Source organism: Balaenoptera acutorostrata, chromosome 18, assembly GCF_949987535.1.
Source record: "Balaenoptera acutorostrata chromosome 18, mBalAcu1.1, whole genome shotgun sequence".
NCBI classification, from domain to species: Eukaryota; Metazoa; Chordata; class Mammalia; order Artiodactyla; family Balaenopteridae; genus Balaenoptera; species Balaenoptera acutorostrata.
Genome location: NC_080081.1, coordinates 73,482,999 through 73,549,895, shown reverse-complemented (window position 1 = coordinate 73,549,895; position 66,897 = coordinate 73,482,999). Strand labels below are relative to the sequence as shown.

General features: G+C 46.2%; 1 protein-coding gene and 1 pseudogene across 1 annotated transcript; one reads left to right on the top strand and one right to left on the bottom strand.

Annotated features, from left to right (window-relative positions):
* Nucleotides 1–47,776: 47,776 nt before the first annotated feature.
* MEDAG (mesenteric estrogen dependent adipogenesis) lies at nt 47,777–65,121 on the top strand. Its single transcript, XM_057533229.1, has 5 exons — nt 47,777–48,308; nt 57,034–57,143; nt 59,916–60,028; nt 61,792–62,077; nt 63,929–65,121. The coding sequence occupies exons 1-5, from the start codon at nt 48,031–48,033 to the stop codon at nt 64,051–64,053; spliced, it is 912 nt and encodes a 303-aa protein (XP_057389212.1). The 5' UTR covers nt 47,777–48,030; the 3' UTR covers nt 64,054–65,121.
* Nucleotides 50,363–52,429, bottom strand: LOC103007884 (60S ribosomal protein L30-like; annotated as a pseudogene).
* Nucleotides 65,122–66,897: the final 1,776 nt, after the last annotated feature.

The window sequence follows — 66,897 nt, the reverse complement described above, 5'->3', positions numbered from 1 at the left end:
ACAAGGGCAAACCTTTAGAAAATGAGCATTCCTTTAGACTCAGTAAACATCCGCAGGACAGGCAGAAACCAGCCCTTGGGATAGAGCGAGCTGGGCCAGACAGGGGTAGGGAGCGCTCGGTGTTTGTCATGTGACTGTCGGGCTGTCGCCCAGAGTCGGCTGGGGAATTCTGAGAGTCGAGTGATCTGGTATGACATGTAAAATCACGATATAGTAAAAAGAACACTGGTTTGGGAGTTTGATGATCTGGGCAAATTCTTAAACCCTCCAGGCCTTAATTTCATTGTTAGGGTAATTGGTCATGAGGGGCTTCCCTGGATGTTAAGGCAGGATTGCCTCGAACCTCCACTCGGGCAGCGTGGATGTCCGAAGTCCTCGCTGAGTTTGTGCAAAGCCCTGGGGACCTCCCCCCTCGGTTCCCTCTCCCTCTCACCCGGCAGCAGCTTGGATCCCAAACTCAGCCACAGCAGTTGTTTCCTCATACACCCCGCTCTTGCTAAGATCTGTCCACCACAAGGTGGTGAGTATGTGGGGTCCACACCGGCATCACCTCCACCTCTACCCAGTGCTGCACCTGAGACCCCGGAACTTTGGACGAACCAAGGCTGCCCGGCCCTCTGCTCTAAGACGGGGCAGATCCTCGCTGGCACCAGGGGGCCCCACTTGTTTGCTCACGTCTTCCAGAGGGTTTGGCTAAACCACCACGCCCTGAGATGCTGGCCTGGGAGACCAAGCTGGTGTCCCTTGCCAGGCCACGTGCAGGAGCAGCTTTCCTCACTTCCCTCGGACCGCAGAGCCACATGGGGTCCCTCTGCTTCATCTTCTCCCAGTGTGGGTTCTTTAATGCCTCAGTGAACATGGTCACGGTTGTGGTCCTGTTCTCCCAACATGTGGGATGAATACTGGGGTGGATGCCGCTCAAGTTCAAGGGCCTCCACTGCAGAGGAACAGGCGAATGAACCAGGAAACCTGATTCCAGGGCAAGTTCCAGAATGGACCAGCTGTGTGACTTTAGGCAAGTCTCCGACCTCTCGGAGCCTCAGTTTCCACTTAAGATGGCAAAAGAGCCACGTTTTCCATTCCTTCCACCGGTTGGGTGAGGCTCAAATGAGCTAACATATGTGAAAGAACACACTTTATTTCACACGCAATCTCAATATAAGGTGTTACAAAAACACAAAGCATACAGAGGGAGCTTATCTCTCAGTGTTCACATTTAGGATTCTCCTCCTAGCTCTGCCTGGAATAGAGGTGTGGAGGGGGGTGAGCTCAAATTTTGCCATTTTTTATCCAGAGAAACTTGGAATAAAATCTGACAATTGCTCACATAAGGAGGAAGCTGAAAGCATCAAGATAGTTAATGCTTGGTCAGATGCTCATCTTAGAAAGGGTTTGAACGATGTGACTGGATTTTTTGAAATGTCCAAAGGATGCACACCCGGGCTTGAGCTTCTGTGGCTCTTGTCACAGTGGTGACGCCCTTCCTTTCCCGGCTCTGGCCGTGCGCATACACTGGCCAGTGTCTGTGTCAGCAGGTGCACCATGAACCCCTCCAACCAATCCCGCTAATCAGGCAGGATCATCAGCAGGAAGTTTGGCTGAGTTTTCCCCTGAGTTGGGTGCCCACCTGCACCTATGGGATAATTATTGTTTTCTGACTTTCACACGTGAGCTGCTTCCTTCTGGGAGATTTCTCAGGCGGATGGGTCACCTGAACTCTCCATTTCCTCAACTCTCTCTGCCCCACAGCACCCGTGTTTCTTTATTTTGGTATACTCTGTTCTCTCTCCTCTTAGGATAGGAAATTGAGATTTGGGTTAGCAGTGTTAAATCTGAGATGTCCTTTCCACATCCAAGTAGAGGAGGAAGTTAGATATGGTATCAGTGATCTAGTGCTGCATAACAAATGATCCCTAAACTTAGAGCTTTAAAACAAATGGTATTTCACAGTTTCTGGGGCCAGCGTCTGGGTGTGGCCTCGCCGGGTCCTGTGATTCAGGGTCTCTTGGGCTGCAGTGCTGTCCTTCACAGCTTTGGGCTGAGGGCCTCAGGTCGCCACTGGCTGTTGGCCAGAGGCCACGCCCAGCTCCTCGCCATGTGGGCCTGTCCTTAGGGCAGCACGCAGCGGGCCGCTGCCTCCATGCAGCCAGCAAAGGGGAGGGCAGGAGGGCCAGCGACGGGAGCCAACTGCGGAAGCAGCCTCCCATCACTTTGGCTGCATCCGATTTCTCAGAAGCAAGTCATGGATCCAGCCCACACTCAGGGGGAGTGAACCTCAAGCGGGGAGACCACAGGGGTCATCCCAGAGGCTGCCCCAGGATGTCAGGCTGGGGTTCCAGGGAGGGGCGGGGAGCTGCCGGGCCGCTTGGAGACAAGCTACCAGGAGTGAACGTCTACACCGGAGAAGAACTTGGAGGCCTGAGCCTTGAGGAGTCAGAATCTGGGAAGGAACAAACAGGAGGGGACCAGGACCAGGAGGGCCAGTGAGGTCGGATAGGCAGGGTGGGCTGCGAGGGATCAGAGATGCACAGTGAGACATGGAAGGGGAGGGGCTCACAGAGGACGTGGACGCAGGGGGATGGAGGTAGGAGGTGGGGAGCGGGGGGCGAGCCCCAGCCCCAGTGCCACTCCCGGCATTCTGCTCTTAAAGAGGCTGCTCACTGAAAAGAGGAGCCCTTCTCCATCCTCAGAGCTCAGCAACCCCTCGTCCCCACCCCCAACCACTTCAGTAATAGACGGTGAGCTGGTGGTCAGCGCTCTTAGCTCATGGCTGGCAGGGAGTCCTGGGGAAGGGGCAGAGGGCAGGCATACAATCCAGGAAGCATCTGCATAAGAGGGAGAGGGGGCTCGCTGCTTCCCCTGAGCAGTGCATTTAGGCCTCAGCAGGCAGGACCGCTTGGGTCAGCACAGGAGCTGCGCGAGCCACGCCGTTGACTTTGCCCCGAGTCCCCCCCAGAGCTGAACTCCCAGCCAGGCAGTCAGATGGGGAAAGGTGCAACTAAGCAACAGAAACAAAGAAGGACATAAGGGCAGGCAGGCAGGGAACTGGCGGCAGTGCGAGAACGACTGTTTCCTGTCGTCCAGGGCTCTCCCCTGACTTAGGATGCCGGCTGTCCATCCGTTCATTCATTCAGGAAATATTTCTGGAACAGCTTCTATGCCTCAAGTCTGGTGTAGATGCCAGGAATCAACAGTAAGCAGAAACCGACCATGGGCTTGTCCTCGAGGAGCTTACAGTCTGGAAGGGAAGGCAGACACGAATGGTGCGGCTACACAGGTCCATAAGCGTTAGAGTGCTGGTAACTGACAAAAACTCTCCTCGACCCTGTGGTAGCCGGGCTCCTCAACTAGACCTCACCCTTGGCCCCCGTCCTGTCCTCGCTGGGCTTGCATGGTGCGTCTTAGCGAGAAGCCTGCTAAGTTAGTATAGTGAGACTCTCCCTACCCTTGATTTCTGATCACCTAAGATATGGGATCGAATTCCTCATCCCCCGCCCTTGACACCTGACCATGCTGGCCTGCCTTCAGATAGGCTTATTAAGTCGGGTTAGCAAAAAGCCCTGCCCTGGACGTCTCCTGTTAGTAATTTCCATCCACTGACCCCCTCACTCTGCTCGTTGCCTATAACCCCACACTTGTCTTTGTGTTGGGAGCTGAGCCTGGTCTCTCTCCTACTGCAATAGTCTCAACACTATTGCTGATCCAGAATAAGTCTTCCTCACCATTTTAACAAGTGTCGGGATAAGATTTTCTCTCACCTCGCTGCTGCGAAGGGGAGATGCTCGATGCTGTGGAAGGAAATGAATAGGGGGATCTGAGCTTGTCAGGGAAGTCAAGGAAGGCTTGTCTGAGGAACGAGGCTTGAGCTGAGACCGAACGGCTTAAGGCGGGATGGAAGAGGGATGTTAAAATTGGTCCAGAACTTGGAAATAAAGCAAGAGGGTGACTGCACGACCTTTCAGGGTCAAATTGGAACATTGTTGAAAAGGTCCATGCTAGAACCATCTGGAGGAACAAACCTGGTTTGACCTACTCACTACTTGTGATTAGGGCCCAAGCTCTGCCACGTTAGAAGTTGACTTGTAGACAATCAGTCAGCTGCAGATGATTTGTTTGTCCAGTAGAGATGCACACATTTCCATCCAGGTGAAAAAATAACCCGAAAGTTTACAGTTGTCTTGCCCTGTAGGTCATTAACTTGCTTTGTATCTAACTTAGCAAAATTATTTCAACATGCCTTTCCTGAGAGAGCATATAAATGTCTGTTCCACAAATGCTCTTTGGGCCAGTTTTACCATCCTGCTGGTTTCCTCACTAGTGAGAAAAAGAACTTTTTAGCAGGTGCTCTGTATATATTTGTATGAGAGTCATGCTTTGAATGATTTAAAAATCATTAAAAAAAAAAAAACCACTTGGTCAGAGATGGGTGGAGGATGTCAGAAAAATGTGGGTGGTACTTATTTACTGAGGACCCAGAACCTGGACTTAGAGAAAAGCTGGCGAAATCTAGGGACGTGGTAGCTGTGTTCGTTGAGTTCCTGGACTCATGAGCAAATGAGAACATCACCAGGTTGTCTACTCAGCGAGGTGTCGCACAGTGAGGGCCACACTGTCTCCTAGTCAGCCGTCGTCATTGGGGGCTATCGGCGTCCATCACTTGACACTAGTTTATAGATCTAAACAAGCCCTCCACCCCCATCTCTTCCCTTTCCATCTTTGCTGGGGTTTTTTGTCAAGGAGGCATTTTCTCTCCATCTTCCGGGTTCAAAGCCCCGATGTCGCCCTTGGGTGGTCCTTCTCCCTCCCCTTCCTCAGCTAGTCAGTTACTAAGTTCCATCAGTGCTTCCTTCAGCCTCGACTATGGGAACTGCACCTTCGTCTCTGTCGCCATGGTCACCACCCACTCCAGGTGCTTGAATCCTTGAGGACCTATCCTGGAATCCTCGTGATTCTTCCAGTTTTCAGGCTTTTCTGTCTCCAATCCATTCCCATATGTTTTTTTTATAAATTTATTTTACTTTTTATTTATTTACTTTTGGCTGCATTGGGTCTTCGTTGTTGCGCACGGACTTTCTCTAGTTGCGGCGAGCGGGGGCTGCTCTTCTTTGCGGTGCGCGGGCTTCTCATTGCGGTGGCTTCTCTTGTTGCGGAGCACGGGCTCTAGGCGCGCGGGCTTCACTAGTTGTGGCTCACGGGCTGTAGAGCACAGGCTCAGTAGTTGTGTCTCGCGGGCTCTAGAGTACAGGCTCAGTAGTTGTGGCGCACGGGCTTAGTTGCTCCGTGGCATGTGGGATCTTCCCGGACCAGGGCTCGAACCCGTGTCCCCTGCATTGGCAGGGGGATTCTTAACCACTGCGCCACCAGGGAAGTCCCCGTTCCCATGTGTTGTTGCCAGATTCGTCTTCCTTATAAAAATGCTGCTTTCACTTGTCACCACCCTGTTTAACATCCTCGGGTGCATCTGCAGTTGTAACTCAGATTTATTTCTGGACTTTCAGAAACTTTGTACAGGAAAAGCCGAGTGAGGTGCTGGCTGGGTGTATTTTCTCCTTCTGGGAATCCTCAGGGTGTCTCTCCCCACCCCTAGGGTGCCGCAACTAGTGGGATCTGAGCGCAGCTTGCCGAGCCGTGAGCGCCTCTAGTAAATTGGTTAGCCCGTGCGTGGGTACTAGATTCCTGAGCAGCCAGCACAGGTGGCCTGGCATAAAGATGTGCCCGACAGGAACAGCTGTGCTGGATGGAGGCCCCTGGACGAATCTGATCCTCTCCTGGGCGTCTAACTCCAGGCGGGGCAGAGGAGGAGAGTGGGCAAGGGGCTGAGGGTGAGTCGCCCCTTCCGCAGCACCGGGGTGCCAGCCACAGGGGCAGCGGGACGGCAGCGCTGCTAGAGCCACACCGGGCCCTGGATGAGCTCTTGGTGTGTTAACCGTGCATGTCTTCACTTCTCTATATTCTGATTCTCTGGCATCTGGGGCTTTGCTGGCCCTGCAGGGCCAGCCTCTCCTAGGGTTAGACAAGTCTTAGAGCTGCTGAGCAACCCATTCAAGAACACGCTCTCCAAACACAAACCAACCAAGCCAGAGCCCACGCCCCGCCACCTCTTTATGGCTCTCACACTCGGCGCCACTAGTCCCCTGCCCTAATCACCCCAGGGCCAGGGACCCGAAAACTAAGGACAGCTCTATAACCCCAGGGACTGCTGAAATGACTCAAACCGGCCAATCCTAAACCCACTCCCTCTTCCTCAGCCACTCCTTCTGCATACACCACAATACAGGCTCCTGCCCCAGCTCTCCCCTCCTCCCCCTGGCTCCGGACTGGCCCCGGTGCTGCCCCGTGAGGCCCTGTGTGGTGTGGTGCGCCCCCTCCTCTTGAGAACTGTGAGTATCAGACTATCCTTTCAGTGGAAATCATCTTCTGACCTGTTGGCCTTACTATACCTCAGCTTCCCTATGAACACCGGGACCTTGAAGCACTCTGTTCCCACACTCCACTGTCCCTGTGGAGCTTGGCAGCGTGGTTGTCCCTGCTGTCCTCAGAGGCAGGGCTGTGCTCTTCCTTCCTTATCCCTCACGTCTTAGATTCAACCCCCTTCACTTAAGGTAAAGTAAGTGGTTCTATTCTTTGCATTCCAAAAAAGCCAACTACAGAGATTCCAGATTGGACCTGTACCTACTCCTCCCGCCCTTTCTCCTACTGTGCTTCTCAGACCTTTCAGCTGCAACCACACAGGGTATCTTTTTATTCTCGAATGTTCCCAGTTTCCACATCTTGTTCATCCAAGATCTCCGTCAGGAATGCCCTCCTCCTTCCCTCTGTTGGCTAAGTCTACTCTTCCTTCAAGGCCTAACTCCAGCCTCACCTTTCCTTTGAGGCTTCCATGACTTCATCACCATAACAACCATATCCTTCTCTGGACACCTGCATCTCCTGCTGCCTGGGACGTTTATAGGACAGTCCTTGCCCCTCACATTGGCAGCACTCACCTCTCAATGTTCTGGAAGTATCTTAACCTAAGGTTTTTTTTTTTTTTTTTTTTTTAAGATATTTTTGATGTGGACCATTTTTTAAAGACTTTATTGAATTTGTTACTATATTGCTTCTGTTTTATGTTTTGGTTTTTTGGCTGTGAGGCATGTGGGATCTTAGTGCCCTGACCAGGGGTCGAACCCGCACCCCGTGCATTGGAAGGTGAAGTCTTAACCACTGGACTGCAAGGGACGTCCCTCTCCCTAAGGTTTTACATTCTCTTGGTTCAGGGACCAAATGCTTGATTCTGTGAAATGACGGGATGCATTTGATACCAACTATGTCCTCCACATCTTCCTTCTCACTGAGCTGGGATATAAAATCCCCGGATGCATCAACAGTTGTTGCCATGTTGAGCCAGGGTCTGGCCGGGAGGGGAAGCCAGGGAACTATCTGTTCACCTGTCCATCCTGGCCTAACCCATCTGGGCGGTGGGGCTGCCTGACCCCAGCTTCCCTGAGAGGAGAGCCTGCCTTCTCCTGACACTTCCTGACACTCGGGAAGAGCTTGCTTCCTTTAGTTCCCGCTCTGGCCTGGGAGGGAAGGTGAAATGTAACTAAAAGAAATGAGAGAGGAACTAGAGGGGGTCCCAGGTCACAAGGGATGCGGGGACTCTTTCTTTGTGGAGGCTTGGAAATCAAACGGGTCCTTCACAGTTTGGTCTTGGGCTGACTTGTTTATAATAAAAACATTTGGTTTGACTTCCCGAGAATCCAACCTATGATGTAAATGCTCAAGCGTTCCAGCCCACATTCCTTTTAGTCCCCAGAGAAATTCTGTTCAGAAAGCGTGAGGGGTGGAAACAAACAGTTCCTGGGACTGTCTCCAGTCTGCGACCTTGCATTTAGAGTCTGAGCTGTGGAAATAATTCAGATACTAAAATTCAAGCCCTATATATACTTTTTAAATGACATATGAATTATGTGTCCAAGGAGATGGACAGTGTCTCTTTAAATGTTCTTTCCGTTCCTCGGGCATGTTGTAATCGGCAGATGGCCTGCCCTACCTTCCCCACGGCCCCCCTTTCAGCAGACCCTTCTAATAGCTAATATCCTGCAGTGACCAAAGCCATTAGAAGGATTAGGCCGTTCCTATCCTGTCCAGCAAACACACAATGCTCACGAGGACTGCCTTTTCCCCTTTGGTTGTTGCCTTCATGGATGAATCAGGACCCAATGACTGACTGAAAAATCAAAACGGGGAGGGCAGAGGGTTATGGTCATTCTTTTTGGGGACACCTCCCAAACAGCCTTGGGATTTGAGGTTCCTTTGTAAGAATGAGGGCAGATATCAGCTTTGCGGCTTAAGCAAGCTCTGAAAGTACACAGACAGCACGCGGACCTCTGCCCTCGTCACCGTAATATCTCATTCCCGATTTCTCAATTTCTCGAGCACCACAGCGAGCCTCTTTGCTCTGCCTATTCACGCCGCGGTGTTTGTGCCGCCCAAGACAAACCACCAGCCCAGCCCCGAGCCACGTAGCAGGCTGAGGAGTGCTCTGAAACACTGCCACCCAGTGGCGCCTCCAAGGCACAACAGTCCACAGCCAGGGAGCAGGGAACCTGGTGCTGGGAGCTGAAGGACCAAGGGCAGGGGTGGGGGGCTGGGTGTGAAAGCTGGTCCAGAACCGTGAGGCCGAGCTGTAGAAAAGCACGCTTCTAGGCACCAAGGCAAGTAACTAGTTTGGAGCTGGCTAAATCGCGTGGGTGATGGAAACATGGAGAGAGGCGGCTGGGATATAAAGAGAATAAAGAAGGTAATGACGTGGTACGGCTGAGCCGTTTTTTCCTAAATGGAAGAAATACACACTTTCTCTAAGTGACAGCTGGAGAAAGATGACAGGGAGGTGAATCAATGCAATGCACTCTTTGGAGTCGGCCTCAGTTTGCATGTCTCAGTCTCTCACATGTCTGGGTGTTTAAGGATCCTTGGGCTCTACTGACTCGGGCGGACGTCACTAGACCTCGGTTTCTTTACCCAAAGAAGCTGAACAAGGTCTCTAAATCTCCCTGCAGCCCTAACATTGTGAGATTTTATTATCCGAGCAAACAAGCAACGCAGGAATACAGGCAATGTAAGCCGTGGGCAATCCATAAATCCCTGGTGTCTGACTTCCAAATGCGATACGAGAGAACATAAAAGATGCCTCCATTTTCACCTCTGATGGCTCCGTGCTGGGACAAAACTTGGAAGGTATCCCTGCAGGACGCTGGGTGATTCTCAGAAAGAACCTGCTGTCTCACCTTCCAGCATCAGGGGAGGAGGGCCAGCTCCCCGGGATCTGGAACCTTCCAACACTTTCTGTGTGTAGGGGGTGGGGGGAGAGGGCTCAGAAGAGAGGTTCTACTCCATTAAAATCGAAGCTAAACCAGAAACGAGTGGGTCAGTCATTTAATAGGTCACTCTTTTCAGTAATATTTTTATTTTTAAAAGGAAACTTCTGTTAGAAGGCAAGTTATTCCAAAGAAGTCAGATTCTGCTGGTTGAAATGTGAGGAATGCAGGCCGGAGGGAGGGGGAAGGCGTTTCGGTTCCTCTAATCTTATCTGATAGCGCCCATCCAGCCCCAGTCGGCAGTATTTCTTGAGAAACAGCATATGTGATCACAATTTTAAAGACTGTTGGAATCCCTTTCCAGCCAAAGTCTGAAAGAAGATTTGGGTTCAGGCTCTATTTGAAGAAACCCAGGTTGTACTTCTCCCAGCATCCAAGGCTCGGTGGTTTCTGCTTATCTGAAGTGCTCACATTGCAAATATGAGCAGCAGAGCCGGGGATTTAAATTCTGTCTTGATGGGAATTTGAACTGAAATATTCTGCCCACTGCCACTTTATAAGCCGGGAATCATCAAGCCGCTACAAATACCTTGAGGGGGCCTTGGAGTTGCTCAACATAAATCAGCAAAATGACAGGCAATTGACTTTGAAGACAGCTCTCACATGGCTGAGTGGCTGGAGCTGCCGGAAGCAGATGAGGGCATTTTCCCGTAAACACGTCTGTGATCAGCACCAGAGTAAACAGGAGAGTGAGCTCTATCTGTCAGACTCCAGGCTGCTCTGGAGTTTTCATTAGGTAGAAATCAACGTGTGACTCAGTGCAGCAAAGCTGGCAATTCTGAGAAAGAAAGAAGTTTGTATTCCAACACCTGGTGAATACTTCTTCTAATCTCCCCGGAAAGTAAGCAAGAAGATCACTTGATCTGGCCGTGTTTTTCTGGAGCAATAAAATAGGAGTGTGGGAACCAGACCGTTCAAGGTAAAAGCAATTCGGCCTGTAGTCCATGATCTGATGCTGCCTAACAAAGTTTGGCATAGCTCGGACTTTGGCGAAGTGGAAAGGTGCACCTTTGAAAGGCTGACCTTACTAATGCCATCTGAAGTCACCCACTCACAGGCCTGAAGAGGTCAGGAAGGTGACATCAGTAGCAAAGCTGCCTGGGGGGCCGAGGCCACCTGGAGTGTGCAGGACGCATCCAGGGAGACAGGCTGATCCTGCTCCAGCTGGGGTTTTGCCAAAGGGGAAGAGAGGCTGGGGTGGGCATACGAACTGATTTTTCAAAAGAAGCCAGAAATCAGGATTCTCATGAGACACTATGTCTGCCAAAGCAAATATGCCTACAGGCCAACAGCAACCTCTGGTGCAAAGGGAACCCTCCTACACCGCTGGTGGGAATGTAAACTGCTGCAGCCACTATGGAAAACAGTATGAAGTATCAAAAGTATCAAAGTATCAAAAAAAAGTATCAAAGTATCAAAAAACTAAATAGAGTTGCCATATGGTCCAGCAATCCCATTCCTGGGCGTACATCTGGACAAAACTATAATTCGAAAAGATGCATGCACCCCTATGTTCATAGCAACACTGTTCACAATAGCCAAGTCATGGAAGCAACCTAAATGTCCATTGACAGATGAATGGATAAAGAAGATGCAGTATATATATACAATGGAATACTACTCAGCCATAAAAAAGAATGAAATAATGCTGTTTGCAGCAACATGCATGGTTGGACCTAGAGATGATCATACTAAGTGAATTAAGTTAGACAAATACCATATAATATCATTTATATGTGGAATCTAAAATATGACACAAATGAACTTATCTACGAGACAGAAACAGACTCACAGACGTAGAGAACAGACTTGTGGTTGCCAAGGGGGAGGAGGGGTGGGAGAGGAATGGATTTGGAGTTTGGGGTTAGCAGATGTAAGCTATTATATATAGAATGGATAAACAACAAGGTCTTACTGTATAGCACAGGGAACCATATTCAATATCCTGCAATAAACTATAATGGAAAGGAATATGAAAAAGAATATGTATATGTATAACTGAATCACCTTGCTGTACAGCAGAAATTAACACAACATTGTAAATCAACCATACTTCAATAAAATAAATTTTTTTAAAAAGTAAGATTGGTTCAAGATAGCGGAGTAGAAGGACGTGCTCTCACTCCCTCTTGTGAGAGCACCGGAATCACAACTAACTGCTGAAAAATCATCGACAGGAAGACACTGGAACTCACCAAAAAAGAAACCCCACATCCAAAGACAAAAGAGAAGCTGCAATGAGATGGTAGGAGGGGTGTAATCACAATAAAATCAAATCTCATAACTGCTGGGTGGGTGACTCACAAACTGGAGAACACTTATACCACAGAAGTCCACCCACTGGAGTGAAGGTTCTGAGCCCCACGTCAGGCTTCCCAACCTGGGGATCCGGCAATGGGAGGAGGAATTCCTAGAGAATAAGACTTTGAAGGCTAACAGGATTTGATTGCAGGACTTTGACAGGACTGGAGGAAGCAGAGACTCCACTCTTGGAGGACACACATAAAGTAGTGTGTGCATTGGGACCCAGGGGAAGGAGCAGTGACCCCATAGGAGACTGAACCAGACCTACCTGCTAGTGTTGGAGGGTCTCCTGCAGAGGCGGGAGGTGGCTGTGGCTCACCGAGGGGACAAGGACACGGGCAGCAGAAGTTCTAGGAAGTACTCCTTGGTGTGAGCCCTCCCAGAGTCCGCCATTAGCCCCACCAATGAGCCGGGTAGGCTCCAGTGCTGGGTCACCTCAGGCCAAACAACCAACTAGGAGGGAACCCAGCCCCACCCATCAGCAGACAGCAGAATAAAGTTTTACTGAGCTCTGCTCACCAGAGCAACACCCAGCTCTACTCACCACCAGTCCCTCCCCTCAGGAAGCTTGAACAAACCTCTTAGATAGCCTCATCCACCAGAGGGCAGACAGCAGAAGCAAGAAGAACTACAATTCTGCAGCCTGTGGAAGGAAAACCACATTCACAGAAAGATAGACAAAATGAAAAGGCAGAGGACTTTGTACCAAATGAAGGAACAAGATAAACCCTCAGAAAAACAACTAAATGAAGTGGAGACAGGCAACCTTCCAGAAAAAGAATTCAGAATAATGATAGTGAAGATGATCCAGGACTTTGGAAAAAGAATGGAGGCAAAGAACGAGAAGATGCAAAAAATGTTTAACAAAGACCTAGAAGAATTAAAGAACAAACAAACAGATTAACAAAACAATAACTGAAATGGAAAATACACTAGAAGGAAGCAACAGCAGAATAACTGAGGCAGAAGAATGGGTAAGTGACCTGGAAGTCAGAATGGTGGAATTCACTGCCGCAGAGCAGAATAAAGAAAAAAGAATGAAAAGAAATGAAGACAGCCTAAGAGACCTCTGGGACAACATTAAATGCAACAACATTCGCATTATAGGGGTCCCAGAAGGAGAAGAGAGAGAGAAAGGACCCGAGAAAATATTTGAAGAGATTATAGTCGAAGACTTCCCTAACATGGGAAAGGAAATAGCCACCCAAGTCCAGGAAGTGAAGAGAGTCCCAGGCAGGATAAACCCAAGGAGAAACACGCCGAGACACATAGTAATCAAATTGACAGAAATTAAAGACTAAGAAAAATTGTTGAAAGCAACAAAGGAAAAACGACAAATAACATACAAGGGAACTCCCATAAGGTTAACAGCTGATTTCTCAGCAGAAACTCTACAAGCCAGAAGAGAGTGGCATGATATATTTAAAGTGGTGAAAGGGAAGAAGCTACAACCAAGATTACTCTACCTGGCAAGGATCTCATTCAGATTCGACGAAGAAATAAAAAGCTTTACAGACAAGCAAAAGCTAAGAGAATTCAGCACCACCAAACCAGCTCTACAACAAATGCTAAAGGAAACTCTCTAAGTGGGAAACACAAAAGAAGAAAAGGACCTACAAAAACAAACCCATAACAATTAAGAAAATGCTAATAGGAACATACGTATCGATAATTACCTTAAACGTGAATGGATTAAATGCTCCAACCAAAAGACACAGGCTCGCTGAATGAATACAAAAACAAGACCCATCTATATGCTGTTTACAAGAGACCCACTTCAGACCTAGGGACACATACAGACTGAAAGTGAGGGGATGGAAAAAGATATTCCATGCAAATGGAAATCAAAAGAAAGCTAGAGTAGCAATACTCATATCAGATAAAATAGACTTTAAAATAAAGAATGTTACAAGAGACAAGGAAGGACACTACATAATGATCAAGGGATCAATCCAAGAAGATATAACAATTATAGATATATATGCACCCAACATAGGAGCACCTCAATACATAAGGCGACTGCTAACAGCTATAAAAGAGGAAATCAACAGTGACAAATAATAGTGGGAGACTTTAACACCTCACTTACACCAATGGACAGATCATCCAGACAGAAAATTAATAAGGAAACACAAGCTTTAAATGACACAAGAGACCAAATAGATTTAATTGATATTTATAGGACGTTCCATCCAAAAACAGCAGATTACTTACACTTTCTTCTCAAGTGCACATGGAACATTCTTCAGGATAGATCACATCTTGGGTCACAAATCAAGCTTTGGTAAATTTAAGAAAATTGAAATCATATTAAGCATCTTTTCTGACCACCATGCTATGACATTAGAAATCAATTACAGGGAAAAAAACGTAAAAAACACAAACACATGGAGGCTAAACAATACATTACTAAATAACCAAGAGATCACTGAAGAAATCAAAGAGGAAATCAAAATATACCTAGAGACAAATTACAATGAAAACACGACGACCCAAAACCTATGGAACGCAGCAAAAGCAGTTCTAAGAGGGAAGTTTATAGCAATACAATCCTACCTCAAGAAACATCTCAAATAAACAACCTAACCTTACACCTAAAGCAATTAGAGAAAAAAGAACAAAAAAACCCAAAAGTTAGCAGAAGGAAAGAAATCATAAAGATCAGATCAGAAATAAATGAAAAAGAAATGAAGGAAACAATAGCAAACATCAATAAAACTAAAAACTGGTTCTTTGAGAAGATAAACAAAATTGATAAACCATTAGCCAGACTCATCAAGAAAAAGAGGAAGGGGACTCAAATCAACAAAATTAGAAATGAAAAAGGAGAAGTTACAACAGACTCTGCAGAAATACAAATTATCCTAAGAGACTACTACAGGCAAATCTATACCAATAAAATGGACAACCTGGAAGAAATGGACAAATTCTTGGAAAGATATAACCTTCCAAGACTGAACCAGGAAGAAATAGAAAATATAAGCAGACCAATCACAAGTAATGAAATTGAAACTGTGATTTAAAATCTTCCAACAAACAAAAGCCCAGGACCAGATGGCTTCACAGGTGAATTCTATCAATCATTTAGAGAAGAGCTAACACCCATCCTTCTCAAACTCTTCCAAAAAATTGCAAAAGAAGGAACACTCCCAAACTCATTCTATGAGACCACCATCACCCTGACACCAAAACCAGACAAAGATACTACAAAAAAAGAAAATTACAGACCAATATCACTGATGAATATAGATGCAAAAATCCTCAACAAAATACTAGCAAACAGAATCCAACAACACATTGAAAGGATCATACACCACCATCAAGTGGGATTTATCCCAGGGATGCAAGGATTCTTCAATATACGTAAATGAATCAATGTGATAAACCATATTAACAAATTGAAGAAGAAAAACCATATGATCATCTCAATAGATGCAGAAAAAGCTTTTGACAAAATTCAACACCCATATATGATAAAAAACTCTCCAGAAAGTGGGCATAGAGGGAACCTACCTCAACATAATAAAGGCTATATATAACAAACCCACAGCAAACATCATTCTCAATGGTGGAAAACCTGAAACACTCTAAGATCAGGAACAAGACAAGGATGTCCACTCTTGCCACTATTATTCAACATAGTTTTGGAAGCCCTAGCCACGGCAATCAGAGAAGAAAAGGAAATAAAAGGAATACAGATCGGAAAACAAGAAGTAAAGCTGTCAGTGTTTGCAGATGACACGATACTATACATAGAGAATCCTAAAAATGCTACCAGAAAAGTACTAGAGCTAATCAATGAATTTGGTAAAGTAGCAGGATACAAAATTAATGCACAGAAATCTCTTGCATTCCTATACACTAACAACGAAAGATCAGAAAGAGAAATTAAGGAAACAATCCTATTCACCATTGCAACAAAAAGAATAAAATACCTAGGAATAAATCTACCTAAGGAGGTAAAAGACCTGTACTCAGAAAACTATAAGACACTGATGAAAGAAATCAAAGATGACACAAACAGATGGAGGGATATACCATGTTCTTGGTCTGGAAAAATCAATATTGTGAAAATGACTATACTACCCAAAGCAACCTACAGATTCAATGCAATCCCTATCAAATTACCAGTGGCATTTTTTACAGAACTAGAACAAAAAAATCTTAAAATTTGTATGGAAACACAAAAGACCCCGAATAGCCAAAGCAGTCTTGAGGGAAAAAAAAAAACAGAGCTGGAGGAATCAGACTCCTTGACTTCATACTACAAAGCTACAGTAATCAAGACAATATGGTACTGGCACAAAAACAGAAATATAGATCAATGGCACAGGATAGAAAGCCCAGAGATAAACCCACACACCTATGGTCAACTCATCTATGACAAAGGAGGCAAGGATATACAATGGAGAAAAGATAGTCTCTTCAATAAGTGGTGCTGGGAAAACTGGACAGCTACATGTAAAAGAATGAAATTAGAACACTCCTTAACACCATACACAAAAATAAACTCAAAATGGATTAGAGACCTAAATGTAAGACTGGACACTATAAAACTCTTAGAGGAAAACATAGGAAGAACACTCTTTGACATAAATCACAGCAAGATCTTTTTTGATCCACCTCCTAGAGTAATGGAAATAAAAACAAAAATAAACAAATGGGACCTAATGAAACTTAAAAGCTTTTGCAAAGCAAAGGAAACTACAAACAAGACGAAAAGAGAACCCTCACAATGGGAGAAAATATTTGCAAACGAATCAACGGACAAAGGATTAGTCTCCAAAATATATAAACAGCTCGTGCAGCTCAATATTAAAAAAAACAAACAACCCAGTCCAAAAATGGGCAGAAGACCTTAATAGACATTTCTCCATAGAAGACATACAGATGGTCAAGAAGCACATGAAAAGCTGCTCAACATCACTAATTATTAGAGAAATGCAAATCAAAACTACAATGAGGTATCACCTCACCAGAGTTAGAATGGGCATCATCAGAAAATCTACAAACAACAAATGCTGGAGAGGGTGTGGAGAAAAGGGAACCCTCTTGCACTGTTGGTGGGAATGTAAATTGATAGAGCCACTATGGAGAACAGTATGGAGGTTCCTCAAAAAACTAAAAATAGAATTACCATATGACCCAGCATTCCCACTACTGGGCATATACCCAGAGAAAACCATAATTCAAAAAGACATATGCACCCCAATGTTCATTGCAGCACTATTTACAATAGCCAGGACATGGAAGCAACCTAAATGCCCATCGACAGACGAATGGATAAAGAAGATGTAGTACATATATACAATGGAATATTACTCAGCCATAAAAAGGAACGAAATTGGGTCATTTGTAGAGACGTGGATGGATCTAGAGACTGTCATACAGAGTGAAGGAAGTCAGGAAGAGAAAAACAAATATCGTATATTAACGCATATATGTGGAACCTAGAAAAATGGTACAGATGAACCAGTTTGCAGGGCAGAAATAGAGACACAGATGTAGAGAACAAATGTATGGACACCAAGGGGGGAAAGTGGCGGGGTGCGGGGGGTGCTGGTGGTGATGTGCTGAATTGGGCGATTGGGATTGACATGTATACCCTGATGTGTATAAAATGGATGACTAATAAGAACCTGCTGTATAAAAAATAAATAAAATAAATTCAGAAATTCAAAAAAAAAGCAACCTCTCATGTTGAGTGGCAGGACTATTTTCATTTTGGTTCCTCCAAACTCATTCCAGCTATACCATGTCTCTGAGCCATTTAAAAGGATTTCCAGAAGGAGAGAGAGAGACCCCCTTGGCAAGAGAACAGAAAGTCTACCAGCTCTCCAGATCTAGAAGAGCTTTTTTTTTTTTTTAATTTCAAATTTAGTTCTTTCATGCTGCAACTTCAACCCCTTCTTTTTATTCTCAGTCAGTGGAAATTCAGAGCTGCTTATCATCACCGGAATAATCATAACTCATATAAGAATTTTAAACTCAATTGGCAGTTAGCAGAAGGGAACCCTGTTGATCGCTCTGGAGACCGTTCCCTTGCAGGTAGCTTGTGCCGTGGGGGAACGAGAAGGCCGTGGCTCTGCTGGGCCTGGGACTGGTCACCGGGTGCTGTGAACCTCCGTTTGCCCTTTATAGAAAGACCCCTCCGCCTCGCGAGGTGGTCTCCTGTGAAGGACAGCTTCTGGCCGAGTGCAGGAAGGTGTGTCTGTCTCTTCCGGGTTCAGCTCATCTGACTACGACTCTCAAAGCCACTACTCGCCACTTGTGTGACTTGGGGCAAATTTCTTCCCCTTTCTAAATCTTGGTGTTCTCCTCTGTAAGATAGGCATTACAATAGTGTTTGCTCCATAGACTTCTGGTGAGAAGTAAACGAAACAGTCTAAGTCAGTGCTCAGCTCTGGTCCTGACATGTGGTGAGTCTGGAAGGAACAGATTCGGTGATGAGCTGGGTGCAGTGGTGGTGATAGGGAGGGGGGAGTCTAAGGGGATTCCAGGTTTCTGGGTGACTGGGTGGGTAGTGGAGCCATTAACCAAGACGCGTGATACCAGAAAAAGACCAGGTTGGGAGACACGTGATTTGCTTGATTCATGATATACTAGGTGGAAGTCACCTCAGAACTTTGACGTGGGGCGGTCCAGCCGGACGCTGAGACGTGGGTTTGGATCCTTAGTTGGCCCCGTCCGTCTCAGCTTGGAGGCAGCAGTGGCGACTGCGTGTGGGTGCGGTTGCCCAAAGTGTAGCTTCGGGGGGGAAGGGGCCACAAGAGGACCGAGACCCTAAACCAGAGGTTCAATGGCAGGGGGGCCAGGGAGGAGGACAGAGAGGGTGCATGTCAGACAGGTGGAGGGAGGGACCCCCGAAAAGAGTTTCATGGGAACCAACGGAGAAATGGAGGGTGTGGTCCCACCTTTGAGAGGTTTACAGTCTGATGGAAAAACCAAAACAAACGCTGGCAACAACCAAAGGACTTCTCAAGATGATGTGTCCAGAGAGGTGGAGGGAAGGACCCCCGGAGCACATCTCCTCTATGGAATAGGAACGACGCTGATAGGTGATCTTTGGGGCTGAGCATTGTCCGAGGTCGTGTAGGTGAGGCCCTTTGGGGACAGTGACAGCAGAGGTTTGGGGTGTCCACACGGCTCAGTGGCCCACACTGGAGTGCACCGGGGGCCCCAGAGGGCTCTTCAGGGTAGAGTTGGGGGGCAGGCCTTCTGCCTCCAGCAAGTGCACCCCAGGGTCGCGTCCGCTTGCTCTCTGCTGAGCCTTCTGGGGCCTGACTGGCGAGCAAAGGCTCCAGGTCGCCATCTCCCGGGAGGGGCAGCAGCCTCTCTCTGCCTGTTTAGGACTGACAGCAGGTACCACAGGGAGTGGCGCATGCAGGGGGCCCAAGCACCGGGAGGAGAGCGGGGCGCTGGCATCGCTGCATGGTGCTCCGTGAGCGTGAGGGGACCAGAGAGAGGCGCTAGGAAGCAGAGGGTGGTGGAGGCTAAGGAACCCCGGCAGACGGACGGAGGAACACAGGGAGGGATGGAAGATCCCAGAGAACGAAGAGAGATGTTTCAGAGGGGAGACATCATTGCACCAGAGGAAGTAGCCGTTACATTTTGCTGATGGAGACAGGAGCCCACCAGACACTGCTGGAGGCTGCACATGGTCACTGGAGGCCAGCCAGCGTGGGCCTGCAGCCCTGAGCCTGCCCTGGCCCTTCCCTCTGTGTGGCCGGGACCTCCCTGCCCCCTCCCCCCCCGGGGGAGGAGCAGCCAGTGGGCACTAAGCTTTCGGGAAGACCCAGTTGCCTGTGCCTGGGCGCACGTGATGGAGACACAGGGTCACGTGGCGGGGACCTGCCCGCCAGGGGCAGCCAGATAGCCCAGCGAGGCTGCCAGCGGACAGCCCAAGTCCTTCCCAGGCTTCAGGAGGGCCCCAGCTGGGGAGACTCCCTAACTGGCATCTGTTCTGTGTCTCCCTTTGAACTCGAACCCAGCCAAGCCAGAGCCACACTAAAAACAGCAACGGGAGCAGGTGCTGATGCAAGGTGCCGGGTCAGGCCCCCGGCTCTTCTTCCCAGGCCAGCCCGGTACCCCTGGAGCTGCTGCCTTTGTTCTTTTCCCACGTAAAACTGCTCAGGACCCACGTCAGCTCCCAGTTCCGACGCGGAAAATATAGCAGCACACAATATGTTGTTTTGGCAGAAAGCTATGAATTTGAGTATGGAATGTCTGTCACGGGGGCCCATCCAATTAACTTGCTTGTCGAGAAATCAGAATAAATAGTTGAGAGGAGGCGAGTGATGCAGTGCTCAGACCTTTATTTCTTACTTGCTCTCCTGGTTAAGCAGATGCACTCCCCAGGGCGTTGATTTCGGGTGGAGGAGGAAAGAATACGTGTCTTCCCCTTGGTTCTGCCCTTCGAGGGAAGAAAGGGGGTCATTTCCATGCATTTCGCACTCTAGAATTATGGTGAACTTCAGTTTATGAAAGAGTTATAGGGGCAATCCTGGCAAACTGCCTGGAGTCTCAGGTTTACTGCTTTTGTTCAGTCTGAGACAAGGCCTGGGCTTGACCCCAGAAGGCTTCCCTCCCTCCTTCGGTTTTCCTCTGAGGCTGGCGGGCTTGGCTGCATCCAGCAAGCAGGGGGACAGGCCAGCCTGACACGCGCCCGCGGGAGCTGGGATCCCTGGACAAGCCCTGAAGGGAGGGCTCCAGGCTCTCGGGGTGAACAGAGGCACTGGCCCCCTGAGTCGGAAGCTGCCGTGGCCTCCAGGGTAGGCTTTGCGAGAGGACCCCCTACACCAGCAAGGCCCTTGAGAAAGAAGCACCCAGGGCACATGCAGGTCAGAGCCCCGGGCAGGAGCTTTCCCAGCGCCAAAATTGCCCAGGATGATCTTAAAGGAATTCAGCAGATAAAACTCTGCTCAGAGAATGTCTTCCTTCGAGCTTCTTCCTGTGGCTCTCTGTCTTTACATCCTTGCTGAGGTGGAGGTGAAGCCCAAGGCCATTCGGCAAGGCACCTGCATCCCTGAGTTCTGAAGAACCTAGGGTGAGTGAGTTTCCTGCAGCTACAGGGGAAGCCGAGGGACTGAGCTTCAGTGGCCCACGAGGGGACGGCCCAGAGCACCCGCACACCTGCGCCCAGCTCGGTGCTTCTGTAAAAGCGCCCTCCCAGCATCCGAGGGCCCCCGTCCCTACCCCCAGCCTCCAGCACTGCAACCTCCCCTTCCCAGCACCCACACGCTTGGGGTTTACATCACTATTCCTCCAATAGTGGTGCAAAAGCTCCATCCCAGGCAAAAGCATTTTTGGACCTTTGCTCTTGGAGGCAAGTGCCCCAAGTAATGAGGACCTGGAAGAAGGAAAGGGCATCCTGTCTGCAGTGCTGCAGCCCAAATTCCACACCTTGGGCGTCATCAGGAGTCAAAGCCTCCTTCTTCAAGGGCTGCAGACTAAGTTTGTCTTTGTGCTGCGGTACTGCTTCCATTTCAAAGGCTTCAGCGAATCTCGTGAGTCATTCCTGGAACCTTCAGGAGTCTCCATGGTGACGGGGTTGAGTTGGGGGGGGGGGGAAGCCAGCATTCACTCCACTTTCCTACTAGTTCCTCTTCTCTGATTTTTTTTTCTTTTTCAATAGAGACCACGGCTGAGGATTTAGCTTTTTTGTTTTTCAAGCAAATCATAAAATGGGAACTCCCTAAGCTCCTTTTCTATTTTGTCAAAAAACCTTCTATGTAAATATGTATTCTTGTCTTTACCTGCCTTTGTTGAGACCATAGAAAACAAAACAAAACAAAAACTATGCATTTGTAGGTTTTTTTTTTTTTTTTTTTTTTTGTCCAGTGTTTTGAGAAAGGGTCTGATTTTCCTGTTTACCTCAGTGGAAAGGTTCTGGATAAATCGTTGTTGTCTGGAACAAAGACATCAGCTTCATCAGCCCTAGAGGGTTGAACGCCTTTCTAGCCCACCAGCCACACAGCAGAGGTTGACCAGAAGTCTGAAAATACCATCCACTCACAGTTGGCAGAGATATGCCTCCAGTTCTCCTTCTGTGATGCTCAGGGCAAAGCATGGTACTCTGGGCCCATTAGGGAATGAGCTTTGCCATCACTGTCTTGGTCAGAAGAATCTGAGCAGGAATCTAGGGGATTTTTTTTTTTCAAATAGAGCTGAGTATTAAAAGCTGTCCCCAACGTAATGAGCATTGGTCAACCTAAATACATTTGTATTATCTTTTTGTGGTACAAATCCTGTGTCACAGCGGTGTGTCACCTGAATGTTCCCATGTCTGTGGGTGGCGATGAGCTTACAGCACGTGACAACGTGAATTCTGCTGCTTTCATTGTCCCCCTGGCTGCAGCAGGACACTCAGGCCCTGAAGCTCTCCCCCATCTCTGGGGTCTCCAGAGCCATCGTGTGTGTGCTCTGCTCTGTAGATGCAGCCAATCTCCATTGGTGGTTACTGAAGGCTCAGTGGACCAAACCTTTGCAGGGCCCTTGGAAGGGGGATGGAGAATGGCCTTCTCTGCTGCGTTAGTCCCTGACGGGACCCCAAAGCAAGGGCACCCGGGCCTCCACATACCGGTCTTCTCCCATCGCCTCAGACCCAGCCTTGCCTCTAGGAGTCCTGTCAAGTAGAAGCTGTGTCTTTGGAACTAGAATTTCTCTGACAACTGAAGCTGTTCTCATGGGTCTCGCTCACTAATTCTTCCTCTGGTTTCTTAGGACACAGTTTCTTAATTTTGGGGGTCACAGAGGCTTTCAAAAGGGTAATAAAAGCCCTATCTCAGAAAAGTGCATGCACACATGCAGCATTTCACAGACATACTCAGAACTTTACAGACCTGGGAAGCCAATGCCTGGGCCTCCGGGTAAGAATCCTGCCAAAGGAGGAATTTTCTTGCAAGAATTTTCTTAGCACTGTGTTGGTCTCTGGTCCAATCCAACTCACCAGTGTTCCAGACACACCCAGTACAGCTGAATCCCCACCGTGGGTGTACCCAGGCCCAAGCCGAGGATATTCACACGTGCACATGAATTTTCAATTCCCTTATTCCACATATGCTGTCTATAAATAAGCATGTGCAAGAAAGTGTTTCCTAGTCAAGCCTGCTCTTCAGGGCCTCTTGTAAAGATGAGTCTAGCTCTACTTGGAAAGGCAGATTTCTGGGGTTACGTGCCAAACCCCAGACAGCCCAGGACTCCAGCACTTGGGGTTGATGGATCCAAAAGATATGTGCGTGGGTCCTTAGCTAGCTTGAATTTTTAAAAAATCACACATACCATTAATTTTCCTATTTTTCTGCCTATTGTTTTCTTTCTTGTAAAGAAGCTACTTATAAAGTAAATTTTATCTAACGTTTCCCTGCCCTGCATTTTGTCCCTAAGCTTCTGGATGTTGGGATGGTCCCCTGTATCCATTTCCTAGGGCTACTGTAACAAATTACCACAAACTTGGTGGCTTAAAACAATAGAAGTTTATTCTCTCACAGTTCTGGAAGACAGATGTCCAAAATTAAAGTGTTGGCAGGGTCACGCTCCCGCTGTAGACTTTCGAGGAGGATCCTTCCTTGCTTCTTCCAATTTCCGGTAGCTCCAAATATTCCTTGACTTCAGTCTCGGTCTCCATCTTCCCATACCTCCTCCTTCTCCCTGTGTGTCTCTTATAAAGACACTTGTCACTGGATTTAGGGACCACCCAGCTAACCCAAGATGATCTCATCTAAAGATCCCTAACAAAACTTAATTACACCCACAAAGACCCTTCTTGCAAATAAGATCACACTCACAGGTTCCAGGGATTAGAATGTGGACAGACCTTTGGGACCACCACTCAGCCGCTATGGTATTGCTCATTTATATCCCCAGGATCTCACAGTGGCTGGCCCATAGTCACAGCCCAGCAGGCATCTGTGTATTTGTGTTTGATGGTTTGGAATCAAACTTTGCACCGGGTATTCTATCTGCCCGATTCTGAATAAAGGTGGTTTGTGCTGGGAAGAAGCTAGTATCTTCAGTGTTCCTTGACTATGGAAATAGCTACCAGACTAGTTAAAGCATATACTTTCTTGCTTTCCTTGGGGAATTGCTGATAGAGTATTTGATGCCGTTGTTTCAACTTACCACATTTTATGTATGCAGGAATTATCTGGGAATAAAGCAAATACGTTTGAAGATCTTTTGTCTCCCCTGAAATGGGGTCTTTTCAAACCCTCAGTGTCTGAAAATAAGTTGAGTTTTATTTATGAGATAACCTTTTGTGTATATACTTCAAAATATTTATTAGGATAAAAGATACTTATTTATAAGAGTACAACTATAAATTTTCATGTAGGTGGTCTCATTTCTGTCATATGGCATTTCATTGACACCTAATATTGACTTCATTTAGATGATACACGTACAAAGGAAGTGACATGCCTTTTCTTTCCTTAAAAACACATAATAGAGGGGCTTCCCTGGTGGCACAGTGGTTAAGAATCCACCTGCCAATGCAGGGGACACGGGTTTGAGCCCTGGTCTGGGAAGATCCCACATGCTGCAGAGTAACTAAGCCCGTGTGTCACAACTACCGAGCCTGCCGCTCTAGAGCCCACGAGCCACAACTACTGATCCCACGCACCGTGTCTACTGAAGCCCACGTGCTCTAGAGCCCACGCACAGCAATGAAGACCCAACACAGCCAAAAATAGTACGTAAATAAAAATAAAATAAATTCATAAAACAATAAATATTTTAAAAAATACATAATAGATGCCATCATAGAGCATAAATGAATATAATCAGTTTTTCCCCTACTCTAGAGTGCAAATTTTAAGCTTTCAATGTACCATGAAGTCTCGCCAACCTCCCTATCTGGAGTGGTTTTATTTGACAGGGTTAAAAGTGGCAGTGAGAAGTCTGGCTTTGCCAGCAGGAACTTTTGAAAACAACGTCTCCTTGTGAATATAATTCCCACAGTCCATACCTTGCAATTTCATGCGGCTGGTCATATTTTATTTATGAAATGTTTGGAATCTGGAATCCAAAATTAGGGAAGGTCCAAAGTCTTTGTTCCCTATTCATAGTGTAAATGAGTTCAAGTTGCTTTATTTTCATGGTTTTGGTTCCACATTCTTTTATATATAAGGCTTTAAGGGGGGGTTATTAATAATTTTTGTCATCATTTATCCATTTTCTAATGAAAAAACAACAGAAGAATCAGAAGCCAGCCAGAGAAAAAGCGGGTTCCCTGTCTCAGTGGTCACACCACCTGCATTGGGGAACGGCAGAAACACCCAAGCCAGACTGCCACCCCATCAAAGCACACTGCCCAGCACAGTTAAGTTTAAACGAGGGTGTGCGTGGTGAGGCTTGAAGCTGAAGATGCATTAACATCAAGCCTTTCAACTTCACATAGTAATAAACCCCAGCAACAACACAGCATCAGTCAACTAAATGAGACTTCACTAAAAAAGCCTACACGTACCCTTGTGGGATCCCTGCAGACAGATTCCATGTCTGAGTTGAAAAGATGGTTAGAATTGCCCCCTTTGGGCTTCCCTGGTGGCGCAGTGGTTAAGAACCTGCCTGCCAATGCAGGGCACACGGGTTCGAGCCCTGGTCCAGGAAGATCCCACATGCCGCGGAGCAAATAAGCCCGTGCGCCACAACTACTGAGCCTGCACTCTAGAGCCCGAGAGCCACAACTACTGAGCCCACGTGCCTAGAGCCCCTGCTCTGCAACAAGAGAAGCCACCGCAATGAGAAGCCTGCGCACCGCAATGAAGAGTAACCCTCGCTCGCCGCAACTAGAAAAAGCCCGCGCGCAGCAACAAAGACCTAATGCAGCCAAAAATAAAATAAACAAGAAAATGCTCTTAGCTGCTTCTTTTTTATATTAAAAAAAAGAAGAATTGCCTCCTTCTTGTCCTGCCCTCTGCTCTGTGAACACTTTACGATTTTCTTTCTTTCCTGAAAGTATTATAGCTCATCTACAAATAGTCTGGCTCCTCTGCAAAAACTAGCTGATTTGTCTGCCACGATTAGTAAGCCTCATTGTTTGAAGTTACTGTGTATTTGATTTTTAAGCTCCCTGACAGCTCTATGTGGTTTTAATTAACTTCTTGGAATACAGTTTTTTTAAGCTCAACAGTGTTCCTGGATAAAAATGATCACGCTCAGTTTGTGTCAGTGTGTGTTGTAAGCCCGTGGTAAGCTTTTTCCTTGCTCTAACTGGCTGCAAATAGATGGGAGGCTATTTATTTATCAAAGCCTGGCTTTTCCTGCATATCTTTGTGATAGATACCCACTGGGATTATATTGTATAAAGTTGGGCCCAGACCAAATAAGGTGTAGGGAAGAACAGCTGACTCTGGCTTTCAGAACTATCTGTGGTTGCAGTTACCTACAAGTTCAATGTCCGAGACCCATCTTCTTTATAACACTTAGCTAGCATTGTGACACAGGCTTTTAAAAACACGATTTCTTGAGCACTTTCAGTACACCTAAGTGTTGGGCCCTACCTATTGGCTCTTTGAACTTGCCAGATACAGGGTAGCCATATGCTTTTTTGTCCCTGAAAGTGGATGGGAGATGGGATGCCATGACAGCAGTTGTAAACCAGGACATCCTGGCAAACAGGTACCTAGGGTCCTCCCCAGACACATGGAACTCTTCTGCCCCCTGGGCCACTACCAAGGGCTTTTGAAGGCCCCATATGTGCTGGAGATGTTGCCAAACTTCACCTGCTAATCGTTCTTATAAATTCAGACATCTTCTCTTCCTGGAATCATCCATTACTTGCTCCTTGGTCCATGGATCTCAGTAATTCACTACTTCTGGACCCCAGGACACTCCACCAGAAGCCCTCCTTCTGCTGACGGCGCTGCCGTTTGTCTTTCCCATCTCCACCCACGGAGATCCTAGTGACCGAGACCTAACTCAGGGGTGCCTTCTCTGGGAAGGAACGGGTGGGGAACTTTGTGTTGCCTAAGACCCCACACGGCTGTATTTGCGTCCTTCTTAGGGCACTTGCCTCTTCCCATTTTGTTACAATTTATGTGCGGCATTGTGTTCTCTGCTGAACCAAGAGGAGGGACCCCTCAAAAAGCCTGGACTCCTCAGCCCTCCCTGGATTTGAGCCCCTCCTCTTAGCTGCTTCTCATTTTAATTCTGGTCTTTTTGGTGTATTCTTTTCTAAAGTGAGGTAAGAAACAAGCATACAAGAAGATTGAAAGCCTTGTTGAACTTGACGCTTGTGAGGAACAGACCCTCACTATTGCTGGGTCTGAATGCTGGCTCCTCCACTGAAGAGCTGTGCAATCTTGGGCCAGCTACTTAACCTCTCTGTGCCTATAAAATGGGGATACTCGTAGTCCCTACTTCCTAGGGCTGTAATGAGGACTGAGTTCTCACAGAACAGAGCATGATGATATTAAATTCTCAATATGTCGCAGGAAGGGGGACCCCGTCCAGGGCCCGAAAGTAGGCTGTTGTCTAACACTCAGAAATGAATTGTCTGAGGAGACACACGTACTGACAAAGCAAAAGACCTTATTGGGAAGGGGTGCCTGGGCGGAGAGCAGCAGGGTAAGGGAACCCAGGAGAATTGCTCTGCCATGTGGCTCCAAGTCTCAGGTTTTATGGTAATTGGGTTAGTTTCCAGGTTGTCTCTGGCCAAGCATCTTGCATGGCTCATATTTGGTCTAGGTTCTTCCTGGTGACACATCTATCATTAAGCCAAGATGGATTCTAGCACAAAGGATTCTGGGAGGTTGGTAGGACATAGTATGGGCTGGTGCCTCCTTTTGGTCCCTCCTGAATTCTCCTGGTTAGTTTCAGCACAGTGTTCCTTATTGGGACCTCCTATTGTGAGACAACTCACGCAAGTGGTTGTCATCAAGCCTGGCCAAGGCAGGTGGTTTTGGTCAATTGTTCCCTAACAACTATCTTAGCTTTTGTTATTGTTCAGGCTGCATCTTCTATTTCTTGAGACTTTATTCACATTTGTTAATTGCATTGTAACTGAAAGAAAACCAAGAGCTATGGGCACATGTAATATCGTGAAGCCTGATGTCCACTGGAGAACTATGGCTTTCATGACCCAGTGGACACTTGATGGGACAGAACAATGAAAACTGGTTATGGCAACGCAGCAAAGAGCAGAACAGACCACCTCCTACCCTCTCACCTTGAGGTCAGAGAGTCGAGGTGCTGGGTCTCTGCACATCTGTAGGATAGGAACATGATAGTACCTACCTCAGGGGCTTGAAGCAAAGATCAGCTGAGTTAATATACGTGAAGTAGTTGTCATGGCGTGTAGTGCATAAAAGGCCCCTGGTGTAGATTGTTTGTTGTTCTCAGCATCTGTCCTGGAACTTGAGGTGACGGTCGTTGGGAGACGTGTGTCGGGGGTCCTGGAGAAGTTCTCCTCATACTTCCTTCAACTGTGGGGAACCCTGTGTAGCTCCACCAGGGGAAATTCAACAACGAACTGAGAACACAGGGCCCCTCTTTTTATTAGAAACACTGGTGAGGACAGCACCTCCCCCTCTGAGAGCAGGAAGGCCAACGTCAACTGCTGGAGAACCATCAGGTAGAGACGGATACAAGAGTGACCATTAGCAACACAAGTGGAGACAGATTAAGGCCATTAGGTCACAGGCTGGAAACAGGCAAGAACTCTTTATTAGTCACCAAGGAGAAGATGTGACCTCTCAGAGACTCTGCCAGGAGGAAGGAGATCAGAGCACCCATGGTTCGTCTGGGTGGCGGCTCAAAGCCAGTGAATTGCCACCAGCACGGTTCTTGCCCCCTGCACCCCTCGTATGACTCAGACTGTGGTGGTCTGTAGAACTAGGGGTTACACACAACACAGAATCACAATTCCAGGGAAATAAAACTGTTTCCAGGTGCATCTGTACCTAACTCATACATCTGTCTTGTTCCAAGAATCCGCAAGGAAGGGAATTCCACCAAATTTTCTTGCCACTCTGTGCCAATAATTAGCAATTTTTCTTTATGTGTATTCTTATTAATGCCTTTTTTTTCTTCATCTCTGCTCATGGAAAAATAGATAGCTAAGGGGGTTTGCCGTCTCCTACAGCAAGCACGACTCAGAGAATCCAAATGGCACGGTTGTCGTCAGTTAATTTCCACTTAGATCTTAGCCTCTCAGTTTATTTCACTTGGACTCTGGATATTAAAGTAGAAATAATGCTTTGTGACCTTTAAGCAAGGCACCGGCTGCTCCCCACCCTTTCCCCTGTGGTTCTGTGAGCCACACGGTCCATTTCTGCAATATCCTTATTTCTGGACTTCCAACCTCTTTCCTAGCAGGGAGGTGACTAATGCTAAAAGCCACATATTACACCATGGCTTACTAGGTGCACCAAATGCTCCGTTGGAGACATCCTTTCAAATGGCAATCTCTGTCCTTGGAATCAAGGTTAAATTTAGTTAAAGAAAGAAGTCCCAACTTTGCCCAGACCCCTCTTCAAGCCTGGTGCCTTTCCCTCCTTAATGATGTAATGAGAAAGATTTCAGAGGGGAGCACACCGGTGGGTCTCAGAAACACCCGGGGGAGTTCCAGCGAGTGCTGTGGCTCTGTGATGCCCTGAGGGAAGCATGACCATGGAGTGGGCCTACAGTAAACTCGTCCTTGGCAGGAGCTGCGCACATCATTATTTCTGCTCTGGTAAAGCAGATTTCAAGGGCAGCGGAGGGAGGGGCTGCAGTGGGGGTGAGGAAGCAGTAAGGAAAACTTTCTTTAGTGTTCACCAGATCTTTCAAACCAAGCTTTACTCCGTGTTGCCATTCCCCTCCCATCCCCCTACCTCTATCCCCCCACAGAGGTCTGGGTGGTAGCTCAGGCTCTGAAGCTGTCATGGCTTCCAGGTTGATGGCCTGGAGGAGGCCAAGGAATGAAGAGAGGTCAAGGCTGGAGCAATCACTTGCGCGGGGACAGCGTTCAAGGACTCCATCCACTCACCCACCCAACCCTCCTGTCCCAGCCCGGCCCGGCGCTCCCCATGCCCACCTCTAAAGAGGAAGGAACCTGGCTGCATAAATACTCTGTCAACTACAGTAGTGAAGACCGGAGGGAGCCGGCCGTGGGGAGAGGGAGAGAAAAGCAGGGCCGGCTGTCTGGACAAGCGTGGAGTGAGAAACCGTCAGGTGGGCTGGAAATACACAGGGGAGTATACTGTGGACCGGCTCTGTGGGTCCCATTCGGTTTTTAGGAAAGTGAGTCAAAGATTGGAGTTATTTTGAAATTCCATTTGTTTGTAGAACTCTGTTTGTTCTGCAGCTCCCTGAGGGTCCAGGCTGGGCAAAGACCACACAGGGAAGCAGCCGATGGGCCTGGGGAAGGGTTTCTACCCCCTGGGCCCTGGGGTACCATAACCCTTGTGGAAAAGGAGTGAAAAGGGAGACGCTGGGGTGTGGGGTGTATGGAACGGGCAACGGTGGGAAGTGGGAGCGGTGCTGTAAGTGGAGGTGGCCTTGGTTTATATGCAGACACCTTGACTATTGACTTTATATTCTGCCTGCCAGGAAGCTGGAATCCCGGAGTCCTGACTGGTGGGCTGTAGGTGGGGAACTTCCCTTCCTTGTGTCCTCCGTGGTGTCTGTTGTTGGCAAGTGGAAATAGGAGGGGACCATGGAGAGAATACTAAAGTTTAATGTCCTTTTTACGACCAACGTTTGTTGCTGGCGCCTTCCTCTTGGAATAAGACACTGATTCACGACTGAACAACCGCTGCACCCGGAGAAAAAAGCCTCCTCGGAGTCTCTCGGTTGGTTTCTGTTTACAAAACCCGATGGTTTCCAAAAGCTCTTCAGAAAATGGCTGAGAGAAGTCAGAGCAAAAAATTTAATGTTTTTATTTCTGTCTCTTTCTTTCCACGGAGGAGTCTGAAATTCTTGCTTTGGGCCATATGGAGTGGATATTCCAGAAGGAAATTATATACGGCTCTGTTTCTGCTCAAATGCTTTTCACTTTGTCAAGCAGACCCTTTGAAGCAGCCTTCTCCTTACCTCAGATTCTGACATGAATAATTGTTTAATTGCCTTTCAGTCTACACAAGATAAGGACGCACGTCTCAAAATTGTGTAATTCTCTTAACCAAACAATAGCCGCACCACCCAGAGCATTTTTCAAAGAAAGAAAAGAATTCCTTACATATGTTAAGCATTTTATTCTTTGCAAAGTGCTTTGCTCTGGAGTGTTTTGTTAAATTGGATAATGCATATGAAGCGCTGTGTAAATTGTGTCATATAACAGAAAAGTAAGATTTTATAACAATTATTGATTTGATTTTCCATATAAGAAACTGAAGCCCAGGGGAGGGAAGTTACAGCCCAGATCACAGCCGTCAAGCTCAGCTCAGACAGAGGTTTGTCTCCTTCCTCTGTCCCAGTGGAGGCCAAGATCACCCTGGACCCACCAGAGACTTCCCGGGAGGGCTGGGGCCGGAAGCGGATCCACACAGGCGTGTTTCCTGATCTGCGTTACCTCCCCCTGACCCGCTGTCTCCCCTCACAGGCTTCAGGCAAAGACTTGCCTTTTTATCTTGCTCCTTTTCTGCCAGTCATTCTCGGCAGAGCCCTTTCCCTCAGGCTGGGACAGAGGAATTGTTACAATCCCTAGATTTAAAAAAACATAGGTTGCTTTCTCTTTTAAAAAAAATGTTGTCCCTGAAGTAAGTACACAACCCATTTTCTGTATTTTTTCAAAGCTGTCAGTAAATTCTCCTGGTAGGATGTCGTCTTTAGCTTCCAGTGTGTTAGGAGAAGGCCTGGGGCAGCCCTGCTGGGGGCTGGGGTCACAGGGAGTTGGAGCACCCACTATCCCATCCCCCACCCGCCGCCAGGACAGAGCCCACCTGGCGAGGCAGCAGGACGCAGGGCCGAGGAAGGTCCCAACGTCCGCTAACATCCCTGTGCAGATGTGCAGGGGAACCTGAGAGAAGGGGCTGGATGCAGGTGGGGACGGTGTTTCATGTGCACAGGAGACGGTCCCTGTGCAGCAAAGGACACACACAGAGTGGAAAGGCAACCACGGAGTGAGAGGTAATATTTGCAAATTACATGTCTGATAAGGGATTAATATCCAGCATATATAAAGAACTCACAAGCCAACAGTAACAAGAAAACAACCCAAATAAAAAGTGGGCAAAGGACTTGAATAGACATTTCTCCAAAGAAGATATACAAATGGTCAATAAGCACGTGACAAGATGCTCAACTAATCATCAGGGAAATGCAAATCAAAAGCACAATGAGATTCCACTTCACACCCATTAGGGCCACTATTGTAAAAAACAAAACCCAAAAAGACCCTCCACAAACCAGAAGATAACAAGCGTAGGTGAGGACATAGAGAAACACACTCTGTGCACGGCTGGTGGGAATGTAAAATGGTACAGCCACTGTAGAAAACAGTATGGCAGTTTCTCAAAAAATTAAACTTAGAATTAACACATGATCCAGCCATTTCACTTCTGGATATATACCGGAAATAATTGAAAGCAGGAACTCTAACAAATATTTGTATACCAATGTTCATAGCAGCATTATTCACAATAGCCAGAAGGTGGAAACAACCCAAATGTCCACTGATGATGAGTGGATAAACAAAGTGTGGTACATACATACAATGGAATACTATCCAGCCTTTAAAAGGAAAGAACTTCTGACACAGGCTATAACATAGATCAACCTTGAAAACATAGGCTGTAGTGAATATAATGGCTAGAAGTTCCACCTGTGGAAGAGGTCCTTTATAATTGTTTTATGTGGAATTCTGAGTGTATAACTCTGGCCTAGGGGTGGCCCAGCCTTATCCAGATAAATTATTCAGAGGTTTTATTTTTTTAAAGAAATGAGAAATCATCATACCTGACTAACTAGTGATTTGAATAAGATATTTAAACAGGAAAAAACTTTTTTTAAATCCTTGAAAGTATCTATCATTAGACAGGCATACCCTTATTTTTTTTTTAATAGTTGTATAAATGTCAAAAATTCACCTAAACTATATGGCTGTTATTTGGAGTAGAATAGTGAATTATGTCAATGAATCTGTTAATTATCTTACTTATCAGAGCCCTAATTATGTTTCTATAACCTTTATGTATATCATAGAATGTCTATTCATGCCTCTAGTTTTTCCAAATATTGAGATTTTTTTAAGTTCATCTGGGACTATAAAATGGATTTCAGGCCGCATTGCTGGTTGACTCTTGCTTCAAATTCAGCTAATGGTTGCGTATTCTGCATCCATTTCTCTCCATCCCCATTCTCTACCCAGGAGCCAACCACTTTCTACTGGGGATCCATGAGGTTCCAGGGAAGCTGATTTCATGTCCGTCTTCTGGGTTGGGGTGTGTAGTCTATGCTAAGCCAATCAGTGCCTTCCATCCCTCTGGACACAGACATTGGTTACAGAGCGGGCACGTGACCGAAGGAGGACCAGTTGGAATGGATCTTAAGATTTTTTTTTTTTTTTGGAAAGGCTGGGCAGGGAGGCTCTCTCTTCTCTTCTGGACTAGAAGCAGGAAGTACCATCCCTGAGAGCTGCTGGAAGCTATGGGGGACCTTAATGGGAGTAAGCCTTAGAATTTGATGCCAAAAAGGGCAAAGTGAAGAACCTTGATGGTTTAAGCCATTTTAAGAGAAGCTTTCTGTTACTTGCATTCTAACTGATAGAGCTTATCAATGATATACTAGTATACAACTAAACAGTTTACAAATCATCTGATCCTACTTCATTTTCACAACATCTCCACGGGGATATTCAGAACGGCTGTAATTCCTCTCATATTATATGAAGAAAAGAACCACGAAGGCATTGCCCCAGATTAAACAGATGGTTAAGTTAAAAAGTTATGTGAGGATAGGCAGTATACTGTATTCTCAGCATCTTTTACAGTACTTGTCAACTGGATAGAATAAATGTTGAAAAAGTAAATACATTGAAGAACAGAACCAACATAGAAAAAAGAGTAACAGGCTTTGTTTTAATTATTCATTCCTTTTTTCAACAAATATTTACCAAATGCCTACTATGTACCAGGCATGAGACTAAGTGTTCAAATTCAATACTTTCTGTGTCAGCACCTCCCATACAAAAAAAAAGAGAGAGAGAGAAAAGTGTTGAAGTCTTTAATATTCTTATGCTCTTTTAAAAGTTTCAAACAGTTAAGAGATTATTTAAAGGTCTGCAATGATTTGCTAGAGAGGATCCTTGTGTTTTAAAATCTCTTCTCTTTTCTGTTGCTTGTATCCATGGTTTCTGCCTCATTGAGCTCGGGTAGAAAGACACGTCGGTGGTTGTATGTTGTAAGTGCTCCATGCAGTCCAATACCTTGTAAATACTGAATTACAGTCTCTTCAATGTCTAAGTCTTTCTCTTACAGTATGTTAGGATGTCTGCTCATTCAAATCTCTGGGAGACCATTAAGATGGACTTTTACTATTTTAGTATGTATCACAGTAGATCAAAAATCCATACTTAACCGGAAAAGGCAACATATAGAATTGAAACCCTGTCAGTTTTTAGAGTAACAAGAAAGTACAAGGAAGATTACCCTGTGGGAATGAGGCACTAACCAACTAGTCAGGAAAATAGCCTGAACTGTAATTTCCCAGGGATGGAATGTGGAACTGAAGAAAGACACAACCAAGAAAGGTAAGTCCTTATATCAAATAGAAACCTCAGAGAATTAAATCCACAGAATCAATGGATGAAAATTGTTTCATGATTTAAAAACTCAGCAAGGTTTTTTTCCCCTTCTCCTGTCCTGCATGAGAGCAGAGAAAAGAGCTGCTCGTTAGATGCCTTTTGGAGGTCAAATTTAGGAAAGTCAGCCGTGAGCAGTGAGTGGAAAGAGCAAACTCTTTAGAGAAGACTGAGCTGGGTTCAAATCCTACCTCTGATAATTCAAGCTGGTTACTTAATCCTTCCGAGATTCCTTTCCTCACCTGGAAAACAGTGATAATAGTTACTTAACAGGGTGCTGTGGCAGTCAGATACGTGCATATCAAGTGCCTGGCTTATACCAGGCACGTAGGAAATGGCAGCTATTATTTTGTACTTTTTATATAAGTAGGACAAACTTGGACTTATTAAAAAAGCGTTGTCACACTTACTTCTTGCTTTTCTGATCAGAAAAAAAGATTTCTCTTCACAAAGTGTCCGATGGCACAGAAAGGAAAAAGCAAATGAAGAACACATGGTACTTTGCAGAGCATTGAAATTTCTTACTCAAAATTCAGTCACGGCTGCATAATGAGGGTGGAACACGGCCCTCGTGTACCTCTTACTGCTAAATTTACTACATTCATCTGAGAAAACGAGGGAGGCTTTGTTCACATCCTTGAAAACCACTCGAAGTGCCTCATGTTTCTGATATTGTCCTGCAGGACCTTGAGCAAACTAACAATAAAAGAGATGGATGACTGAGGATTATTCAGTGGGTTATTGGCAGCATTTCAGAAATGTTAAAAACAGTTTTGTAACTGTTTACTCATAAACTTGTGCTGTTTCCCCTTAGGTAATGTCTCTCATCTTTGAAGCTGAGTCCACGTCAGCTGTCAATGGTGCGGTCTGTTCCTGTTAAGGACCAAGGAGGAAGCAGAAGGGTGAGTGGTTGTGGGCCCCCTCCTCGTCCCCTCTGGTGATGGATCTGGAGCACACTGGGTCCTGGTGCAAGGCTACGTGTGGGTGGAGGCAGCTCTGAGCTGAGCCCAGAGCACGGAGGCTGAGCGGGGTGGCCTCGCCAGCCCTCCGACCTACTCCTTATCTACACTATTCTGATTAGAGAAAATAACAAGGTGAAAGTTTGCAAATATTGTGCAGTAGAAGTGGCAATCTTGCATAATACTAATAAATTTGCCATGAGGTTTACAGAGAATCAAAGAAATTTAGGAAATGGAAGTTTTTTGGGTTTTTTTTTCCAGCTGAAATACATAATAATAACCACTTCTAACTTTTTAAGTTATAAAACTTGAATTTTACTTTTTTTTTGGACAGGGTATAAAGTCAACTCTGTGATATTCTAAAGGTATAAAGTGTCGTTGACATGTTGAAACCATACCTTTACGCTATAAAATCTCAAATGCCTCCCTGCTCCCGGCTTTAGTAAGCTTATTGGTCATTCAGAATCAGGGAAACTTAGAGCTGAAAATTCTCACTTCTCCTCAAAGTCTTGGAAGAAATTCTCAAACCTTTCAATTCTGTATCTCACGCCTTTCACATCCTAAAGTTGAATTTGGTGGTAATTATGTACACTGCTATGTCACTTAATACTTTTCAAAATGTGTATATTCACAATATAACAAGCAGGGGAGATTTCATTATTTTCACTTTTTGAAGGAGAACAATGCTGTTCAAAAAAATTGACTGAGTTGGATAATGATCACTTTATAGAATCACTGAGTCTATGGGAGAAACCGTGCATATTAGATACAAGTTGCCAAATAAGCTTGCTATAAACTCAATTTTTAAATGTAAAAATGAAATTATAAGTATTTTGGAAGAAAATAGAATAATTGTTATAATTTGAAGGGTGATTGTAGAGAAGGATTTTATAACCATGACTTCTAGGACAAAAGTCATACTGGAAAATATTGCTAGATTTGTGTACTTAAAACTTACACATGCACACAAAAAAAAACTTCTGAATGGTGAAAAATATACTCTGATATACTTTGGCATTTAACAAAAGTTAAAGGCAGACGATAAACATAAAAATATAAGGAACACCTATAATATATAAAGAGCTCTTACAAACCAATAAGGAAATGATGAATCCATATGTTAACAATGGACATAAATAGCAAATTCCCAGTGGAAAAATTAAAGTAGCCAATAAACATACACAAAAATGTTTAACCTTCCTGGTATCAAAATAAATAAAAATTAAAACAATAAAACTCCCCAACCTGATGAAAAAAATAGAATAGGATGAAAATATCCAGTATTATCAAGAATTTAGGAAAAGAGGCACCTTCATGCTATGCTGCTGGGATGTTAAAGTGGTAAAACATTTTGGAGAGCAATTCAGCATTATGTATCAGAATCCTTAAAAAGGAGCACAGCATCTGACCCAGCTTTTAGCCATAAATTCTAAGCAAGTAATTGGAAAAGTTGCCAAAGATCCAAGTGCAGAAATGTAAATGGCAGGTTTTTTTTTTTAATAATAGTGAAGAATGAGAAACAACCTAAAATACTGACAATATGAGGTCATATATATCATAATTAACCCACAAAAAAGATCTACCAAATACCGTGAATAGTTTGATGTATTTGTTTAAGAAAAATGCATGTATATATTAATGAATACACAGACACACAACACACACACGGAGAACAGTGCCAGTCTCTGTCTCAGTGCTTTCCATATAATACTCCATTTAATTCTCACTACAACCCCGTGATGTCGGTGCTATAAAGAACTCTACAGCACAATTGAGGAAAATGAGGCAGAAAGAAGGCAGCATTTGCCTAAAGTCACACAGCTGGCAAGGGCAGAGCCTGGATTCCCGCCCAGGTCCTGTGGCTCCAAGGCGCCTGGTCTTAACTACCAGCCCGGCTACACTGGGTCAAAAAGTGTGCTTTGCGCACTCACTTTACGCAGAGAAAGAAAGGAATGGGGGTCACACACTGCCCAGCCTTCAGTGCTGCCTCTGATGGGGGAAGTTACAGAGGGAAGACTTCTGTTTATTAATTTAAAATTAGAGCAATGTCTTCTGATTTTTCCACGCTTGACACACATCCCTTACTGGTAACAAATTACAAGCTTTTCAAAGCTGCAAGATTGTGGAAAATGGTGAGGAAATATTCATTCTCCCCCTCATTCCGCTGTTTTGGTAACTTACAGACCAAAATAGGATTAAGGAAAGGCCGACTCAGCTTTCCCAACCCCTGTCTCTGCTAAGCCCTTGATTGTAAAGCCTCACAAGACACAAAATGTGTTGTTTTTTGTTTGTTAAATTTCACTCCTTTCTGAACATTCTGTGCCTGTCCTTTTTTTCTTCTAAAAGGATTACTGCACTAGGGCCCAGCATTCCAAAGGCCTGACGTTGGGACCGGGAGTTCGGGCCCCTCTTCCCACTGCTGTCGGCCCGACATTGCCAAGATCCTTATTATTTCTGTTCTGTGTTTTCTCAAAAATCCCAGAGGATCTTGGTGAGAGGAAAATTCTTATTTTTTTCCTAACTCAAATCATTTTGGCTCTTGAGATTGTAACAAATACCAAGGGGCCTAGAAATAGTACAGTGTTTCCTGGTATAAAAAGACAGAACACACTCAGGGTTGTTTTCTCTAAATCTGTGTCAACTTTATCTGCTCCGAGGTGGGGCTGACTGGATTCTTCAGCAACAAGAGAGATGTCCGTGGTGATGCTGGTATAATTCTCTGGAACTGGTCCTGTGCACCCTTCCCCCGTACAAAGGACTTTGCACACACTATTTTCCTTAGCGCTCCACACAAAAGTGAGAGGGGGGTAAAAGCATCCCCACTTCTTCACTTCTTCAGGGCTCGTTAGTTTAGACGCTTTTGTGCAGGCAGAGTTCTCAAGTGGCAGAACCAGGATCTTAACGCAGTTCTGTCCAAGTGCCAAGTCTGTGCCTTGACCACTGAGGTCAGGGTCTAAGACTGGAGATAACTACTGACTCTGTGGAGACTGAAGGTCCACTCCCCACTCCCTCACCCACCCTAGAGAGCACCAAGGCCAAGGGACTCGACCAGTGTTTGTGGAATGAATGAATGGGTGAATGAACGTGTGGACAGGGTACCGCCAACCTGCCAGAGTGTGAATGTGGCTGTGAAGTCAGGTTACTTTTTTTCTTCTTTGAGAGAGGGGTTTGGGGGATTGAGGGTCTGGGTTTTGGGGGTGGCTTTTATTCTCCTGTGGTCTGGAGTCTCTTCCATGGTGGGGTGTGGTGGGATACTTTATGCTACGGAGAGACTGCGGGGGCAGAGTGCTGCCTCCAGCACAGGGAGGTGTCCTGGCGAGGGGAACTCACTCCAGACCCCAGTCTGGACCCAGAGCAGGGACTGGCACGTGTTCTCTGTAAAGGGCCAGGCAGTAAATATTTTATTATTTTTTAAAACTAATTCATCTTTATTTTTAATTGAGGTAATGCTGGTTTATGACATTACATAAGCTGCATGTGTACAGCATTATATTTCTACTTTAGACGTAAATATTTTAGACTTTGAGAGCCAGGCATGCCCAACCCTGCTGTTATAGCAACAGCAGCCAGATGTCAGCAAGAGTGTGGCTGTGTGTCAATAAAACTTTATTTATGGACACTGAACTTTGAACTTCTTAGAAGTTTTAGGCATCATGAAATATGACTCTTCTTTTGATTTTTTCTGACTATTTAAAACACATCCATAATCACAAGTGTACAGAAACAGGTGACAGGCTGCACTTGGCCTGGGGACCATGTTTTGCCCACCTGTTCTGGAGTCAAGGCCAATGAAAGGAGTGAACCTATCTATCTAGGGTGTCAGTTCAGCCACCTGGGGTAGGAAGGGGCTTAGGAAAAGTGCTTCTCCATTGTACCACCTCTGCAGCTTCAGGCAAGTTACAGGTGTTCGAGGTGCATCTATTTCTCCATCCATACAATGGGACTATGAATAATCCCTAGCTTGGAGGATGCAAAGGGATAATCCATTGAAGGCACTTAGGACAGGGAAGTCTTCACTAAATACTAGCCATCATCGCTACGGTTACTATTGTGGCTAATGCTGTAACTGGGATGCAGAAAGATGCAAAATCCCAGCAACAGTTTGTCGTGCTTATTTCTTCCAGGGACAGCAGTGATTTTGAGGGTACTGAGGGGGTCCCTGGGTCCATCTCTCTGCCCTCCCAATCTGCTCATTTTAGAGTCTTAAGTGTTCAGAGTTGGAACCTCTTATTCCAACAAGACAAGTTGCGGTTGGAATCTTATCTGCAGCCACTATTACAGAGCCAGCTCCAACCAGTGAGATTTCAAGTGCATCCAAACGCATTAGAAGTTCTGGAGATGCCCTTGGTTCCCTCCTGTATCTAATTAAGACTTTGCATCCTGACACTCTCCACCATGTATCTGGATGCCTTCACGTCCTCCTCCTTTCTTCCCTTTGTCCTCCTCCATCTCCTCTCCCAACAGTTATTGCATACTTGTAACTGGCTTGGTTTGAGGTCCCTAGAGGCAGGCAACAGATCTTAGGCAACTTTGCACCCCAAGCATCCCAAGCCCACACGAGCATCCAATCAGCATTTGTAAAATTGAATTGGCCGTTTGTTCCCACACTTGGTTCTCGTCGACACAGCACTCTTCTCCAGTCATCTGCGCTTCCTCCAGAGGCTGTCCTTGTGCCAGGTGCTTCCAGCTGCTACAACATCCTAACCCACATTCGCCTCCGTGCCCACATCACTCGGTGCCCCACCAGCAATTAAAGAGGTTTAACCAAGGGGGCTTCCCTGGGGGCGCAGTGGTTAAGAATCCGCCTGCCAATGCAGGAGACATGGGTTCGAGCCCTGGTCCGGGAAGATCCCACATGCCGCAGAGCAACTAAGCCCGTGAGCCACAACTACTGAGCCTGCGTGCCGCAACAAATGAAGCCCATGCACCTATAGCCCGTGATCCACAACAAGAGAAGCCACGACAACGAGAAGCCCACGCACTGCCCCCGCTCGCCACAACTAGAGAAAGCCCATGCGCAGCAATGAAGACCCAAGGCAGCCAAAGATAATAAAAAAATAAATAAAATAAATTTTAAAAATAAAATAAAATAAAGAGGTTTAACCAAATCTCCAAAGAACGTAACAGGATGAACCAGCCTGCCTGGGTAGGCTTGCATGTGAACTCCGCCACGGAGAGGGAGTGTTTATTTGGGCAGACAGTGAACTCAGAGATGAACACAGCCAGAGCCCGATGAGGTCAACATACAGGAAAGGAAGTAAAATTTTCCATTCCAGTTCAGCCATGACTAAAGTTGTCAGGAACCAGCGCAATAACTACGAGTTTGAAGTGCTTTGCATGGGTAAATCTCTTTGCAAATCTGGGCTTTTATTTTCCCATATGTTCTTACTTTAGCTTTCATAAGACTTCAACAGCTACAATTGCAGAAAAAGTGATTCAAAGCATGTTCAGTATAATTTTGTCCATTTAATGAGCAAACACTCAGTAGTACATATTAGGTGTCAGGTACCGTTCTAAGAACTTTATGTATAATGACACAACGCTGCCCTTCATTCATTTATTCATTCATTCAGTAAAAATAAATTGGATGTATTCTGTGAAACCACACTGTGCTAGGAATGAAAAAGGCATCGGATACAGTTTTCTCTCTCTCTCTCATGGGCTTAGTGGGAGAGACAGACAAAGAAATCAACAGCACGATGTCTGGAATAGGGGCACGCACAGCAGTTATCATTTGTCCCGAGGATGAGGAGGAAGGGCATGTAACCTGCCCTGAGTAGGTGATGTGTAAGCCGTGTCTTGAAGGGTGAGCGCAGGGCTGCAACAGGAGGAGGGGCAGTGCCCCTGGAGGAGGCTGTTCACGGGACTGAGGGGCAGCCGGCCTGTACCTGAGGGAGCGGCAAGCGCCACCCCACAAGCCCAGAGCAGAGGGTGTGGATCTGAGGCTGAGGCGGGGTCTCAGTCTGCTCAGGCTGCCATACAAAAAACCACGGACTGGGGTGGGGGGTGGGGGGGCAGGGCTGAAACAACAGACATTTATTTTCTCACAGCTCTGAGCCTGAAGTCCAAGATCAAGGTGTCAGCAGTTTAGGTACCTCCTGAGGCCTCTCTTTGGCTTATAGATGCTGCTCTCTTGCTCTGTCCTCACATGGCCATCCTTCCAGGCAAGGCTGTCTGGTGTCTCTTCCTCTACTTATAGGGACACCCATCCTATTGGATGAGGGCCCCTCCCTCATGGGACACAATTCATCTGAATGCCACGAGGAGGAAGAGGGATGGAGGGGGTGAGGCCAGTATGGCAGCTACTGAAACAGTCCGGGGGAAGAGTGATGGAAAGCTAAGTGAACAACAGCATTGGGCATGGAAAGAAAGCAGGAGGTTCTTGAGATTTGTATCAGTAGAAGAATCTGCAGATGGAGGCAGCCAGTCAGCTGGGAGGACATGGGTGGAGGGAGGAAGCCAGAGGGTGGGGTGACTCGAAAGTTCTGAACCGAAGGATGGCGACGCTTCCTGGAATTAGGAACAGGGCAGAAGGAGCACAGCCGGAGGCGGAGGAAGATGACGAGTTAACAGGACCAGTGGAAAACCACGGGGAGAGTTTAGCAGGGAGCTGGGATGTTGCTCTAAGAATCTGCAAACAGGTCTGGCCTGGAGCTAGAGATTCGGGAAACGTCAGCTAGCTTGGGGCCAAGGATTTGCAGCCAAGGATTTGAACAAGGTCACCCAGAGAAAGAGAAGGTGGCCAAGGACAGACCCCTGGGACTCAGGAAAAGGAGTGGCCTGAGAAGTGGGAGGAAGACCAGGAGATGAGAGGGAGCTGGCACTGACTAAATGTGGGCCCGCACCCTGCCAGGCGCTGTGCTAGGTGTGGTGACAGCATCTCATGTGACTCTTACAGAAGTCCCCTCCTGTAGGCGGAAAGCAAACGCTTAAAGAGCGCTTACTGCATGCCAGGCACTGTTCAGAATAATTTGTGGTAGATCATCGAGTTCTCACCCAGCCCCACCATTTACACATGAGGAAACTGCAGCACACAGGGGTGATTGCTCACAATTGCAGAGCTAGACATGGAACTGGATTCCAGGTGATAAGGCACCAAAGGCTGAGCTCAGAACCACATTGCTATTCTGCCTCCACCTGCCTTGCACTGATTTTAGGGATGAGAAAGTCAAGGACCAGACAGGTGAAGACGACATGGCTAGTAAGTGTCAGAGTCAGGTTTTAAACTGAAATCTTTGCACTTTCCACTGTCTGTGCAGCTTCTCCACAAGCTAAGGGAGGAGAGAATTGCAGGGACAAGTGTCATCTAGTGAGATTAGGACAGAAAGCATCTGTTAGATTTGGCCACACGGAGGCCACTGGGGACTCAGGAAGGTCAGTTTCAGTCATGTGATGGGGCGGAAGTCAGGTGGTAAAGTCTTGAAGAGTGAATGGCAGGCTAGAATTTAGAAGATCCTTTCAGGGAGTTCGACTATAGAGAGAAGGCGAGAGATGGGAGAGCAGCTAAAAAGAGAGGTGGGATATAAAAATGTTCAAAAAATTATTTTTTTGTTTAAGAGGGAGAAACTTGCAGGTATTTGTATGCTGACAGGAAATCCAAGGATGGGGGTTGTGGTGGTGGAGAACTGGCTTTCAGTCTGCTGTGAGTTTGGTTAATTGGAATCAGGGTCTCTGGGTCTGGCTGACTTGAACCTCCAAACCTGAGTAACCGAGCCTGTAAGCCAGTGACGTCACCAAAGCACAGTCACCCCAAATGGAGCATATAGGGATGGCGAGATCTTGATTGTCTTGCTTTAACTGCAAACATAGCCACAGACTCACCCATGTGTGATTGTTCTGCTATGAACAGTCTCTAAATTTGAATGGTAACATCACAGCAAAGCTGTTATCTTCACTTGTAATCTAAGAACTACAAATGTAAATAGCTATGAGGTACCAAAGATTTGAAACTATGAGAATTCACTGCTGGTGAGAAGACAATTTGATACAATTCTTTTGGAAAACAATGGTACATGTTTCAACGGCCTCACATGTTGTCATATCACTTATCTCAATAATTCCATTTCTGAGAGTTTGGATAAGAAAAATTAAAGTGCAAAGATGTTCATAGCAGCATTGTTTATAATAAGAAAAAACTGGAAACAATGTAAGAGATCAAGAGCAAAGAAATGTCTAGACAAACAATAGTACATCCACTTGATGGAAAATAACATAGTGGCTTAAAATAATACTTACAGGGCTTCCCTGGTGGCTCAGTGGTTTAGAATCCGCCTGCCAATGCAGGGGACATGGGTTCAAGCCCTGGTCCGGGAAGATCCCACATGCTGCGGAGCAACTACTGAGTGCCACAACTACCGTGCACCACAACTACTGAGCCTGTGCTCTAGAGCCCACGTGCCACAACTACTGAAGCCCGTGTGCCTAGAGCCCATGCTCCACAACAAGAGAAGCCCACGCACCACAACGAAGACCCAATACAGCCAAAAATAAATAAATAAAATTTAAAAAATAATAAAATAACACAAAGACAATTTTTGTATTGTCTCTATATATATAAAGAAAAAGAAACTACACATGAAAAGATCTCTATAGCTCTCCACTGATTAGCATTAGCTGGCATTACAATGAACATTATTCTTTTCTGTTCACTTTTTCATATCCTTCTCTGACATTTTGGTAGTGCATAAATTGTCCATAAAGAAGTGCAGGTGTTTTACTGAACATGCATCAAATGAAACCTCTAGATAACACATCAGGAAAGCATCTTTAAAATGTTTTTATTATGTTCCACATCATTTTTCTGTTCTAAACAATACACATTCGTTTGGAAAATGCAGAAAAATTGGAAAATCAGAGAACTATGGAAAAGCAAAGAAAAATCTCATTGAATTCTTCTATTCAGGTGATAAATGTTGATATTTTACTGCAATGGAAACAGATATTGATGGGAGGGACCACTGTGCTCATCTTAACCAAGTGCATATAACCCTGACATAAAACTCTGATGTTACACTTCACCCCCCAACAAAGTCAAATCATCCATAGACAGTGCAGGTTTCAGGGTGATCAGTAGTATTGAGCTTGGTCCATGTGGGGTTGGGTGGGACAGCCCAGTGGACCTGCCCTCATGGACCTTATAATTGAGAAAGCAACTTTTGGAGCTGCTATTGTTGTTGTTGGGGGTTTAGTCCACCAGTAGATCAGAGAGAGGCTATAAGCAAAAGATAACTAGGCTTCAGCAACAAGTCTGGACATGGCGCCAGAAGACCAACTGCGCTCATCCCTGCATTTTTCTGTTACTTGAGGAAAGGGCCACCCTCTATTCATTCACCTTGGGATCTCCAGCAACCACTGGCTCTGGAACACAGCAGGCGCTCAACAAACATTTGTGAAAGTCAACTAAAGGCTTGGGTTCAAATTCCTATCCCCTCACCTATTAGCTAGGTGTTTCCATCCACTTCTTTGGCTTTGATCTCTGTCTTTGAGCTAATGGCTTTCAAATTTCAATCATTAATCTTATCTTCTCTCCAAAACTCCAGACCCAGCTCACTAGCCGCCTCCTGCGCTTGTCCAGCTGGGTGGTCCATACGTAGCTCAAAATCAGTACGTCTCCACCTGTATTCATCATATTCTCTCCCAAATCGGCTCCTTCTGCCACGACCCCTGACTTCATTAATGGCATCACCCTGGAGGTACCCAAGCGAGAGACTAAATGTCTCTCTACTCCTTTGCCTCGCTCTTTCCTCTTCCATTGATTAGCTCATGAAATCATGCTGACTCTAGTTCAAAAACGTCCCCAATTCATCCTGTCATCTCCACTCCCACAGCTGCTGTGTCAGACCTTCATTAAATCTTACCTGGATCATTGCATCAATCTCCTCCTTGGTCTCTGGCTCCAGTCTTCCTGTTTCAAAACCTCTTCTACGTGGCCATAACCGAAGGTATCTATCTAAATTCAGGCATAATTATACCACTTCCTTCCTTCAAAGCACTCAAAGGCTCCCCAGTGCCCTAAGAATCCAAATTCTTAGACAACTCAAAGGGCCTGTCACAATCTGGCTCCAGCTTCCCTTTCCGGTCTCATCTCTTACAAAACTCACCCTCTCACGCTAAATAGGCATTGCCTGCTTTGGCCACACAATTTTCCACTCTTCCCCAAATAGACCATAGTTTCTCTCTTTGCATAGGTTGGTCCAGGATCTTCTCTCCTAGCTTCTTATTGATGGTGCGCCTGCCCTGTATTCAGAGTCCAGCCCATTTGTTACCCCCTCTGAGAACCCTTACTGGGACCTGCCAGGTAGAACCAACCACTCGCTTGACCTTGTTCTCATAGTACTTAGTCCATACATCTAGTATAGCTCTCATCTTGATCGAGTCCTTTGTTTTTTGTTGCTTTGGGTTTTTTGGTACGTCAGTGTTTGGGGTGAGAATGAACACCTGAGTAGGGTGTGACAGGTCTACTCCCGGTGCCACCTCCCTCCCTGTGAACAGCCCAGCCTCTGGGTCTTACCTACAGCCTCAGCCCCCTCTACATAAACCCTCAGTGCAGTGATCCCCAGGCTTCATTCTGTGAAGGAATTCCCTTCAGTGCTTGTTTCACAGGCAGAGTCCCCCTTCCTCCTGCAAAAGACTGATTATCAAGGCATGCTGGGCAAATTAGATTTGCTCAGAGAGACTCAGTCATGGGGACGGATCCTGGGGCAAAGGGACCCATGTCTGGAGAAAGGAGTGAATGGAGCTCATTTATATTCTAAGATTTGATGAGAGGTGACAGAAAGACTCTTCATTCCACATGATTCAACCTATGCAGGGTCCAGCTGGGGATACACAAAGACAAGTTAAAGATATTCTCTAAGTTCTACTCAACCTTTCGGATCTGGCTTCGAGTCAGTCCTAAACTACAGTACTTGAGGAAGCCTCCCCAGCTTCTCAGCACTGGGCTGGATTCTCCTCCCATAAATCCAGGTTTATCCTCAGCAGAGATTTTCATTCAGTGCATCAGAATCGCTGGAAGGCTTATCCACCTCTCTATTGGATGGTAAGTTAGGCAAGGGCAGGGCTTGTGTTTATTCATTCTACTCTTCTCAGAATTTAGCTTACTGTCTGTCTCCTAGTAGAAGTTTTGTAAATAGTTGTTCAATTAAATTGAATGGGAAAAGTCCTCCGTTCATACCTCAGGAGACCGGGCACAGTCTGTCTGTGCACAGAATGAGCCACAGCTTGCTCTCAAATATCTACCAGCTGAACACCTGAACATGTTCCAGGACTCGAGGGGCTCAACCTCTGCGGAGGCAGGGGACGGGGAGGACCGCTGGGTCCCTTCTGTCCCCACCGCTGGGCACACTGCGCCTGTGGCCCACCACACAGGAGAAGCAAGCAGAGCAAAGTGGTGAAATCCACGGGGGATTCACGAAGCCATTATGGAAAAGTGACTCAATGATCCGTGGGATTTCTACAAGGAAGGGAATCTGAAACCGAGAGGGGCCCTGGGGGCTCCCAGGCACGGAGGCCTTTTCCCTCCCATTTCTTGTAGGCAAGACTCCAGCCTCCATGACCTTCCGGGATTTCCAAAGGGCAGATTGAAACAGTTGCTAATCAAGGGAGAAGCAGCCGAGAAACCCCCTGAGGCGAGATTAAAGGGACCCGAGAAGCTCATCAAGATGAGGAGACGACTACCTGAGAGGAGTTTAAGGGCTTGCAGACCCTGCTCACACCCCAATCCTCTCAGCAGCCCCACCCTTGAACCATTGTTATAAAACCCCTCATCAAGTTGGGACACAGAGGGCAGGAGCCTGCCGTGGCCCCCTTTGCCTGGCAGAGTAGTAAAGCTGTCCTTTTCTACTTCACCCACAACTCTATCTCCGAGATTCCGCTGGGCACCGGTGTACAGAGGCTGAGATTTTGGCAGCAAATTCAGGGGAAGGAATGGTGCCGGGAAAGGCTGAGGGGGGTAAACGCAGGAAATGATCTGGAAGGGAAAAAGCAGAAACTGAGACTCGGAGACCCTGGTTGGCAACTGACTCCAGTTTGGGGGCGGGGCGTGGGAGCCGAGATCTGAGGTCCAGCACTGCCCGGACGAGCCGGGCCCAGGTGGGGAGCGGGGAGAGGGACGCCCGTCTCGCTCCGACCAGCGCGCGGAGGTGTGGTGCCTTGGGGGAGGGTGGGAGCTGCACGCCCTCCCTCCCACCGCGGGCCAGACCCGGCACCCCCGGCGGACTCTGCCCCACCCGCCCCAGCCTCTCCCCACTCCCTCTCCCGGCCGTGTCCCCCACCGGCAGCGTGTCCCCCCCCGGCCGTGTCCCCCACCGGCAGCGTGTCCCCCCCCAAGGCAGTGTCCAGGCAGGGGCGGGCCCAGCCCCAGGCGTGGAGCAGCGCCCCCCAGGGGGATGAGTAACCCTTGGCTGCGAGCGGGCGCAGCCAGGCGGGAGCGTGCCAAGTCCTGAGATGCCGGAACGCGCCCGGAGCGTCTGGGGTCGTGCCCGAGGGCCGGGAGGGGCGCGGGGCGGATAAAAGGGCCGCGCGGCGCCGGGGCCGCTTTCTCCGCGCGGTGCCTGCAGAGCTTCGCTCCTCGCCGGCGGGCAGGCGGCCGGGCAGCACCTGAGCGGCGACCCGGGCGCGGGGCCGACCGAGTCGGGGCGCCTGGCCCCTCTCGGGCACCATCGACGGCAGGAGCGCGGGCCGGGCCATGGCGGGGTTGGAGAGCGCGCCGGCGGCCAGGCCGAGCCTGACCTCCATCTCGTCGGGGGAGCTGCGCAGCCTGTGGACGTGCGACTGCGAGCTGGCCCTGCTGCCCCTGGCCCAGCTGCTGCGCCTGCAGCCCGGCGCCTTCCAGCTGCGCGGCGACCAGCTGGTGGTCCCCGGCCCTGCGGAGCCCGCGGCCACGCGCGGGGGCTTCAACGTCTTCAGCGACGGCCACGTGCGCCTCGATGGACAGAGCTACCGCCTCAGCAGCTACATCAGGAGGTGGGTGGGCCCGCCGCCCGGTCCCCGCCGAGGCCTTCGCCCTGCTGTCCATCCCAGCCCTCTGGCCTCACTTCCTGAGATCCAGCCTGGATCCCCTCCTTCATCACACTTTCAGATTTTTCTCATTGCTAACGTCGCTCGGAGGTGCAAAGCTCCCCCCACTCCCCCCCACCCCCCGCCCCGCCCCGCCCCCGGCCCTGGCTTTTTCTGCCCTTGGCACTGACATTCTGCAGCTGTCCAAGCTGCCCCGGGAGGCACCAGGGCAGGCGCCTGAGGGAGAGCAGGGTGGGGAGAGCGTGAACTGGCCGGTGATTCTTCCTTCTGGCTCCTTAACTGGATCAAATGAGCTCAAACTGGGGGCACGCCCTTTGGGGATGTTTGCTAAGCAGAGACTCACACCCTGGCTTTAGACTGGGGGAAGGGAAGGGGAGAGGGTTTTCTCTTCTGTGCCCTCGGAGCTTTATCCAGTGAGGAGACCCGGGGAGAAGCATGCAGAAGTTTAAAGTTTCCCATCTTTGGCCTCAGTGAGTTTTCAAAAAATAAATCAATAAACGGTGGCTGAGAAGGGACCAAAGACCGGTGAAGTCCAACCCAGGGCCATGTGGGCTGTCGAGTGGGCAGTTCAGTTCTGGGAAAATGGGAGGGATGAGCGTGGCTTCCAGGATCTGGGGACAGAGCTTGGGCCAAACCGAATTTGATGGAGGGTCTCAGGATGCTTAACCGTGGTGGCCAAAGTGCCTGAAGCACTTCCTAGCAGACTCGAAGCCAGCAGGGATGTAGTCTATGGGAAGGAGGCTTTGATGGGGTAAAGGAGGAGGGAGCTTCACGCTGCGTTCTGCGCCTCTTGCTACCAGAGGTCACCCTGTGCCTCCAGAGGTCACGGGGGGGGGCGGGGGGTGGTGGTGCTTATATTTGTGTTGCAGAGCTGAGTGCTGGGAAGCGGGCAGTGCAGTCTCGAGATTGGTTCAGAGGTGGGGAAGCTGGCCAGCTACTAAGATAGAAAGCCTTTGCTCCGGGGAAAGACAAGGGCCGGGGTCACCCTGTGGGTGGGATGGAGCCAAGAGGGGGAAGCAAACAAAAGGAGATGTTTAAAATACCTTCTTCAAAGCTGCTGGGGAAAACCTTGCTTTTCCACACAAAGATAGTGAGGGCTTTGAGGGCCTGAAAAACCATTCCCCAGCAAGAATTTCTCCCTTTCTTAGTGAATTGAAAATTCCAAGCCATAAGCAGGGGACGGTGGGAAGAACTGAGTTAGAAATAAGATTCGCATAGATTTTTAAAGAAGATAACCGTTGTATTAACAGAGTATGAAAAATAAAAATGTCTAGAATTAATTGAAGCTATGGGTTAGGCTTTGACAGAGTCAGCTCTCCCAGTCTCAGCAAACAGTGCTGCAAAGCTTAAAATGGTTTTGAAGTCTGGTTGTTCAACTCTTGCTTTGAACACTTCCTCCCCGAAGGAAAATTAAACAGCAGTGTTCCCCTGGCAGTTTAGAGTCCAGAATAAACAATGATCAGGTGACACAGACCAGGGTGCAAACAGGAATCAGCAAATACAAGGTTCTCGTTGTCTAAGCAATCGTGTGAGGGCTTTTGTACCCTGGGAGTACCAAGGCGCCCCTGAGAATAATTGGGGAGATGGAAGGAACAACCTGTCTTCCTCTCAGGGAACATACTGTGCAAGCGGAGCAGCCTCTTATACCTGGTGTACAGTCCTGAAGGACGACTGGGAGGGAACCTGGTCTGAATGGAGAGAACCTTCTAGAAAGAGGGGGAAGACGGCTGTGGACAGCAGTGAGAGGTTTTGCTCTCATGGATCAAGAGTGGGGTGCATAGTCGGATACAGATGTCTGAAGCGGTTGCTCCTCAAATTGACACAGATTTACCCAGTTGTCTTTGGTCTGGAGATAGCATACAGCTTCCTCTCTCAAAATAGCGCTCAAAAACAGTACTTCATTTCTTTCTTTCTCTCTTCCATCCTTCCTTCCTCTCTCTCTCTCCCTCCCTCCCTTCCTTCCTTCAATAAGCTCTAGCCAGTTTAGCTGAAGAAGAATTTTACATGGTTTCCTTTTTACCAGTCAGTTCTGGCACACTTCTAAAGATCCCAGAATCACGTGGCTCAGTGACAGCCCCTTGCATACTCTGTAGTATTTCTTTCAGGCTCTGCCCAATTCAATGTCATTGCCCATGTGGTCCTGGACACCAGTTTTGGCCGACGTGGCATACTTCCTCGAGGTCAGGCAGTTATTGGCGAGGACGGCCAGTTTTGCTTTGCCTTCCTAGTCTATCATCTTCAGAGTCACCTTGTACCCCACCATGTACTTTCCACTTTTTATAACACCTTTGGGCCTAGAGTTGATGGACTCCAGTGGCTTTTTTGTCTTCTTTGTGGCCCATATTCCTGCCTTAGGTGTAGGATGGTCCCCAACCAAGAGCAGCCGCCGAGATGGCTGGAGAGGAAGAAACACAGAGTGATGATTCTTAATCATTTCGGACCATCAAGCTTTTGAGAATCGTAGGTGGACCTTCTCCCCAGAAAGGTTGAGATACACCTAATGTTGCTGACCATGTAGGTAGTTTCTGAGATGCTTGGATCCAGGTTAAGAATCCTTTCTCTTTACTTAGTTTTTTTGGGGTTTTTTTTTAAATCATTCAACAAATATTTTGGTGTGGGATAAGCCCACAGCATAAGCAGGATTTCTTTTCGTGGCCTCAGAAGTGTGTGCTGTGACTTTCACAAGGTCCTTTCCCAGAGAACCCCAAGGGGCTAAGAGCTACTGACCCTGACATTCATATGATTCACTTGCTCAGAGAGTAAGAGGAGATTTCAGTGGTTCTACTTACTCCGGTTTGTTTTGTAATACTGGAACATTTTCCTAAATATGTACCTGCTAAATAAGCCTCAGGAAAACTAGGGTGGTGGGAAGGTTTAGTGAGGGCACCCAGTCCTGAGAGCCTGCTTTAAAATTCTTTGTCCTCCTGTCGGGGATTTATGGCAAGATCTTTATTGCTATTTTTTTCTTTCAAGCTCAGGATTCCCACCCATGTTACAAACGAAACTTGCTCAGGGTTCCAGGTGCAAATTACCATTAACTACCACAAACACACACACACACACACACACACACACACCCTTACCTTTTTTCCTAGAATGCAGCCTTGTAGTGGGATGTAATGGCAAACATTTGACAAAGAGGAGCTCTGATTCCCTGTTTTCAGTGGTCCTCCAGCATGAAAGAGGCTGCGTGGAAAAAAGAAAATAAATTTTTTTTAAAAAAGAAGCTGCTTGGGTAATAAAAATAAGAACAACAATAATAATGGTGGCCACTAATGCTTACTTGAGTACCAGCAATGGGTGCAAAGTATTTCACAGCTATTATCTCACAAAAGCTGACAAAGTCAGCACCATTGTCTGTTTCCCTTTTCTACAGATGAGGAAATTAGGACTCAGAGAGATTAAATAATTTCCCTGGGTGAGCTGCTGGTGGGCTGCGGGCCCAGGGCCTCTCCACAGCGTTATCTAACAATACAGCCCACCCTGTCAGCAAACTGCCTCGAACCTGGAATAATTCTGGCTTCCTATAGGCCGCAAGCGGCTTTCTTATAGATTTCCGGAACCTCAAATTAATAACTGGAATGACGTCAGCCAGTACGCATCTTATATAATCAGCCTGAAAGAGAAAGTAGGTCCAGTGGTTTGAAGGAAGCCACTAAAAGCAGTGCTGTTACCTGCTTCTGCCCAGGTCCGACCAGCTGGTAGCTGGGTGACAGTCACACCTACCTCGAGATCAGCTGCCTGGGGCAGGGGGCACAGGGGAGGAGAGTCAGGGTTGGATCATACTGAAGAGTTTCACTGCGGGGAGGTGCTTGGGCTCTGTCTGTGGCCCAGGCCACCTCTCAGGAACATCCCCGTGTGCAGCCTGGCAACCCTTGCTGTTGCCCTCAGCAAGCTCCCGACCTGTCCTCTGCTTTGGTCCCCATGTCTGAGTCTTGGATTTGATGACCTGCCCAGGACAGCAGCCCCTAAACAGGACTCATAGTGATACTGATGAAGTCATAATCTCTCACGTGTCGAGCTACGATTTTTACGGGATTCAGTTCGGAGTAAGTGTGGACAAGCATGAGCGCCGGGGCCAGGCTGCCTTGGTTCGAATCCTAGTTCTGCTGCTTACTAGCTGAGTGACTTGGGAAAGTGACTTAATCTCGGTGACTCAGTCTTCTCAGCTGTAAAATGGGAACAATAATGCCAACAACCTTATAGGGTTGTTGTTCAGCATTAAAATGTATGAAGTTCTCAAAACAGTCATTGGTACCTATTAATCATGGGACAAATGTCAGCTGATGTACCTACCAAGCAACCCCAACGCCAAGTGCTTCACACACACTGTTTAGTCTTTCAGCCACCTCACGGGGTACCTCTTATCAGCCAGATTTTACAGGTGAGGAAATGCATCTCAGCAAGGTTAAGAAACCTGCTGAAGTCACAGAGACAGGAATCAAACGCAAATCGGGTGATTCAGGAAAAAAGGGCACTAGCCTTTGCTGCCTTCTTCCTCGGGAGACTTGCTTTGCCCTTCCAGCTACACCCCGGTCCTTGCAAATGCCTGCCTGTGGGCCTGGAACTCCGCAAGGCTTAGCTAACCCAAGACTCCCCCCGGGGTCCCCATCTCCCTCCTGCCTCTGCCCTCCCATTGGCAGTCTGTTTGGCCCAACGGAACAATCCCTCCTCTGTTCCTGTCCCAGCTCAGTAAGTGGTTCTAGCTCCAAGCCCCTTGGCTTTGCTCCTTCTTATTTACATTACTAGGACATAGCCCTGTGGTTGTCTAGCGCAGAGAACTGTGCATTCCTCTGGCGTGTGTGTGTTTGAATGATTAACTCATTTGTAAGCCTCTGAAAAACGGGGACCATGGCTTAGACCAGTGCTTCTCAAATTTTAAATAAGCTTGCAGGTCTCCTGAGGATCTTGTGAAAATACAGATTTTCGATCAAATACATCCGGAGAGGGACACAGGATTCTGCAGGTTTGCAAGCTCCCCTGTGATGCCAGTACTGTTGGTCCAATGATCAGACTTTAAGCAACAAGGCCTTAGATGTGTATCATTTCCTATTGAAATGATACATTTTCTTAGCTGTCTCCCCAGTAGACTACATGCTTCTGGAAAGTGGGACTGTTTCCTTCTTCATTTTGTGTCCCCAGTGCCCAGCACATAGTAGGCACTCAGTAAATGTTTCTTGCACGAAGGAATGAATGAATGAACGAACACGTGTATCGTTGATTAGAGTTAGAGACATTAGAGTGATAAATCTGAAATTTTTGCTTATTTAACTAGAGTTGGGGCAGAAGAAGGAGGTGAGGGAGTGAACAGAAGGAATTTTTTAAGTGTGTAGGGAAGGCTTTGCTTAAAACTAACAAGTTAACACTGGAAAGAATGTCCCTGTAAGCTTTTGCTTAGTCACAGCAAAGGATTGTGGAAGCTGTTAGCAATTTCTGGCCCTTTTACACAAGGACTATTCCAATGTATTTCTCTTTTTATCTGCTCCTTCCTCCATACTTTAAAAAATGAACACACACACACACACACACACACACACACAGATAGGAGCCGTGTGTTTGAATTCCTATTTGTCTTGGAGCATTCAATTATCAGGGGCCAGGGAAATTTGGAGCAGCTTTTCACATCATGCTAAAGATGATGTAAAATTTGAGGAAAACTCTGGAGAAGGGTTGGCATCTTAGAGGGTGGGTGATCTTTCAGCTACTCCTGATTTGCTAGAAGCAAAAATTCAGTGTTCTATCTTGGTCCCATCTTTCAGGTGTTGCCTTCGTTAAGCTGCTCCCTCTAGCCTTCCAAACTGAAAAGATGAGGAAAGAAATTGGAGCAAGGAAAGAGAAACCCTTACTCACTTATTTTTCAGATATTCATATAGTCCTCCTTTGCTGGTAACTCAAATGAACACAGCCCTGGTTGTGTGTCAGAAGCTTACAGAACTTCACCCTAAGGCCAGCGGAGTTGGCCAGAATTAAAGACACTAAAAATGTTTGTTGAGCATCTACTATGGGCCCAAGTACGTATGTCTATGTTACTGGCACTGCATCACATCATCAAATGGAAGGCAATACTGTTATATCCCTTTTACAGATGAGGGAATGGGTTCAGATGGGTTAAGTAACTCACTGAAGGTCATAATGAGTTGTGGCTCTGGGACTGAGTTCACACAGCCAGTCAATTAGAACGTGAATTAAATCTTCTTATTTCGAATCACTATGCTTTCCATCACATTGTTCTGCCTTTCAATCTTTGGATTAAAGCCAGGCGTAGAAAGTTCCAGCCTAGCAGCATTTTGGGGCCAGGATAAAAGCAATGAAGAAATGAGGGTTTAAAGGAACTATCTTAAACTGTTTGCTTCTCATCCCTAATGATAACTTCAGCGAATAGAATAAATATCCAGGACACAGAAGCAATATTTGCATGAGTAATTCATAAATATGCATGATTGAAGATGAGATAACTAGTCCCTAAGGTCGGCTCGTCAGGCTCATCTTAAAACAAAACTGGTGGTTGAATGTCAGATACTTAAAGACCTGTGAGATTTAGCAACTAGGTCCTCAATCTTTGTATTTTAGTGACTTACATATCCAAATTTCATTCCAGTGAATTCCAAAGGGATGCTCACATGTATTTATTCCACTGCAGTTTTGAGGTGTTTAAACCAGGTCCTTGGCAGCTGAACAGATGGATGGCGGAGAGGTGGGGCGCACAGGGGGCCCCTGTACTGCCGCCCTGCTACACCATCCCCACTTCCTGGGCCCTGAGCTCCTCAGATGTGCAAGGCACGTGTCAGCACACCATCCGGTGCTTAGTGAATGCTGCTGAATGAATGAATGAATGAATGAGAGTGAATGAACCCAGCAAATCGCGGTTCCCTTTCTCCTTCCTTCTCCTTCGCTTCCTTTCTCCAGTACCTTTCGGCAGTTGGTCAGTTGGGACAAAGAAGAACAGGAAAATTCTCCCTCTGCTGATGTGGGACACAGTGCCGCTCTTGCCAGGTGCCCCTTTACCCCATCCTCACTGCGCACTGTTCTGCCCAGAGGAGGATGGGGGTAGGGGAGGCACGGAGGGAGAACCATAGGAAATCCCTGGTCTGCGGCTGCATTATCATACCCAGTCCATTCCTCTGCTAACCCCCTTCTCCATTCCCACCCTCCTCTCCCCTCGTGCCCACACCCCTGAACAGCGACACCTGCACGCGCTCTCCTTCCCTGGGTGCACCAGCCTGTGTCCCCCTCCCCACCACAGGGCCAGCCCCCTGACCACCCCCGTGCCCAGGGTTGGGAGATGGACGCTACATTAAAAGCCGGGTGAAATAGAAGGCAGGAAGCATTTTAGATGCTCCATCGGGGGTCAGGTTTTAAAAGCTCTCAAAATCAGATCTGACAATCCAAGAAAAATGGATAATGACACAGATTTCTAAGAAACCAAGCTGGAGGCAGACAGTGGAAGCTGTGTTTTCCTGACTCGGGGGGTGGATATTCTCCCACTGCGCTTGACCCAGGCCTGGGTCCCCGTCTCGTGCTCCGGGCCCTCTAAGTGGACTGTGGGAAGAGGACCATGGGGAGGGAGGCTGAGGGGACTTTGCGGCCAGAGCTCTCCGCCTCAGGCGCTCCTCAGGGCTGTGATTTTCATGTCAGGCTCTGGAAGGACAAGAAGCCAGAAAGAAACGGGGGGAGCCGTCTCTGCCGGGGACTAGATGTCAGAAGCCAACATGCGGCCCTTTAGCAAAAGCAGTGCATTCAGTCCGTGCAGACCTTGCAGTAGTGCCTGCCAGTGGGGAAGCGCTGTGTCTTGAAGAGGGACCGAGGTATCCGCATCCCCCAGCATGCTGGGTGCCACTCAGCCTGCCCGGGTCCACGCCGCTTCTGAGCTTGGGTTTGATTAGAAAATTAGCCCTCTTCTTGAAGGAAGCCAATTTGCACTTGCATCTGTCTTTTTTAAAATCAACAATGCAGGTAGAGACACAGAAAGGCTGCTTGGAAAATGTGCAGAGTAGGGAGAGAAAGCTGACCTATTGGAGGACAGAGTCAAAAAGCAAAAAGATCTTCCTGGGCTGGAATAATGAACTGAAACCAAGGAGGCTAAATGTAATAGGGCCCTGGGCAGAAATCCAACATTAGTTTTGTTTTTTGTTTTTTTTAAATTGCACAAGCTCACGATCAGGGAGATGTGAATTAGTTCATATGAATATTGGTTGATTGTCTAATCAATGGAGCGATCTGGGTTTATCCTGGGATTAGAGAAGGAAAGGAAAATTTCAGACCCACCAGTTAGGATGACTACACTGGAGAAGACCCAGAAAATTCCACTTATTGAGGGTAATTCATTCTCAACCCAGAGAGACATAGGGCTCCGGTAGCTTCAAATGAACGCTTACAGCCCAAAGATAGATGGTACGAGTCATCATCTGGTACAGGCTGCCCTTGAGAGCCAGGTGTTGGTGCCAGGCGCCCCCAGGACCAGGGCCACCTTTAGTTTGCATGCTGATCTGTCAGCTGATCAGGGGAGGGGATTTATTTATTTGGTACAAGATATGGTTGCCTCCCGAAGGACACTTTAGGGGACTTCCCTCAGAGGGTCTGAGGATGTAGTAAGCACCTGTCCAGTATGTCCCCTTCCTGACCTCGATGGGAAGGTACATCGCACTTGTAATCATCTCTTCTTTTTTCATAGATATGTGGAACTGACCAACTACTGCGATTATAAAGACTACCGGGAAACTATATTGAGCAAACCAATGCTATTCTTTATTAATGTACAGACCAAAAAGGACTCCTCGAAAGGTAGGTATGTAAATGTTTGGGTTTGGTTCTGCCTTGCTGGGCTGTGGACTGTAGCCTGCTGATGAGGTAGAAGTTGGGCGTGGAGAAAGCAGGGCGGATGTCAGCTTGTGCAAGGCTGGAAGCCTGGTGTGTGAGGCCATCAGCACAGCACAAGCCTGCAGAGCAAACCTCTAAGTGATCCTACGACAGAAGCCATCTGTCTCTTGAGTCTTCTTTCATACTTCCTGTCCAAGCAGGAAGTGATCTCTGAGCCTGCAGGGGTTGCAAAAATGACCAGAGTGATGAAGATGATGATATATAATATTGCCTACCACGTATCAAGCACTTCTGTGAGGCATGTGCTAATGTCAGTAATTGGCCAACAGCCCAGTAGGGCATATCATCCAAAGGAGAACATTTTTGAGCATGAAAGCAGGAACTGTAATAAGTATGCTGGGATAAAGGTATAAACTAGAACTGACTCAGGCATAACTAGGATGCCTGGCCATCCTGCCTATGCGGTACTTATCCCATCCCCATTTTCTAGATGAGAAAACTAAGATAAAGAAAATAAACGCTTATGTGGATGCTTTTATGTTTCATGCTCTGGCCTTTGAATTTCAATTTTAGAGATATCTCTTTATTGTTTCTTCCAGGAAATCAGACTGATAACAACTATATTAACTCAAGTTCCAATATGAAAATATCTCAATTTTCCCTTCTTCCTCCCGCTCAGAGTGATACATGGGGAAAGTCATGGGCATAAGTTCTGTAATAGCGGTAGAATTTCTTACACTTACTTCTAAATAATGTTCTTAAAATGAGACCAAGAGAGTAAGAATTGATCTACAGGTTCCAAATAGACTTCCTCAAACATGCCCTTCCTTATTCAGATTCGTGGACCTGATTCTCTGCTCGTCTCATTCAGAGTCATTCAGATTCCCTTCTCACTTCATAATTCAAAGTCACAATGTCCTTCTTGGCAGGAGGGGCCGGGAACAGATCACACTGTAACAAGCAATGCTCATTAGAGCATCTGAGCCCCTGGTGTTATTTGGCTTGCTGGTGACCAGAAAGCCGAGAATTCTCTAAGAATGTAATGCACAGATGTATCCAGTATACCTCCCGCATTGATCTCTCAGGAGGATTCTTAAGAAAGAATAAGAGACCTCTCCATTTTAACATTTTAATGAACATACAGGGAGTGGTATAAGGAAATATTTGTGGTGGCCTCGAAAAGATTCACAGTTATATAATGCTTGTGGAAGGAGGTAGAGAAACCCAGTCCTCATTGGCTGTGAGGAAAGCCATGAAATGAAGAGATTCTGTGACACAAAGCTTAAGATGGTTAAGTTTAAATTATGAAAATTGTGATTAGGGCAACATGTCCAGCCCTGCTGCTATCCTAAACTTGTACTTTTGTGCAAATTTAGAAGAAGCCATCATTAACTCAAGACAATTTACTAATCCTTCCCAGAAGTTTGTCATAATAAATGTACAAGTAGACAATGTGGAAGCAATTGGCATCCTCTAGGATTGTGCAGTGCACAACCTGCCCAACCTTCACAACGGTGGATGGAGGGTGGCGGCCTTAAGTATCTAATGAGCCCAAAGGTCTTGGTTTAGTTTATGTGAAAGTTAATTCAAGGTATCAAATAGCTGGCTTGCTTTACTTGCTTATTTATATCTTTTCTCAAAGAGGAGATAAGGTAGTTTCTATCTAAAGTGCCCCAAAAAATAATTTGGGAGAAAGGAAAACAGGGGAAGGAAAAATAAGATGGATAAGGTTAGTGCAAAGGTTAGTTCAAAATGTATTCCCCAAGGACGTAACACTTGCTATTGGTGGATCACAGGTTTGATGCTCAAAGCCAGTGTAGAATGTTCAGTTCCCCAAATCACATGATGGCTGGTCCATGGCCTTTAAACAAAGTGTGGCATTCTATGTTATGGGTCTCCCTAGAAAAAGTGCTTGAGTAATGAAGGGCATGGAGCTTGATTCCGGGGGCTGGAAAAGTTAGGAGGTTGTTGGTTCGCAGTATTTAAAATTTCCTAGGGAGTAAACGACCACCCCTTTGCTTAGATTAGATAGAACTGGACAGAATTGGATTTAAACCAAACCAAACCGATCAAATAAACAACAAAAAACAACTGCCAGGACATAGACGTGGCATTATTTAAACAATGGGAGGGACATTTCCGCTGGGCTTGTGCTGGGCTGGGGCGTGGAGGAGAAGCAATCTCAGATTGCCTTGGTCCTTAGAACTCTAGACTAGCCCTTTGCAGACTGAAAGCCAGGTCTCTGGGGGAGGACAGGGAACGATGAGGGAAGGGGAAGGCAGGGGGCAGCGTCCTCCCCTGGACTGATTTTCTGCTTTGCAAGTGAGGAAATGTGGGTGAGAGCCAAGTTGCTGTTTATCCAGTAAGGCGGTGACACGAAAACCAGCCATCTCCAGTTTTCACTTTGGCTCCTGTGCTGCCTGCACACAGAGGAGACTCAGTGCTTATCTGTGATAATTATGGACTGGAACTTTCGATTTCTGAGGCAAGAGTGACAAAGTGCAGCCTGGGGGGAGCTGATTTTCTAACCTGCTTTGACAATATCCTGGAGCTTCCTCACACCTGCAAATTTCTCGGAAACATTTCTAGAAACCTGGTTAGGCTTTGCAGTGAGGGAGCAGCGAGGGAGGTTATAAATTAATGAAATCTCCAAATATGGTGGGAATCACTGCTTTGTCAGATACTAAGAAGTACACATGCACCCTTGTTTTTTGACTTCTACTTTCTAATTTCTAGAAAGAACGTATGCGTTTCTTGTGAACACCAGGCACCCCAAGATAAGAAGACAGATAGAGCAGGGGATGGACATGGCCATTTCCTCAGTGATTGGAGAAAGCTACTGGCTTCAGGTGAGGCTGGCTTGTGTGAATCCAGGGCTACCAACACACAGAAGAGGGTCTGGGCGTTTCAGGCCAGGACTGAGTCCCTAGAGCTTAACTCTAACTTAACTGAAAGCAGACACAGACCTTTTCTATTGCTTCATTATCACTACCAATAAAATGAACTTAGTTTCTAGCAACTTCTTAGAAATAGGGTAAGAATAAATATAAATTTGACCAAGCAGTTCAAGGTCTTTACACGGAATTTGATGCAAATGCAAAGATTTGTTTTAAAAAAATAAAGGCAACTGACTTGAGGGCAGACACCAAAACCAACAGGAACTACGAACCTGCAGCCTGTGAAAAGGAGACCCCAAACATAGTAAGTTAAGCAAAATGAGAAGACAGAGAAACACACAGCAGATGAAGGAGCAAGGAAGGAGCAACACACCAGACCAAACAAATGAAGAGGAAATAGGCAGTCTACCTGAAAAAGAATTCAGAGTAATGATAGTAAAGATGATCCAAGATCTTGGAAATAGAATGGAGGAAATACAAGAAACGTTTAACAAGGATCTAGAAGAACTAAACAGCAAACAAACAATGATGAACAGCACAATAAATGAAATTTAAAATTCTCTAGAAAGAATCAGTAGCAGAATAACTGAGGCAGAAGAACGGATAAGTGACCTGGAAGATAAATAGTGGAAATAACTACTGCAGAGCAGAATAAAGAAAAAAGAATGAAAAGAATTGAGGACAGTCTCAGAGACCTCTGGGACAACATTAAATGCACCAACATTCGAATTATAGGGGTCCCAGAAGAAGAAGAGAAAAAGAAAGGGACTGAGAAAATATTTGAAGAGATTATAGTTGAAAATTTCCCTAATATGGGAAAGGAAATAGTCAAGTCCAGGAAGTGCAGAGAGTCCCATACAGGATAAATCCAAGGAGAAACACTCCAAGACACATATAAATCAAACTATCAAAAATAAAATACAAAGAAAAAATATTAAAAGCAGCAAGGGAAAAACAACAAATAACATACAAGGGAATCCCCATAAGGTTAATAGTTGAAAGTCAGAAAGAGAAAACAAATACAGTATGCTAACACATATATATGGAATCTAAAAAAAAAAAAAAGGTTCTGAAGAACATAGGAGCAGGACAGGAATAAAGACGCAGACGTAGAGAATGGACTTGAGGACACGGGGAGGGGGAAGGGTAAGCTGGGACGAAGTGAGAGAGTGGCATGGACATATATACACTACCAAATGTAAAATGGATAGCTAGTGGGAAGCAGCCGCATAGCACAGGGAGATCAGCTCGGTGCTTTGTGACCCCTTAGAAGGGTGGGATAGGGAGGATGGGAGGGAGACACAAGACGGAGGAGCTATGGGGATGTATGTATATGTATAGCTGATTCACTTTGTTATAAAGCAGAAACTAACACACCATTGTAAAGCAATTATACTCCAATAAAGATGTCAAATAAATAAAGATAAAGGCAACTGTTTAAAAATATGTCAGAAAATGTATACATATAGCTGACTCAGTTCGTTGTGCAGCAGAAACTAACACAACATTGTAAATCAACTATACCCCAATTAAAAAAAATCTATACCTTTCTTGTTTGGAAAAAAAATATGTCAGAAAGAAAGAGAAATAAGAGTTGTGATATTTTGGACATTTGGACATTTGTTAATTCTATAATATAATTCTATGATATAAGTCTGTAATACAACATTATCGTTATATCCATGAAATTAATTAAATGCTTCTCTCTCTTTCAGTTTGATTTTCAAGAGGCAGTAAAGAACTTTTTCCCTCCAGGAAACAAGCTGGTTAATGGAGAAGATTTGAGCTTTGCGTATGAATTCAAAGCTGATGCGTTATTTGATTTCTTCTATTGGTTTGGGCTCAGCAATTCCACTGTAAAAGTGAATGGAAAAGTTCTGAATTTGTCAAGTACAAGTCCAGAAAAGAAGGAGACCATTAAATTATTTCTGGAAAAAATGAGTGAACCTTTAATCCGAAGGAGCAGTTTCTCTGACCGAAAATTCAGTGTAACTTCCAGAGGTATGTTAAAAATTCTCAAGTACCCGAGGAACGTAGTTAAATTAAAGGGTAGAATAATATCATGGGGGAGGAGAATCAATTAATGGAAAAGGTAAGGCGTCTTGGTAAAGGGGAAATATAATATCACATATTTCAGAAACTAGGAAGTGAGAAACATTTACTACCAAAAAGAAATATAGTAAACTAACACAACATTGTAATCAATTACACTTCAATAAAAATTAAAAAAAAAAAAAAAAAAAGAAAAGAAATATAGTGACTTTTCCTTTTAGGCTCCTTAAAGTTTTCTGACATAGCAGTTTTACAGTGCAGCATACCCAGAAAATAATTTTAAAATATATTATTAACGTAAATACGTGTAAATACTCATTGAAATATTATTAACAAGAATTTAACTATAGAAGAATGATGCTTTCCTGATGTGCATATTCAGGGCAACACAATGTTAAGGAAAAGTGTTGGCTGAGGGGGGAAGACACATGGTGGAGATATCCATCTTTATAAATATTTGGAAGGGTTCTCCAGAGTTTCTAAGACCACAAAAGAGTATCTCTTGAGACTGCCTCACTTCACAGACCGCAGGTCACATCTGGTGCGTTCTAGATTTTATATCCAGGGCCTCCTCCCCAGGACTTGGGGAGAGTTTTCAGTTTGATGTGGCTAAGGCAGTGATATCAGTCAAGTCTCATCTGCATCTGTCTTCTGCTTAGCCTGCTCTCTGTCCCAGGCTAGTCTGTGCTGGAAGGCAACTTCCTTGAACCAGGACTTTTGCTGCTCATTGCAAACAAACAAACAAAGAAAAACAAGCAAACGACAACAACAAAACACCAGTCTCTACGAACCTGTCATTTTCAAAAAGTTAAAAAAAAAATACAGAGGCTTCGTTAGTTGCATTTAATGACAGTTGCTTTCTTCCAATGTTTCTAGCAAAAATGCTTACTCCTAGCTATTTCTTATCCTGGAAAGTAGCTTCCCTCTGTCTCTCTCTGTCTCTGTCTCTCCCTCCTTCCCTCCCTCCCTCCTGCCTTTCCCCCTCCTCCTCCTCCTTCTCTCTCCCTCTTTGTTGCTTTGCTTTCTCTGTCTGGGTGCTTCTTACAAAGATGCCTTTGTGCTCTGCTCCGTTGCTGCCATGGTTGGGGGAGGGGAAGTTATATGCTCATCCTTTTGGGGGAGGATTACCTTGCCTGGTTGTGGCCATCCCAGATGCCAGCTCCTTCCTGGGACACCCTCCAGCCCACCCACTGGCCACAGCGGCCTGAGCAGGGTTTTTCTGTTTCACCGTCGCTCACCTGCTGTCCTTTAGGCTGCCCCAGTGTTCACTGGCATCCTGGGGAGACTGAGGGGCATGTGAAGTTGGGCGGTGCTTCCTTGCAAGTTTACCCTGAGCCGGCCCTGGGCCCACTTCTACTTCAGAGCAGTGGGGAAGGATTCTTCAGGGCCCACCTGAGTCGTCATTATGCACCGCAGATGACCCAACCACCACGCACCAGCCACTCGGCAGGCAGCTGCACCGGCTCAGCCCTGGTGATCACTTAGCCCGGCTTCATCTCCTTCTCAAAAACAGACCTGTGTCCTAGGCATCTTTTCCCCACCTGTGGGCCTTTTGTCTTCAAGTGAGAAAGGGTACCTGTAACTCCAGCCCACGGAGAAGCAAGTGACAATGCACATCCTCCTGGTGAACAGAAAGCAACACGTTTCTGTCAACTTTTTGAGATTTTCTGAGGAAGCCAGGATTCTCTATTCATTATTGAAATGGTTACTTTGGATGCTGCATGGGCTTTAGGTACTGTTGGATTTTGGTTTTGGTTTTCCAGAGACGGTAATAATGCAAGCCCTGTTTACTTTTCTCAGGTTCACTAGATGAAGTTTTTAACTGCAATCTGTCACCCAGATCATCTCTGACGGAGCCTCTTTTGGCAGAATTACCATTTCCATGCGTTCTGGAATCTGAAGAGACACCCAACCCATTTATCTGATTGGATTGGACATTTTGCGGCTCCTCCTATACCCCAGGCCTGTGCCAGAACCGAAGGCTGAGGGGATCCAAGAGAGATGGGAGGTGGGTACCTCTGCCCTGCGCTCCTACAGAGACCCCTCCTTTCCATTTTTGTGGGTGGTGCCTTGGCAGGGCTGATGCAGCTGTCTTCAGGATGCGAGGGCTTTGGCCCCATGGCCTGGGCGGTTCCTCTCCTTTTCACACTTCTCCAAGTCTTCTCAGAGTCCTGCCACCCTGAATATTTTGCTTATACCATGGCGTCCTGGGAGCTCCCTGGGCAGCCTTTGTGGGAACCATCTGACCTGGGTTTTGCCCTGTGATGCTTCGTAAATCTGGGTTTAGCCCTCTGCTTGTCTGAACCCAAACCCAGCAAGCTTGGGGTTAGCAGCGCTGTTCTCTTGCAAACCTTGCTGAGCAAAAAGCCCAGGACATCTTTCATCGGAAGGCAAGTATGTTTTTCATCCTGCCCATAGGATGAAACCTTAGGAGAAACATTCACGGTGAGGCTCGTGGGAGGATTGGCCAGGTTGATAAGGCGGTAACCCTGCCACCCGCTGCCTGAAATTTGAACTCCCTTGACCTCCCTCTTAACAAAGTGGCCCGTGTAGAAAGAGGCCAGGTGATGTGATACCAAACATGACAGGAGAAGGATAATGTATGCGGCATTGTCCTCTCTATTAAAAGCACATTATGTCAGTTGGGTATTTCATAAGCTTTTAGCAATCCTAACACTAAAAGCAAAATAGAAGAAAGCTACACCATTACCATAATACATTGTTACACCAATACATTTTTCATCTCATAGCTACAGTGGAGTTCTTCAAAAAGAAAAAAAAAATCATCCTATTTACATCCTAAAAACCTGCATGAATGAGTTGCTACACAGGCTTATAATGAGAAAGATTTCTGGGTCCTGAGTATAATTTTTCTGTCCTTTTAAAAAATATTCTTGTATTATACATTATGATAGCACTACTGACTGTCCTTTCATTTATATTTGAAATAGTATGTACTATATTTGTGCAATTAAATTTTTCTTTAACATTCAGCATTGAATTGAGTAAATTTGTGACCAAGTATGTGTGATCTTTCCGTCACGCTCTGCAGGTGGTATGTTGGCCTTGTAACTTACTTACAGTAAGAATTGTGGTTATACAGCTACTTTATCAAGAAGAGCCTTCTTTGAAGAATAGGTCTATGAAGTATTTGGAGAAAAAAAATTGATACTGATGTTTCAGAGAAGGGGAATGTTCCTTAATAACAGAAGATGATAAACATTTGTTATTCAAACTCGGTGCAAAATGAAGAGTATTAACAAAAAAATAAGTTATACACCAGAACAAACAAACCTTAGGTGAATATCAAATAGTATATGCTTCCCAAAGGAAATAGAAGCTCTATTCACGAAAATTGACAAAGTCCATTTTTTGAAAATAGTTGAATTCAGGAAAACCATTGGTAATCGCTCCAGGAATGGACTAAAGATCTGGAAGTTTTCTTTTTTAAAAAATTTATTATTTTATTTATTTATTATTTTTGGCTGTGTTGGGTCTTTGTTGCTGCCCTTGGGCTTTCTCTAGTTGCAGCAAGCGGGGTCTACTGTTCGTTGCTATGCGCGGGCTTCTCATTGAAGTGGCTTCTCTTGTTGCGGAGCACGGGCTCTAGGCATGTGGGCTTCAGTAGTTGTGGCTCATGGGCTCTAGAGCGCAGGCTCAGTAGTTGTGGCGCAAGGGCTTAGTTGCTCCGCAGCATGTGAGATCTTCCTGGACCAGGGCTGAAACCCGTGTCCCCTGCATTGGCAGGCGGATTCTTAACCACTGCACCACCAGGGAAGCCCCTGGAAGGTTTCTTTTATCCTTAAAAATTGTTTTCAGTCAACTCAGAGCCAAATGCATTTACTCAATTTGATACTCACTTACCAAAGTTTTATGACTGCCTCTAAGGAAATATACACTGTGCTAATGTATATTTCATTAGCAAATGTCACAAAGAATTGATACTGGGAAATCTATAAAATGGGTGAAAAGTCTATTGGGACAGATCTTCCTGGGTAAAAGAGACCTCAATCTGGATGTATATTTGCCCTAATTCAGACATCTTCAACAGTTTAAGATCAGTAGAAATGTATAGGACAAGAATGGCCTAAGCAATCATTCATTCCATTCATTCATTCATTTATCACATATGATTGAGTGCCTACTGTATGCAGTGCACTGGAGCTGGTATATAAAGTTGCCTAAAACATGGCCCTTGCTCTCAAGGAACATCCAGTCTTGTAAAAGACAGGTATACAGCTAGTAAGAACAATAAAATCAATGCTACGGGAGAGATTCAAAAAGGAAAGCATCTAAAACGCTTATGATCCAGTTTGGGAGATAAAATTAATAACGTGTAACTGTAAAATTTAGTTTTAAAAGAAACATGTAAGGATCAATTTATCCAAGCAACTGATTTACTGAAGCTCTCAGTGAAAGAGTCACCTTGGAAGCTATTAATTTTTTCCAACAAGAATGCAATCCAGACATTATCTACAGAATAAGGGAGTTTTTCTCTTATTACCTCATGGTTAGAGTTTGATTTTTGGCCAAAGGAAAACATTGTCCAACTTGATTGCCTACCTTAATTATCAGCTCGAATGTCTTCTTACTGTTTCAAATACCCAGTCTATCTTCAAAGAGCAAAGTTATACCCCGATTTAAGAAATTCAAAAGAATGTGCATCAGTGTTTGAAGGGAGTTTCTAAAGAATTTCAAAGATGCTTTAAGCAATGGCAGTGTCGTTATAATAAATGATTACTTTGAAGAAGAGAACATTCATTTGGATG

Coding starts and splice junctions, on each gene's coding strand:
- MEDAG (XM_057533229.1), top strand. CDS start 48,031: ATGGCGGGGTTGGAGAGCGCGCCGGCGGCCAGGCCGAGCCTGACCTCC. Junction 48,309..57,033: donor CTCAGCAGCTACATCAGGAG/GTGGGTGGGCCC, acceptor CTTTTTTCATAG/ATATGTGGAACTGACCAACT. Junction 60,029..61,791: donor GAGAAAGCTACTGGCTTCAG/GTGAGGCTGGCT, acceptor TCTCTCTTTCAG/TTTGATTTTCAAGAGGCAGT.